Source organism: Oncorhynchus keta, chromosome 19 (genome assembly GCF_023373465.1).
Source record: "Oncorhynchus keta strain PuntledgeMale-10-30-2019 chromosome 19, Oket_V2, whole genome shotgun sequence".
NCBI classification, from domain to species: domain Eukaryota; kingdom Metazoa; phylum Chordata; class Actinopteri; order Salmoniformes; family Salmonidae; genus Oncorhynchus; species Oncorhynchus keta.
The window spans coordinates 17,145,230-17,211,807 of NC_068439.1; the positions used below are offsets into that span (position 1 = coordinate 17,145,230).

The 66,578-nt window shown below is 42.1% G+C and overlaps 2 protein-coding genes across 6 annotated transcripts; both read left to right on the top strand.

Annotated features, from left to right (window-relative positions):
• Positions 1–30,328: 30,328 nt before the first annotated feature.
• LOC118397947 (coiled-coil domain-containing protein 126-like) lies at positions 30,329–45,042 on the top strand. 5 transcript variants are annotated; one of them, XM_035792806.2, is made up of 5 exons: positions 30,329–30,678; positions 38,266–38,316; positions 38,420–38,501; positions 43,276–43,888; positions 44,092–45,042. In XM_035792806.2, exons 4-5 carry the CDS (start codon positions 43,663–43,665, stop codon positions 44,337–44,339), a joined length of 474 nt encoding a protein of 157 aa, XP_035648699.1. In that variant the 5' UTR covers positions 30,329–30,678; positions 38,266–38,316; positions 38,420–38,501; positions 43,276–43,662; the 3' UTR covers positions 44,340–45,042. The 5 variants fall into 5 exon arrangements, with proteins under 5 accessions (XP_035648699.1, XP_035648698.1, XP_035648701.1 ...); XM_035792805.2 differs by lacking the exons at positions 38,266–38,316; positions 38,420–38,501 and adding an exon at positions 31,111–31,198; XM_035792808.2 differs by lacking the exon at positions 38,420–38,501.
• A 3,254-nt stretch (positions 45,043–48,296) lies between these two features.
• LOC118397948 (transformer-2 protein homolog alpha-like) lies at positions 48,297–55,273 on the top strand. The gene is made up of 9 exons (XM_035792809.2): positions 48,297–48,463; positions 49,931–50,058; positions 50,178–50,322; positions 50,803–50,862; positions 51,076–51,264; positions 52,282–52,397; positions 53,714–53,893; positions 54,352–54,422; positions 54,529–55,273. Exons 1-9 carry the CDS (start codon positions 48,428–48,430, stop codon positions 54,537–54,539), a joined length of 936 nt encoding a protein of 311 aa, XP_035648702.1. The 5' UTR covers positions 48,297–48,427; the 3' UTR covers positions 54,540–55,273.
• Positions 55,274–66,578: the final 11,305 nt, after the last annotated feature.

The window sequence follows — 66,578 nt, forward strand, 5'->3', positions numbered from 1 at the left end:
ATAATGTGCATATTTATATCCAAAAATCTCAGTTTACATTGGCGCGTTACGTGCAGTAATGTTTTGATTCCAAAACATCCGGTGATTTTGCAGAAATACTCATAATAAACATTGATAAAAGATACAATTGTTATTCACAGAATTAAGGATAGACTTCTCCTTAATGCAACCGCTGTGTCAGATTTTTTAAAAACTTTACGGAAAAAGCATAATCTGAGAACGGCGCTCAGAGCCCAATCCAGCCAGAGAAATATCTGCCATTTTGGAGTCAACAGAAGTTACTATATATATTCACTTACCTTTGATGATCTTCATCAGAAGGCACTCCCAGGAATCCCAGTTCGACAATAAATGACTGATTTCTTCCATAAAGTCCATCATTTATGTCCAAATAGCCACTTGTTGTTAGCGTGTTCAGCCCAGTAATCCATCTTCATGAGGAGCGAGCACTTCGTCCAGACAAAAACTCTAAAAGTTCCGTTACAGGTCGTAGAAACAAGTCAAACAATGTATGGAATCAATCTTTAGGATGTTTTTAACATAAAACATCAATAACGTTCCAACTGCAGAATTCCTTTGTCTGAAGAAAAGCAATGGAACGAGGGCTAACTCTGTCGGGAGTGCGCGTCACGAGCCTGAGACACTCTGCCATATCACTGACTCAAACAGGTCTCATGAGCCCCTCCTTTATGGCAGAAGCCTGAAACAAGTTTCTAAAGACGGTTGATATCTATTGGAAGCCGTAGGAAGTGCAACTTGACTCCATAGACACTGTGTATTCGGTAGGCCAAGCTTTGAAAACTGCAAACCTCAGATTTCCCACTTCCTGGTTGGATTTTTCTCAGGTTTTCACCTGCCATATGAGTTCTGTTATACTCACAGACATCATTCAAACTGTTTTAGAAACTTCAGCGTGTTTTCTGTCCAATACTAATAATAATATGCATATATTAGCATCTGGGACAGAGTAGGAGGCAGTTCACTCTGGGCATGCTATTCATCCAAAAGTGAAAATGCTGCCCCCTATCCCAAAAGAGTTTAACTTCCTGACTGATGTCTTGAGATGTTGCTTCAATATATCCACATAATTTCCCCCCCTCATGATGCCATCTATTTTGTGAAGTGCACCAGACTCCTGCAGCAAAGCACCCCCACAACATGATGCTGCCACCCTCGCGCTTCCCGGTTGAGATGATGTTCTTCGGCTTGCAAAAGCATACACCTTTTTCCTCCAAACATAACGATGGTCATTATGGACAAACAGTTCTATTTTTGTTTCATCAGACCTGAGGATATTTCTCCAAAAAGTCCCCGTGTGCAGTTGCAAACCGTGGTCGGGTTTTTTTTATGGCGGTTTTGGAGCAGTGGCTTCTTCCTTGCTGAGCAGCCTTTCAGGTTATGTCGATATAGGACTCGTTTTACTGTGGATATAGATACTTTTGTACCTGTTTCATCCAGCATCTTCACAAGGTCCTTTGCTGTTGTTCTGGAATTGATTTGCACTTTTCGCACCAAAGTACATTCATCTCAAGGAGACAGAATGAGTCTCCTTCCTGAGCGGTATGATGGCTGCGTGGTCCCATGGTCTTTATACTTGCGGACTATTGTTTGTACAGATGAACGTGGTACCTTCAGGCATTTGGAAATTGCTCCCAAGGATGAACCAGACTTGTGAAGGTCTACGATTTTTCTTCTGAGGTCTTGGCTGATTTCTTTTGATTTTCCCATGATGTAAAGCAAAGAGGCACTGAGTTTGAAGGTAGGCCTTGAAATACATCCACAGGTACACTTCCAATTGACTCAAATGACGTCAATTAGCCTATCAGAAGCTTCTAAAGCCATGACATAATTTTCTGGAATTTTCCAAGCTGTTTAAAGGCACAGTCATCTTAGTGTATGTAAACTTTTAACCCACTGAAATTGTGATACAGTGAGATATAAGTGAAATCATCTTTCTGTAAACGATTTTTGGAAAAATTACTAGATGTCCTAACTGACTGTTTTAATGACTCCAACCTAAGTGTATGTAAACTTCCGACTTATATTCCGGTCATGCTTCTTGCTCCACTTATCCTTGATAGCCTGAGCATCATCCCCATCCTACGCCCTCCAACGCTTCACACGTCATGACAGCACAAAACACATCCTCCTGATTCTAACTTTAGGATGGGCAGCACTTCAGAGCACCGAATCCCAAATCATTTTTATAGAAAAGCTACCATTGAGTCTCATACAGATTTTAAAGGAATTTTGTGTGGATATTGAATGACGCTCTCAAATCATAGATAAACTTCTATTGAATGCTATTTAAAGTGTTATTACAGTAAGAGGTTTGTGCGTCAGCTCGGTGGATGCTTGGATGACGTGCCAAGCTATCACATCACTCTTGAGTTACCGTCTTTTGTTGTAACTGTGTAAGAGCGCTCTCTTTTCTTTCTGTCTGACTTGTAGGAATATGAAGGGTAAAGAACTGCTACTCAGTCAAGTTCACATGGTGTGTGCGTGTGTGCGTGTGTGTGCGTGTGTGTGCGTGTGTGCGTGCGTGTGTGTGTATGTGTGTGTGTGCATGTGTGCGTGTGTGCGTGCGTGCGTGTGTGTGTGTGCGTGTGTGCGTGCGTGTGTGTGCGTGTGTGCGTGTGTGCGTGTGTGTGTGTGCGTGTGTGTGTGTGTGTGTGCGTGCGTGCGTGTGTGTGTGCGTGTGTGCGTGCGTGCATGCGTGCGTGTGACTTGTATAACTGGAGTGGCAGAACATTGAACTGATATCTATATGTACTGGTCCAGGGTTGGTGGATAGTGAAACATTATTAAATGTCAGACATATTATTACAAACATGATTACCTACATGTCTCCCATATCAGATTTACAGAGCCTATGTCTCTCAGACACAGCAGGGGTCTTAGTCTATGCTACTCAATGATGAGGGGAATTCTCTAAGAATCTCACGACCAGTAAGATGTAATGCCTGTGTAGATTTCTGTTGAAGAAGCCCTCTTATTCTTTCTCTTCTCTTCTCTTCTCCGTCTTGGTGCTGGAACAAGACATCTGTTCCCAATGAATAAATATTTCCTTTTACTTTCCTCCTCCTTATTCAAAGTAGAAAGCAAAATGAGAACAATGCATTTCACTACATTTCCCCCACGTATTTTCTTATTCCCCGATGGGTCATTGGCCGAAGTTGTAAACAACATGTTCCAAAGGAAATTAGGGCTGAGCCAGGTCAGTGGACACTAGACTACATGGTTATAGGCTGAGCCAGGTCAGTGGACACGAGACTACATGGTTATAGGCTGAGCCAGGTCAGTGGACACTAGACTACATGGTTATAGGCTGAGCCAGGTCAGTGGACACTAGACTACATGGTTATAGGCTGAGCCAGGTCAGTGGACGCTAGACTACATGGTTATAGGCTGAGGTCAGTGGACGCTAGACTACATGGTTATAGGCTGAGCCAGGTCAGTGGACACTAGACTACATGGTTACAGGCTGAGCCAGGTCAGTGGACACTAGACTACATGGTTATAGGATGAGCCAGGTCAGTGGACACTAGACTACATGGTTATAGGCTGAGACAGGTCAGTGGACACTAGACTACATGGTTATAGGCTGAGCCAGGTCAGTGGACACTAGACTACATGGTTATAGGCTGAGCCAGGTCAGTGGACACTAGACTACATGGTTATAGGCTGAGCCAGGTCAGTGGACACTAGACTACATGGTTATAGGATGAGCCAGGTCAGTGGACACTAGACTACATGGTTATAGGCTGAGCCAGGTCAGTGGACACTAGACTACATGGTTATAGGCTGAGCCAGGTCAGTGGACACTAGACTACATGGTTATAGGCTGAGCCAGGTCAGTGGACACTAGACTATATATGAGAGTCTGAGAGAAGAAAGCGGGAGAGAGAGAGAGGAGGAGTCCGAGTTGGTGGGAGGAGAGAGACAGACAGGCCCACAGACATAAAGACAGACACACAGACATACAGACATAAAGACAGATAGACAATTCAACCTAACAACCGTCAGAGAAAAGAAAGAGCATATCCTTTGATGGAAAGGATAAGTTATAAGTGACGTTTTTCAAAATGTGTCCCTGAAAGCAAGAGATAACTTTACGTTTTTGTAGTGCACACATTTTTATAGCTTCTTATGTTTCATTGCTTCTTCTTCTTCTTCTTTTTTCCCCAGAATGTATTCTCTATCACTTCAAGATGTATTGTAGATGTCAGAATAATACTTTACAGATACAACAATGTTTCTTTGTTGATAATTTGCTGTTTGGTGAATTGCGGCATTCGCCTGAGTGGAGTCGTATTGAGGCCAGCAGAAAATTGAGTGTCGGACTCTCACTATCTCGTCTCTCTTTGTGTCTGATGCTCTTGCTGCTTATATTGCCTACCTATACTGCCTGATTACACTGCCTGCTTATTCTTTCTGCTTTTACAGCCTGCGTATACTGTCTGCTTATACTGTCTGCTTACACTGCCTTATACTTCCTGCTTTACACTGCATGCTAATACTTCCTGCTTATACTGCCTGCTTATAGTTCCTGCTTATAGTTCCTGCTTACACTGCCTGCTTATACTTCCTGCTTATACTGCCTGCTTATACTTCCTGCTTATACTGCCTGCTTATAGTTCCTGCTTATACTGCCTGCTTATACTTCCTGCTTACACTGTCTGCTTATACTGTCTGCTTATACTGTCTGCTTACACTGCCTTATACTTCCTGCTTACACTGCCTGCTTATAGTTCCTGCTTATACAGCCTGCGTATACTGTCTGCTTATACTTCCTGCTTACACTGCCTTATACTTCCTGCTTTACACGGCATGCTAATACTTCCTGCTTATACTGCCTGCTTACAGTTCCTGCTTACACTGCCTGCTTATACTGTCTGCTTATACTGTCTGCTTATACTGCCTGCTTATACTTCCTGCTTACACTGTCTGCTTATAGTTCCTGCTTACACTGTCTGCTTATACTGCCTTATACTTCCTGCTTACACTGCCTGCTTATAGTTCCTGCTTACACTGTCTGCTTATAGTTCCTGCTTACACTGCCTGCTTATACTGTCTGCTTATACTGTCTGCTTATACTTCCTGCTTACACTGCCTGCTTATAGTTCCTGCTTACACTGCCTGCTTATAGTTCCTGCTTACACTGTCTGCTTATACTGTCTGCTTACACTGTCTGCTTATACTTCCTGCTTACACTGCCTGCTTATAGTTCCTGCTTACACTGTCTGCTTATAGTTCCTGCTTACACTGTCTGCTTATACTTCCTGCTTACACTGCCTGCTTATAGTTCCTGCTTACACTGTCTGCTTATACTTCCTGCTTACACTGTCTGCTTATAGTTCCTGCTTACACTGCCTCCTTATAGTTCCTGCTTACACTGTCTGCTTATAGTTCCTGTTTACACTGTCTGCTTATACTTCCTGCTTACACTGCCTGCTTATAGTTCCTGCTTACACTGCCTCCTTACAGTTCCTGCTTACACTGCGTGCTTATACTTCCTGCTTATACTGCCTGCTTATACTTCCTGCTTACACTGCCTGCTTATACTTCCTGCTTACACTGTCTGCTTATACTGTCTGTTTATACTTCCTGCTTACACTGCATGCTTATACTGTCTGCTTATACTGTCTGCTTATACTTCCTGCTTATACTTCGTGCTTATACTTCCTGCTTATACTGCCTGCTTATACTTCCTGCTTACACTGCATGCTTACACTGTCTGCTTATACTGTCTGCTTATACTGCCTGCTTATACTTCGTGCTTATACTTCCTGCTTATACTGCCTGCTTATACTTCCTGCTTACACTGCCTGCTTATACTTCCTGCTTATACTGCCTGCTTATACTTCCTGCTTACACTGTCTGCTTATACTGTCTGCTTATACTTCCTGCTTACACTGCATGCTTACACTGTCTGCTTATACTGTCTGCTTATACTGCCTGCTTATACTTCGTGCTTATACTTCCTGCTTATACTGCCTGCTTATACTTCCTGCTTACACTGCCTGCTTATAGTTCCTGCTTACACTGCATGCTTATACTTCCTGCTTATACTGCCTGCTTATACTTCCTGCTTATACTTCGTGCTTATACTGCCTGCTTATACTTCGTGCTTATACTGCCTGCTTATACTTCCTGCTTATACTTCCTGCTTACACTGCCTGCTTATAGTTCCTGCTTACACTGCATGCTTATACTTCCTGCTTATACTTCCTGCTTACACTGCATGCTTATACTTCCTGCTTATACTGCCTCCTTATAGTTCCTGCTTACACTGCCTGCTTATACTTCCTGCTTACACCGCCTTGTACTTCCTGCTTACACTGCCTTATACTTCCTGCTTACACTGCATGCTTATACTTCCTGCTTATACTGTCTACTTATACTTCCTGCTTACACTGCCTTATACTTCCTGCTTACACTGCATGCTTATAGTTCCTGCTTACACTGCCTCCTTATAGTTCCTGCTTACACTGCCTGCTTATACTTCCTGCTTATACTGCCTGCTTATACTTCCTGCTTACACTGTCTGCTTATACTGTCTGCTTATACTTCCTGCTTACACTGTCTGCTTATACTGCCTGCTTATACTTCCTGCTTACACTGTCTGCTTATACTGTCTGCTTATAGTTCCTGCTTACACTGCATGCTTATACTTCCTGCTTATACTGCCTCCTTATAGTTCCTGCTTACACTGCCTGCTTATACTTCCTGCTTATACTGCCTGCTTATACTTCGTGCTTATACTTCCTGCTTATACTGCCTGCTTATACTTCCTGCTTATACTGCCTGCTTATAGTTCCTGCTTACACTGCCTGCTTATACTTCCTGCTTACACTGCCTTGTACTTCCTGCTTACACTGCCTTATACTTCCTGCTTACACTGCATGCTTATACTTCCTGCTTATACTGTCTACTTATAGTTCCTGCTTACACTGCCTGCTTATATGCTTATACTTCCTGCTTATACTGCCTGCTTATACTTCCTGCTTATACTTCCTGCTTATATGCGTATATTCCTGCTTATACTGCCTGCTTATACTTCCTGCTTACACTGCATGCTTATACTTCCTGCTTATACTGTCTACTTATAGTTCCTGCTTACACTGCCTGCTTATATGCTTATACTTCCTGCTTATACTGCCTGCTTATACTTCCTGCTTATACTTCCTGCTTATATGCGTATATTCCTGCTTATACTGCCTGCTTATACTTCCTGCTTACACTGCATGCTTATACTTCCTGCTTATACTGTCTACTTATAGTTCCTGCTTACACTGCCTGCTTATATGCTTATACTTCCTGCTTATACTGCCTGCTTATAGTTCCTGCTTACACTGCCTGCTTATATGCATATACTTCCTGCTTATACTGCCTGCTTATAATTCCTGCTTACACTGCCTGCTTATACTTCCTGCTTACACTGCCTGCTTATATGCGTATACTTCCTGCTTATACTGCCTGCTTATATGCGTATACTTCCTGCTTATACTGCCTGCTTATACTTCCTGCTTATGCTGCCTGCTTATAGTTCCTGCTTACACTGCCTGCTTATATGCGTATACTTCCTGCTTATATTGCCTGCTTATACTTCCTGCTTACACTGCCTGCTTATATGCGTATACTTCCTGCTTATACTGCCTGCTTATACTTCCTGCTTACACTGCCTGCTTATACTTCCTGCTTACACTGCCTGCTTATATGCTTATACTTCTTGCTTATACTGCCTGCTTATACTTCCTGCTTACACTGCCTGCTTACACTGCCTGCTTATACTTCCTGCTTACACTGCCTGCTTATACTTCCTGCTTACACTGCCTGCTTATACTTCCTGCTTACACTGCCTGCTTATATGCTTATACTTCCTGCTTATACTGCCTGCTTATAGTTCCTGCTTATACTGCCTGCTTATAGTTCCTGCTTATACTGCCTGCTTATAGTTCCTGCTTATACTGCCTGCTTATAGTTCCTGCTTATACTGCCTGCTTATACTTCCTGCTTATACTGCCTGCTTATCGTTCCTGCTTATGCTGCCTGCTTATATGCTTATACGTCCTGCTTACACTGCCTGCTTATACTTCCTGCTTACACTGTCTGCTTATACTTCCTGCTTATACTGCCTGCTTATAGTTTCTGCTTACACTGCCTCCTTATATGCTTATACTTCCTGCTTATATGCTTATACTTCCTGCTTATACTTCCTGCTTACACTGCCTGCTTATACTTCCTGCTTACACTGCCTGCTTATATGCACATACTTCCTGCTTATACTGCCTGCTTATATGCACATACTTCCTGCTTATACTGCCTGCTTATATGCGTATACTTCCTGCTTATACTGCCTGCTTATAGTTCCTGCTTACACTGCCTGCTTATACTTCCTGCTAACACTGCCTGCTTATTCTTCCTGCTTACACTGTCTGCTTATACTTCCTGCTTGCACTGCCTGCTTATACCCCATGTGTGTGATAGGGAGGGAGAACAGAGAACACAGTATCCTCTAACTCCTGCTATTACCACCCCCTACTATTACCACCCCCTATACGTCAATGATTACTACCAGGAAAAACCCAATGACAATGGAACTTACTTACTGCAGCCAACTTGAGATAGACATTTCATTTAGGTTTTAGTCACTTAGCAGACGCTCTTATCCAGAACTACTTACAGAAGCAATTAGGGTTAAATGCCTTGCTCGAAGGTACATCGACTGATTTTTCACCTAGTCGGTTGGGGATTCATCTTGGCCATGTTCTGTTATAATCTCCACCCGGCACAGCCAAAAGAGGACTGGCCGCCCCTCATAGCCTGGTTCCTCTCTAGGTTTCTTCCTAGGTTTTGGCCTTTCTAGGGAGTTTTTCCTAGCCACCGTGCTTCTACATCTGCATTGCTTGCTGTTTGGGGCTTTAGGCTGGGTTTCTGTACAGCACTTTGAGATATCAGCTGATGTACGAAGGGCTATATAAATACATTTGATTTGATTTGATTAGATTCAAACCAGGCAACCATTCGGTTACTGTCCCAACACTTTAACGGTTAGGCTACCTGTAGCCCCCATTAAAGATACTATCCTTATTTTCCCTCAAAAGGTAAATAGCTTTTGAGGCCAATTATTTATTGAAATAATGTTTTTGAGATTACAGTGCTTTACCTATTCGAAGTTAAGGCTTTCAGGAAATTAATGTATTTTGTAATTCTCTTCCAATTGTGCTGTTTTTACAGTGATAATTATTAGAAACGCTTGCGTGTGTACAATTCTATTTAGCGTGCGTGTGTGAGTGCATGTGCTCTTGTGTGTGGTGTGTGTGTGCATGTTTGTGTGTGTTTGTGTGCGTGCACTCTGCTTCTATATCTGACATTATTATTTTTGAGAACAGAACAAGTTCATTTGATGTGGATGAGGACCTTACAAATAAAATGCACCATTATGATAACCTTTAAAACAGACAAGAACATTTTGACTGACATAACAAAAACAGAGGATGCTGACAATGATGTGACACCTGTTACCTCATAGGTCAGGGGTCATACATTAGTTGTCAGTACCACAAATACTGAGAGATCTAATGAAAGTTGTCACTTCAACCATTGAACATCATTCAATCATTGAGGGCCAATAAAACATGAACCTTTTACTGTAGTTGGCTAAATAAGAGTGGCACGGTGTTTATTGGTAGTTTCAAATAAATCTACTACCTCACACACATGGTTATGGGCTTCAAAAAAGAAGAGACTTGTATCATGTCATATGTAGAGTTGAAATGTATTACATTTGAATTTTGCATCCCAATATTGCACTTTATATCAAACGGTTTGACAGAGAAACACCAGATTTTCTGCTTTTGTTTTAAGATAACGTTGATTAATTATGAAATTATGAAAAATATGAATAACATTCCACCAATGAGGCCACTAGGTCATTTGACTGCAGGAAAAGGCTGCAATGTAACGGACTCCCTAAAAATATTATTAATATTATAGAATTTTTTTAACGGACCCCTATATCTGCCAGTGAGACACACAGGGAACACTGAGGGGTTCAGAGGTTGATGTATAGGGGGATGGTGTGTGTGCATGCAGACCTACGTGTGTCTATGTTTTATGTGTGTGAATATTCCAACCTGTATGTCTCTTTTGAAATGAATGTGTAAACTCTAGACAGTAAATTAATGTGTGGACACATAGGTCTAGACTCTAGACAGTAAATGAATGTGTAGACACATAGGTCTAGACTCTAGACAGCAAATGAATGTGTAGACACATAGGTCTAGACTCTAGACAGCAAATGAATGTGTAGACACATAGGTCTAGACTCTAGACAGTAAATGAATGTGTAGACACATAGGTCTAGACTCTAGACAGTAAATGAATGTGTAGACACATAGGTCTAGACTCTAGAGAGTAAATGAATGTGTAGACACATAGGTCTAGACTCTAGACAGTAAATGAATGTGTGGACACATAGGTCTAGACTCTAGACAGTAAATGAATGTGTGGACACATAGGTCTAGACTCTAGACAGTAAATGAATGTGTGGACACATAGGTCTAGACTCTAGACAGTAAATGAATGTGTGGACACATAGGTCTAAACTCTAGACAGTAAATTAATGTGTAGACACATAGGTCTAGACTCTAGACAGTAAATGAATGTGTAGACACATAGGTCTAGACACTAGACAGTAAATGAATGTGTGGACACATAGGTCTAGACACTAGACAGTAAATGAATGTGTGGACACATAGGTCTAGACTCTAGACAGTAAATGAATGTGTGGACACATAGGTCTAGACTCTAGACAGTAAATGAATGTGTGGACACATAGGTCTAGACTCTAGACAGTAAATGAATGTGTGGACACATAGGTCTAGACTCTAGACAGTAAATGAATGTGTGGACACATAGGTCTAGACTCTAGACAGTAAATGAATGTGTGGACACATAGGTCTAGACTCTAGACAGTAAATGAATGTGTAGACACGTAGGTCTAGACTCTAGACAGCAAATGAATGTGTGGACACATAGGTCTAGACTCTAGACAGCAAATGAATGTGTGGACACATAGGTCTAGACACTAGACAGTAAATGAATGTGTAGACACATAGGTCTAGACTCTAGACAGCAAATGAATGTGTGGACACGTAGGTCTAGACTCTAGACAGTAAATTAATGTGTGGACACATAGGTCTAGACTCTAGACAGCAAATGAATGTGTAGACACATAGGTCTAGACTCTAGACAGTAAATGAATGTGTGGACACATAGGTCTAGACTCTAGACAGCAAATGAATGTGTGGACACATAGGTCTAGACTCTAGACAGCAAATGAATGTGTGGACACATAGGTCTAGACTCTAGACAGTAAATGAATGTGTGGACACATAGGTCTAGACTCTAGACAGTAAATGAATGTGTGGACACATAGGTCTAGACTCTAGACAGTAAATGAATGTGTGGACACATAGGTCTAGACTCTAGACAGTAAATGAATGTGTGGACACATAGGTCTAGACACTAGACAGTAAGTGATTGTGTGGACACATAGGTCTAGACTCTAGACAGTAAATGAATGTGTAGACACATAGGTCTAGACTCTAGACAGTAAATGAATGTGTAGACACATAGGTCTAGACTCTAGACAGTAAATGAATGTGTAGACACATAGGTCTAGACTCTAGACAGTAAATGAATGTGTAGACACATAGGTCTAGACTCTAGACAGTAAATGAATGTGTAGACACATAGGTCTAGACTCTAGACAGTAAATGAATGTGTGGACACATAGGTCTAGACACTAGACAGTAAATGAATGTGTGGACACATAGGTCTAGACACTAGACAGTAAATGAATGTGTGGACACATAGGTCTAGACACTAGACAGTAAATGAATGTGTAGACACATAGGTCTAGACTCTAGACAGTAAATGAATGTGTAGACACATAGGTCTAGACTCTAGACAGTAAATGAATGTGTGGACACATAGGTCTAGACTCTAGACAGTAAATGAATGTGTAGACACATAGGTCTAGACTCTAGACAGTAAATGAATGTGTAGACACATAGGTCTAGACTCTAGACAGTAAATGAATGTGTAGACACATAGGTCTAGACTCTAGACAGTAAATGAATGTGTAGACACATAGGTCTAGACTGTAGACAGTAAATGAATGTGTGGACACATAGGTCTAGACACTAGACAGTAAATGAATGTGTGGACACATAGGTCTAGACACTAGACAGTAAATGAATGTGTGGACACATAGGTCTAGACACTAGACAGTAAATGAATGTGTAGACACATAGGTCTAGACTCTAGACAGTAAATGAATGTGTAGACACATAGGTCTAGACTCTAGACAGTAAATGAATGTGTAGACACATAGGTCTAGACTCTAGACAGTAAATGAATGTGTGGACACATAGGTCTAGACTCTAGACAGTAAATGAATGTGTAGACACATAGGTCTAGACTCTAGACAGTAAATGAATGTGTGGACACATAGGTCTAGACTCTAGACAGTAAATGAATGTGTAGACACATAGGTCTAGACTCTAGACAGTAAATGAATGTGTGGACACATAGGTCTAGACTCTAGACAGTAAATGAATGTGTGGACACATAGGTCTAGACTCTAGACAGTAAATGAATGTGTGGACACATAGGTCTAGACTCTAGACAGTAAATGAATGTGTGGACACATAGGTCTAGACTCTAGACAGTAAATGAATGTGTGGACACATAGGTCTAGACTCTAGACAGTAAATTAATGTGTGGACACATAGGTCTAGACTCTAGACAGTAAATGAATGTGTGGACACATAGGTCTAGACTCTAGACAGTAAATGAATGTGTGGACACATAGGTCTAGACTCTAGACAGTAAATGAATGTGTGGACACATAGGTCTAGACTCTAGACAGTAAATGAATGTGTGGACACATAGGTCTAGACTCTAGACAGTAAATGAATGTGTGGACACATAGGTCTAGACTCTAGACAGTAAATGAATGTGTAGACACATAGGTCTAGACTCTAGACAGTGAATGAATGTGTGGACACATAGGTCTAGACTCTAGACAGTAAAGTACATGCCAGCCACTTGGTCCAATAATGACAGTCACATTGCACCTGAACAGCGTTTATTTTAAGGTTAATGCATCTTTTTACAGAGTTATTCACTGTGAATCAAAGCATTAAAAAGCACTTTGTTATATGCGTCAGTCTCCAAGGGGCTTGAAGGAAGTGATTGGTTCGTGTTGGAGATTTAACTACTACACAGAAGTTCCAGTGGGTCTCCCAACACTCCATTGTGTGAGATCGGAAGGCTCGTGTTCGAGTCCAAACATTTTAAATTTCAGTGCCTTGCTCAGGTGCATATCGACAGATTCTTCACCCAGTCAGCTTGGGAATTTGAACCAGCGACCATTCAGTTACTGGCCCAATGCTCTTAACCTCTAGACTACCTGCCGCCCCGTTCTTCACTGTCTCCACACATGTACTTTTAAAGGTACTCCACTCCATCAACTTGACTTGTTTCTGTCTGTCTTCTACCCACTCATTGTCTATCCATTCTACACCCTCTTCTCCCGTATCCCTCCATCCCTGCCTGCTGTCCCAGCTACTCCTCTGCAGAAGCGGACAACAAAGATCAGTCCCTCTCTTCTAGAATGTGCAGGAAACTGTTTGTCTCCTCCTCACTCCATGACTCAAACCATTGGGTCCAGAGGCGCAGAAGGCACTCAAAGATATTTGGTGGGCAGTCCTTAACCTGTAGCATTTTGAGAGTGACAGGGGCTCTCTGCCTGCCGCTGAGTTCAGATAGGTACAAGATAGGTTCTCCAAGCTGGGAGGCACTGAACCCTGTGGTACTGACAGAAAGTCTGCCAGGCTGGGTGAAGACGAGCTGGACTGTGTGCAGAGCTAACCCTGTCCAGCACTGTTAGCTGTTTCCAGTGTGTTGCTCGTGATGTTGTGTGTTACTGGACAGGGAACCAGCAGCTGGGGGCATCATGCCAGGGGGCTGTTGGTTTGAGCCTTGATTGACATGGAAGAACCAAGACATCTTGCGCCGTTTTTTTTACAACATTCTTATTTTCAGCCTGTTGCAACATAAGACGTGAGGTTGAGTTGAGTTTCCACACCTCTGCCCTTAATCTTGACAAAACGTACACAGACAGACAGACGCACGCACGCACGCACGCACTCACACACACACACACACACACACACACACACACACACACACACACACACACACACACACACACACACACACACACACACACACACACACACACACACACACACACACACACACACACACACACACACACACACACACACACACACACACACACACACACACACACACACACACACACACACACACACACACACACACACACACACACACTGATGCACACACCAACACTAACATTATTATACTTGACTGCACAAACACACAGAACCTTATGCTGTGACTCACACCTTTATCACTCTCTCAAGTCTCCTTCTCTTCTACATATTCCTGTCCTCATTCTCGCCTCTCTCCTTTGTGTGTTACTGTGTATTTTTAATTATTCATGTCCATATCTCTTCCTGTTCCTGTTACTCTCCTTTCGTGTTATTTTTTAAAAAAATGTAAAAGGTTTTTAAGGAGAGAGAGGGCTTAGTGTGCGTCTCAAATGACTCCCTATTCCCTACATAGTGCTCTACTTTTGATCAGAGCCCTATGGGCCGTATACGGCCCTGGCCAAAAATGTTGCACTTTATAGGGAATAGGGTGTCATTTGTGATGCAGACCTTCTGTGTGATCATGAGGAGGTAGAGAATCGACAGAGATAGCAGTGGATCAGCTGGCTACTAATCTACAGGCTCAGTCTGGCACTAAGGAAAGACCACAGTGCCTGTCCTCTCTCTCTCTCACTCTGTCTAGCGCTGACTCTCTCTCTCTCTCTTTCTGTCTAGCGCTGACTCTCTCTCTGTCTCTTTTTCTCCCTCTCTATGTCTCTCTCTCTCACCACAACTCTGCCTCTCCCTTTACCTTAGATTCTCTCTCTCTCTCCCTCTGTCTCCCTCTCTATCATTTTTCTCTATCTCAAGTCAGAGAGCATCTCATCCCTTGATTTTGTGTCTACACATTTAAGTATCACCTCCAATCAGAGGTTGCATAATCATACTTCCTTCCTGCTACTTTAATGTTTCTACCTGGTCCTTGTTTTCCAACTGTTGCGATGCTACCTTGATTGTCTGAGTAGAACTGAAGCTCTCACAGTCTCACTGCAGAATTCTCATCCACATTCTCCTAAGATCAAATTCCAAAGTGTTTTTGTTGCTCCTGCTGCCACTCTCAAAATGCAAAATGTATCTGTATCTGTATTTACATTTCTCCAAATTTAACATTTTTAAGTTAAGGGTTAAGTTTAGGCATTGATTCTGAATGGTTAAGGTAAGGGTTAAAGTTCGGAAAGGGTTCAAATGTTAAGTTTAGGCAGTCATTCTGAATGGTTATGATAAGGGTTAAGGTGTGGGATAGGGTTAAAACCAGTGTCCACGACTGGGATCGAAAACGCAACCTTCTGATCCAGAGTCATGAGATCCAGATTCATGGGATTACGCCTATCCACCACCCCTGTCACAGCCCAAGCCACGGTTGCCCCTAGCGGCCAGTTTTTAAGGCATTTCCCGACATCCTCAAGACATGGATAGATGTCCAATTCTTAAGTCAATCTTGAACGACCTGGCTGTGCATACTAGGAGTGTTGTGGGTGGGTGGGAGTTTTGGGGGAGGTGTGTGTGTGTGTGTGTGTGTGTGTGTGTGTGTGTGTGTGTGTGTGTGTGTGTGTGTGTGTGTGTGTGTGTGTGTGTGTGTGTGTGTGTGTGTGTGTGTGTGTGTGTGTGTGTGTGTGTGTGTGTGTGTGTGTGTGTGTGTGTGTGTGTGTGTGTGTGTGTGTGTGTGTGTGTGTGTGTGTGTGTCTGTGTGTGCAGTTTGATGAAGCGCAGGGGAAGAAATTATCTTTGGTAGTCAGCCACTGTTTTTACACAGCTGGACGATGTAGCGTTCTCTTTAACTCCAGAACGCAGTGAATAAACGATACACTCCTTTAGTCCTCATCATTCCTTCACTCTTTTCCTCCATCCCTCCATTTTTTTAACATTTACATTTGAGTCATTTAGCAGACGCTCTTATTCAGAGCGATTTACAGGAGCAATTAGGGTTACATTGCCTTCAGAAAGTATTCATACCCCTTGACTGATTCCACATTTTGTTGTGTTACAGCCTGAATTCAAAATGGATTAAATCATTTTTTTTCTCTCACCCATCTTACATTCAATACCCCGTAATGACAAAGTGAGAACATGTTTTTAGACATTTTTGCTAATTTATTGGAAGTGAAATACAGAAATATCTCATTTACATAAGTATTCACACTCCCTCGTCAATAATTCCAGCTGTGAGTCTTTCTGGGTAAGTCTCTAAGAGCTTTCCACATCTGGATTGTGCAACATTGGCACATTACTCTGTCAAATTGGTTGTTGATCAACGTTCTTAACCGCTAGGATACCTGCAACCAGATCCTCCACCCCCTATCTCTACCCTCTCTAGTCCATCTATTCTCATATCCTTCAAAGATCCTGACAACAGAGGCGGTGAACAACAAACTAAAGACAAACAGCTACCCATGAAATTACAGCATTGTTGATGTTTCTTAGACAGAGAAAGCATTGTAAAACTTAAAATCATCCTGTCCCTACAATGTTGAGATGGCCATGTTGGTCTGTTTCCTCAGAATAGGAAATAGATTAGGACAGAAAATGGACTAGTCCCTCCTAAGATTTGGGATATGGGCTGAATTGTTCAAAGCAATGCCTTGATTAGTTGTGTGTTGCCTCACCTCACAAGGTTCTTTCATTCTGTAAGAGTGGAACATTGTAGTTGATGATCATTGGTTAGTGAGATGGTGGATGTTTCACGGATTATGACCTGTTTTATGCTGACTGTCTAGTCTTAACTGTTCTTATAATTGATGTTACACTCTTCGAACCATCCAAACAACACGTCACAATTATTTCCCTGAGCTTTTCCTCTCCTTTCTCTCCTCCATGTTAAAATGTCTCCAATTAAACCTGCATGTTACGGCGTGTCGTGTTCTATGGAGTGTTTACCTTCTGAGTAATTACCCTCTTCATCTTTTATTGTTGCTGTCTGTTTCCAGGTGAAGGGCCTTGTCAATCAAAAATGGTTGTGGTTCCCATGGCAATAGGGGAGTAGAAGTAGTCATCCTCTTCTTCAGTTGATGACCAAAGTCAATACTCACCAATTAGCTTTCATCCACGAGTAGGGTTGCTATGGCGAGACAATTACACTTAACAGGGTAGGCCTAGCCATGCCAGACTCATTTTGTAGCTCCTCCCCTGTTCCAAAATAACTTGGGTATCTCTCTTTTTCTCTCTCTCGCTCTTTCCCTTAAGTTTGTGATGTGGACAGGCACATTATGTTGATGTTAGGTCAAGTAGTCTTATCCTGTGATTTTTATTCGTAAGAAGAGAAATATCTCTTTCTCTCTCTCTGTGTGTGTGTGTGTGTGTGTGTGTGTGTGTGTGTGTGTGTGTGTGTGTGTGTGTGTGTGTGTGTGTGTGTGTGTGTGTGTGTGTGTGTGTGTGTGTGTGTGTGTGTGTGTGTGTGTGTGTGTGTGTGTGTGGTGGATATTCCTGTCATCACACACATTAAATCAAAGTGGCAGCTTTCAGACAGGATCCCTTCCACCGGCTTCCTCTTCGGTCCCACACCAGAGGGACACAGGTGCAACCATACCATCCCACTAACACCCCCACCCCACTACCCTCCACTAACACCTGTTCAACACACACACACACACACACGAGAGACACAACTAAACAGGTGACTGCCAGGATGACGACACACGGACACGTGACTATGTTCAGTGTTACAGCCGCACCAATCAGAGATTGATCCAGTGTGACTTGGCCCCAAGCCTGAAAAGTAGAGAACATTTCAGTGGGCGTCTGTGTTGTTGAGATCCTCGTTAATCTGAATCTTTACTAAAACCTTAAATGTTGCCTGCAAAGGAACATTGATTGTTTCTCCATTTAAACTTTGGATTAAACCTATTTTCATTAACACTGATCTGCCGAGAATAATTAGATTCATTAAACCTAACATCTATCTGCATATTGAAATAAACTGTATTGTCACGGTGGCTCTTCTGAAATACAGTATAATTTTCATTTTATTCTGTTTATCACATTTGTGTGTCATTGAATCTTTTAAATATTTCCAGAGCTGTGTGTGGATTCGTCATCAACTGGTCTGTGTGATCTATTTAGAGAAACAGTATGAGATATTTTGTATGTAGAGTATGCATATGGTCTACCTAATGTATATACAGCGGCAAACTGTAGGAATTCTACATTTTATGTAGAAACTTTTCTATATAGTGTAGATTCCAAAGTAATGACCAAATCAATATCCCAAGATTTGTGTCCCAAATGGCACCCTATATAGTGCACTACTTTTAACCAGAGCCCATAGGGCCCTATGTAAGGCTATGGGCTTTGTTCATTAGTAGTAGATATAGGGAATAGGGTGACATTTGGGACAGAAATCTTGGGATATTCAGTAGACAATACCGCCCCTATGGACTGGAGTACGGCATCCTGATAACCATGATCAATAAAATGAATGCATTCTCCATATCCTGGTTTTGAACAGTACAGCGCAGGTCAGTGGAGGCTGCTGAGGGGTATGACGGCTCTTAATAATGGCTGGAACGGAACAAATGGAATGGCATCAAACCATTTGATACCATTCCACTCATTAACATGAGCCCATCCTCCCCAAATAAGGTGCCATCAACCCCCTGTGGTGCAGGTAGAGACAGTGTTATTTTGTAAGGTCAAACTATCAAATGAAAACAACAAGAAAAAAACAGAGAATGAGGCTGAAGTGGGAGGCGGGTAAGTTTAAGACTAAACATGGCTTTCAAACTTTATTCTGAATCGAACTTGGAAACATCAGAAACACCTTGTGATGATCTTGAGATCATTATCCCCAGATGAGACTGTTTGGTCATAATGGTTATTCATTATCTATTACAATTATATTATTATCCATTTGGAATAGTGCCTCAAACTAAGGACGTTGTGTGTTAGCTTACGGTTAGTTCTTTCCAGTTTGTTTGATTATTTGGTAGTTTTCTTACTGGATAGGGAAGTGGTTGGTGGGCTGGTTGGTTTGGTGGATGAGCTTCCTCTTAATGATGCTATCACGTTTCAGGTATTTCCCAGGTGCAGACAGTGTTAAAGAAGCAAACGTTTATTCTTTAAACAGGGGCAGGCAAACAACAGGTCAAGGCAGGCAGGGGTCAATAATCCAGAGAAGGGTGTAAGGCAGCGGAACAGCAGGTGGGCTCCGAGTCAGGTCAGGCAGAGGTCGGTAATCTAGAGTAGTGGCAAAGGTACAGGCCGGCAGGCAGGAACGGTCAAAAACTGGGAAACTAGAAAACAGGGACTGTAGCAAAGACAGGAGCAAGGGAAATGCTGGTAGGTTTGAATTAACAAAATTAACTGGCACAAACATAAAACACAGGTATACAGTGGGGCAAAAAAAATATTTAGTCAGCCACCAATTGTACAAGTTCTCCCACTTAAAAACATGAGAGAGGCCTGTAATCTTCATCATAGGTACACTTCAACTATGACAGACAAAATGAGGAGAAAAAAATCAAGAAAATCACATTGTAGGATTTTTAATCAATTTATTTGCAAATTATGGTGGAAAATAAGCGCGTGGAATAAATAATCCTACAATGTGATTTTCTTTCTCCATTTTGTCTGTCATAGTTGAAGTGTACCTATGATGAAAATTACAGGCCTCTCATCTTAAGTGGGAGAACTTGCACAATTGGTGGCTGACTAAATACTTTTTTGCCCCACTGTAAGTACCCAGGGGATAATGGGGAAGATGGAGACAAGCACGAGAACAGCTGAAAGATCAGGGAGTGACAGTACCCCACCCTCTAGGGATGCCACATGGCGTCCTTCCTGGGCATTCCTGGTTGAGCGGGGTGCCAGCGTTGTAACTCAGAGATGAGGCCTGGGTCCAGGATGTCCCTAGCGGAGACCCAGCACCTCTCCTCCGGGCCATAACCCTCCCATTCAACTAGGTACTGGAAACCCCTGCCCCGAGGTCGAACCTTCAGGAGGCGTCTCACCATGTATGCCGGTTGGCCATCGATGTGACGGGAGAGAGAGGTGGGCCTGGAAACACAAGACAAAGGGCTGTGGAGTTTGTGTTGCCCCGGCTGTGTCCGGGGCAATTTTCAAGCCCCCGGGAAGACGTCCCGGGGCAGGCAGAGCTGACTTCAGGCAATGAGTGTACCAGAACGGGCTCCAGCCCACGATGGCACCAGTAGACCAGTCAAGTGAGGGATTGTGTCGCTGGAGCCAAGAGAATACCAAGACTCAATTAGCAGGAACTGGATCATCTCACTGTGGTTCCCGGACACTCGTAGGTTGATGGGAGTGGTATGGTGGGTGACCCGGCCTATAGACCGCCCGTCTAGCGCTCTAACATCCAAGGGAATGGAGAGAGGTTGAGTGGGGATGCCCAGTTCGGACGCCAGGGTAACATCCATAAGACTCATATCGGCCCCCGAGTCGATGAGTACTTTGACTGGTCGCCCCACAGCAGGGTGGCGAGTAAGGGGAGAAGCAAAATTGTCCTTAGGACCCACCAGAGTACTCATTCCTTCAAATGGGCTAGGTCTCTTGAAGAGACAGGTAGACACAATGACCGGCAGTACTGCAATACAGACCACTCTGGGGGTTAAGTCCGTGTACGCGTTCGGCGGTAGACAGCCTAACCCTGCCCGAGCTGCATCGGCTTGGGAAGAAGTAAATCGGCAGTCTTTGGAGGCTCTCGGAGGTACTCGGGTAAGCTCGGATCCTCTCGGGGACATAGATGTCAGGGACTTCCGGAGTGCATCAGATGCAAGGTGGGATCCTTGAGTGACCGCAATCAGACCTCTTCTCCCTCCTACTTTCCCGTAGCCTTCCATTGATCCGGATGGCTAAGGAAATGAGTGAGTCGAGATCAGTTGGTAGTTCGCGGGCTGCAAGCTCATCCTTTACTTCCTCCGATAATCCGTGCAGGAACGTGTTGAACAGCACTTCCGGGTTCCAGGCACCCTCCACTGCTAGCGTGTGGAAATCTACCGCATAGTCTGCCACACTGAAGGAGTTCTGCTGAAGCTGGAGTAGCTTCCGGGTAGTCTCCCTCCCGGACACCAGAGCCTCAAACTTGTTTCACCTCCGCCACAAAACTCTCCAGACTGAAGCATAATGCTGACTCTTGTTCCCAAACGGCCGTAGCCTAGGCGAGGGCCTTCCCGGACATCAGTGTGATGAGGTATGCTATCTTATAGCGGCCCGCAGGGGAGGAAAGGTGAAGCTCCGTAACGAGGGAACACTGAGCGAGAAACTCCCGATAGGTGCCCTACTCTCCGTCGAAGCGGGGGAGGTAAGCGGGGTTTCTTGGGAAACCGGCGTGATGGTGCTGCTACCAGCCGGGTTACTGAAGGGCTGGTAGATTACCGTTGTGGTAGACTGTCTAGTAGACAACCCACTGTCTAGAAGCAACTCCTCATGCCCACCAATGGTGGCTCCTTTGGAGGAGATAGCATAGCAGAGCTGGTCCAAGTCTGCTGGGTCAGTCATGGCCAGTTCCTATTATCACGTTTCAGGTATGACCCAGGTGCAGACAGGCTAGCTCAGGGTCAGGTCAGGCAGAGGTCGGTAATCCAGAGTAGAGGCAAAGATACAGGCCAGCAGGCAGGGTCAGGGTAGGCAGGAATGGTTTTTTTTAAACAGGAAACTAGAAAACAGGGACAATAGCAAAGACAGGCGCAAGGGAAACCGTTGGTAGGTTTGAACGAACAAAACGAACTGGCATAGACAGACGGAAAACACAGGTACAAGTACCCAGGGGATAATGGGGAAGATGAGCAGCACCTAAATGGGGGTGGAACCAAGCACTAGGACAGGTGAAACAGATCAGGTGTGACAGATGCGTTCTGTTACACAGCTCTTTTTCTTGAGTTAATTTAGTTAATAAAGCCACACACAAACTTAACTTTTTTGCTTTCTTGAGTAAGCAGCTCCAAAATGCAGGTGTTTCAGTCTAGTTCAGTGCTTTCTGTGGTGGGGCAGCCAGAGGAAAATAAGGAGTGCAGGGGTTGGCAATGATCTCTTGTTGCGCCATGATTGGCTCAATGTTCTGTCACTCATGGGGACACTACGTCACCGCCAAATTTAAGGGTAGAGCTCTAAAATCCAAGTCCCTTGGGTGCTGCCATAGAGTTACATTAGAAGTGTCCGTCCAAGGCTCAAGGTCATTGGTCACAGATAAAATTACGTCAAATCACGTTATATCTACAGTAGCTTTGATTGGACTGATCATGTCAACATCATACTTTCAAAATCTTAGCTAGCAAGCTAGCAGTCATCATCATGAATAAAGTCGACAATCTACTGGCAATTGCTTTTTAATCCTTGTCATATGAAGTGAAATAATTTGAGAAATTATATATAAAACGTATCGATGCTCCTTGGCCATTGGACATAAACATTACACAACAAGTTGGAAATCGCAAATTCAACAATGAGTGGTTTGGAAGGAATTAGTGGCTAACTGCAAACATTGCAAAGCAATCACTAGCCTGCTATTCAGTGGAATGGGTTTATGGTTCGAAGTCTGGGTTAAGGGTCTCTTTTCCAAGCCTAAAAGGATAAACATTCAACATTGGCCATGCTGTCAATCCAGCATGAACTCTGAAAAAAACTAGCTCTGACTGGGAAAATACGTTTTGAATGGTCATCAAACTCGGAATTGCAAGTCGGGAACTCGGGCCTCTTTCTAGACCTCTGACCAGAAAATCACTAACATCATCATGATTCGACCTTGTTTAATTCCAAGTTCCCAGTTGTCTTGAAAGCACCAAAAATCCAGAGAATGCCAGACTTTGATGACAAATTTGCTCACGAAGGACCGCCGCGCCACCTTCCTGTTCAAGTGAGCACAGCACAACAAGATGAGTCCAAAAATTATGTAATATGCCAGGGAGATATGTATACTGTAGCTAAGAAAGTAATACTAGGTGTACAGTACAGTGCCTTCGGAAAGTATTCAGGAACCTTTACTTTTTTCCACATTTTGTTCAGTTACAGCCTTATTCTAAAACGGATTAAATAAAAAAATGTCCTCAGCTATCTACAGACAGTACCTCGTAATGACAAAGCGAAAACAGGTTTATAGACATTTTTGCAAATTCACCAATTTTACAAAATAAAACTAAATGCCTTATTTACATAAGTATTCAGACCCTTTGCTATGAGACTCGAAATTGAGCTCAGGCACATGATGTTTCCATTGATCCTCCTTGAGATGTTCCGACAACTTGATTTGAGTCCACCTATGGTAAATTCAAATGATTGGACATGATTTGAAAAGACACACACCTGTCTATATAAGGTCCCACAGTTGACAATGCATGTCAGAGAAAAAACCAAGCCATTAGGTTGAAGGAATTGTCCGTAGAGCTCAGAGACAGGATTGTGTTGAGGTACAGATCTGGGGAAGGGTACCAAAAACATTCTGTAGCATTGAAGGACCCCAAGAACACAGTGGCCTCCATCATTCTTAAATGGAAGAAGCTTGGAACCACCAAGACTCTTTCTAGATCTGGCTGCCCCGCCAAACTGAGCAATCAGAGGGAGAAGGGCCTTGGTCAGGGAAGCGACCAATAACCCGATGGTAACTCTGACAGAGCTCCAGAAACCTTCCAGAAGGAAAACAATCTCTGCAGGACTCCACCAATCAGGCCTTTATGGTAGAGTGGCCAGACGGAAGCCACTCCTCAGTAAAAGGCACATGACAGCCCGCTTGGAGTTTCCCACAAGTCACCCAAAGACTCTCAGACCATGAGAAACAAGATGGTCTGGTCTGATGAAACCAAGATTCAATTCTTTGGCCTGAATGCCAAGCTTCAAATCTGGAGGAAACCTGGCACCGACCCTACGGTGAAGCCTGGTGGTGGCAGCATCATGCTGTGGGGATGTTTTTCAGCAGCAGGGACCGTGAGACTAGTCAGGATCAAGGGAAAGATTAACAGAGCACTCTACAGAGAGATCCTTGATGAAAACCTGCTCCAGAGCCATCATGACCTCAGACTGGGGCAAAGGTTCACCTTCAAACAGAACAATGACCCTAAGCACACAGCCAAGACAGCGCAGGAGTGGCTTCGGGACAAGTCTCTGAATGTCCCTGAGTGGCCCAGCCAGAGCCCGGACTTGAACCCAATCGAACATCTCCGGATAGACCTGAAAATAGCTGTGCAGCAATGCTCCCCATCCAACCTGACAAAGCTTGAAAGGATCTGCAGAGAAGAATGGTGTTCTTCTCAGGTGTTGTTTTTTGTTTTATTTATTTAACCTTTATTTCACTAGGCAAGTCAATTAAGAACAAATTCTTATTTACAATGACGGCCTACACCTGCCAAACCCGGACGACGCTGGGCCAATTGTGCGCTGCCTTATGGGATATGTTTTAATATGTTTTATAATGAGGCTGTAACTGTCACACCCTGACCTTAGTATTCTTTGTTTTCTTTATTATTTTGGTTAGGTCAGGGTGTGACATGGGTGATATGTGTGTTTTTGTCTTATTCTAGGGTGTTTATACTGTCTAGGGTTTTTTGTAGATTTATGGGGTTGTTTTCATCTAGGTGTTTATGTTGGTCTATGGTTGCCTAGATTGGTTCTCAATTAGAGGCAAGTGTTTATCGTTGTCTCTGATTGGGAACCATATTTAGGTAGCCATCTTCTTTGGGTATTTCGTGGGTTATTGTCTATGTGTAGTTGCCTGTGTCAGCACTTGTTATAATAGCGTCACGGTTGTTGTTTTGTTTTAGTGTTCTTTGTGTTTTTCGTCATTCAATAAAAGAATGGATTCACACCACGCTGCGCTTTGGTCTGCTTCTTACGATGATCATGACAGTAAAAGTAAAGGGGTCTGAGTATTTTCCAACGGCACTCTATGTTGTGTAGTATGCTGTTAGTAGCCCATGTACCTTACCATAATAATTTGGTCCCTTTTTCACCTCTTAATTTCGCCTACTGTTCTCACTTGGTGGTGCACGTGTAGTCTATAGCCTGTTTTAGAGAAATGTAATAATCAAATATTGTAAGAGCTTTCATTGTCTGCTTATTTGCCCCCTTTATTTATCATATGGTTCTGACTTGGTGTACAGTGAGAATACTGTAAGAACAGCCCATGTTCTGAATTCTGTCGCTGTACATTTCAAATGTGCTGAACAAATAGTTATATTGACTACGTCCGTCCTAGCTCGCTCATTAAAAGCTTAATCGAAATTACGGATTGCCTCTTGTCCGCTCGTTGTCCCCTTATGCCATAGTTTGTACATCTCAATTGTCAGTAGAAACCACATTTGTTTAAAGAAATTAGACACATCAGCTGTGGGCTTTTTTAAAGGCAGAAAATTAGGCTGAATGAACTGTTTTGTTGCCAGACTAGGCTCCGCTGAGAGCCAGGTGTAGCAGTGCTAATGTGTTGGGACTGCTGTTGGGATTCTGCTGTTTGTACAGCTTTATGTATGCCTTAACAGTTTGTGGGCACCGTTTGTCACCGTTATAGTGAAATTAATGTACTGTTTAGTGTTGTATAGTGGCTTTGCTGGCATTCATCTAAAAATAAATGTTTTAGTTTGCTTGATAAAATCACCACTGGATACAGAAACCGGATGAGTATCACATTCAATATTTCAGTCATTCATTTACATGTCATGTGCTTATTTGAGTGCCACTTTTAAAAATAAGTAGTATTTTCTATTTGTCAGGGTAACAAGGCCTGAGTAATTCAGCATCACAAGATATCTGTTGTACAACAAAAAGTGACATCTATAGTTAATAGATTGTCAATGAATTGTTCCGATATTTGCTGTTTTGCACTGCTCACTCTAAATTCAACTACATACAGTACCAGTCAATGTGGACACACCTACTCATTCAAGGGTTTTTCTTTTTTTAAACTATTTTCTACATCTTCTACAACTGTTCTACAGTTCTCTGCTGCACTCCAGTGTTTCATTAGAGAATTGTACTCTCCCTCTCCTGGTAGCTCTCTCGAAGTAGGCCATGTGTTCTTCCTCTCTGGTCCTCAGGTCAGAGAGAGCCCTGGTCACAGAGCTCTACACTCTACACATCAGAGGGAAACATGCACCATTAAATGAATGGAATACATCTATAATGAGACTAATTTAATATCTGTTTAAGATCTCTATAGGATATATATGATCTATAACAGAGTTTCCCAACCCTCTCCTTGGGCCCCCTCGGACACAATAATTTATTTTTTTAACCCTAAACTGGCATACCTGATTCAATTAGTCAACTAATCATCAAGACTTTGACTAATTAAATGAGGTGTGCCAGTTTAGGGGTAAAACAAAAATGTGAAATGTCTGGGGGAGGCCCGAGGAGAGGGTTGGGAAACACTGATCTATAGATTTCAGAGGCTCGACATTCCAAAGGAAACAGTCGTAATGATGTCCCCCAAAGTCTCCTATAGCTAGGTTGAGTTCTGACCTGTACTGTAGGTCCACAGGCTTTCTCATACACACGCTCTTGGAAGGCTCCGGGATGTTGAGACAACAGGACAGAAAGAAGTGGGGAAAACACGCACACAGACACAGACACACACGCACACAGACACACACACTCACTGACGCACACACACACACACACAGACGCACTCACACACATAGTTAGTCAAGAGTAACAATTAGACATCTCATATACTGTATCTACGGCTGAGATTATACTCCTAGATAGACTGAGATGTCTATACTGTAATTCATCATGTGCCTGTCTCTTGTCAATGAGTCTGTGATGCTGCCTGGAGGTCTCACCTGCCCCGCTGTCATCCAGTGTACCTGTCATCCAGTGTACCTGTCAGCCAGCGAGCTGAACCCCATTATACCCCCATGGCTGCGTATGCAAAGTCCCTGCCGACCCCGAGGACAGGAGAGGAGAGGACAAAGAGATGAGAGGTAGGTCAATGTAGCCTCACCCTGATCCTATACAACACTCAGCAACTACTTTTAACACAGCAAATTGGAAGGCTGGGTGAATAGAAGGAATATTATAACAATGCCTCAGTGCCTCAGCGAGGGACAACAGAGACACTCATTCCCACACATTTGTTCTGTGGTCTCACTGTGCAACTTGCAGCTGCAGCGTACATGCTGCGACCCGTTCAGGTGAGCGTACTGGTAGGCGGAACACTGTCACCCTTAAACCCAGCATGGTAGCGCAATCGGTCTTTCCAAAAGGAACCTCCTCAAAGTCTGTCTGATGTGGTTTGTATCTGGAGGGGTTCGACCCAAGTGCAGCGATTAAGAGGGATAGCTGGAGTGATGCTTGAACCACTGACCATGCAATTCCTGGGTAACCATACCTCCTCCTCAGCCATAAAGATTCAGACCTCACATACAGCCTGCTGTGTAGTCGATGGGGAAACACTGTTCTTTTATACTCATCATATTCCTCTGGGGGAGAATATAGTCTGCCGCCATTGTCTTCACCCACAATCCTAAAACACAACAACAGCTGCCACAGCACTGGGGTATGATTACTAGTTCTGATCATTGAGTACCCAGATTCTGCAAAGTATGCCTTCCCTCCTCAAATAAAATACTGATACAAAAGGAGTATCCAATATATCCAATAGGTAGCCTAGTGGTTAGAGCGTTGGATTGGTAACGAAAGGTTGCAAGATCGAATCTCAGAGCTGACCAGATAAAAATCTGTCGTTCTGCCCCTGAACAAGGCAGTTAACCCACTGTTCCTAGGCTGTCATTGAAAATAAGAATTTCTTCTTAACTGACTTGCCTAGTTAATTAAAGGTCAAATATAGGGTAGACTATTAGACATTCACACCACAGGAGGCTGCTGAGGGGAGAGTGGCTCATGCGAATGGCCATTTATGAGCCGTTCTTCCCTCAGCAGCCTCCTCTGGTGTGAATGTCTAATAGTCCACCATATAGGATAGTACTTTGGCATCAATATTATATTCCACTGATTCAGCTCCAGTCATTACCACGAGCCCGTTCTCCCCAATTAAGGTGCCACCAACCTCCTGTGATTCACTCTCCAAAGCTCATGATCTCAACTTTATAATTATTCACCTATGTAGTCCAATTAGATTGATCTGCTAATAAAGGGAAGGAAACAAGGAATGGAGTAATGAAGGCTGTAAAATACACTGACTCCAAACAAAATGGACTTGGTGAAATTTGACATACAAGGGATGTGTGTGCACTGTCTAAGTTGTCTGAACTGAAGGCAAACATAACAAAGCAAATAGGAGTTCAAAGTCAGTGAGGTGACTCAAGAGGGAAATTCCAGCAGTAATCCAGGATGAATATAATCCTAGAATACATTTTATTTGGCAAAACAAACATGCTGTACTCTTCGATGGAGTCTTGTCAAAACATCATCTCCATCACTCAAGTTTTTAGATACTGTTTAAACTGCATTTTGTTGTAAAATCCCTCTGCTCCTCGATTGAAGTCCTGTGCTCACATACGGTTCAGCACATGGCGTCCACGTAGCTAAGCAATGGGAACGGTCTCTACCAATGGTCTCTGCACCTTCCCCCCCTTTCATTTCTCCCGCCAATGATTTAGGATTGTAGGCGCAGGTACATTGATTTACCTATACCTCATCTACCAGTCGGTCAAATAAGCCATCTAATAATTCCTTTCCAAAACGCTTACACTGTTTTGAATTTGAACTTGTTTAATGTTTTTTTCTTCTCAATTTAGCGCAGTGATTGTCTTGTTTTGCACACTTTGTACAAAATAATCAAATGCAGTACTACAGGATATTTCTTAACGTAGCTCTTTATTAGCTAGCTATAACTTTTTTTTTTTTTTTTGTGTAACATCTATTTATTACCACCATAATATGAGAAATTTGGAAAATACAAAGATCAACTTAAACATCTGAAAATCTTGAGGAATAAGAACAAATATAAGAAAACAAACATGTTATATTGCTTATCACAAATTGAGGAAACTGACCGATTGAATAGTCAGATCTATAATGAACAAAAATATAAAGGCAACATGTAGTGTTGGTCCCATGTTTCATGAGCTGAAATAAAAGATCCCAGAAATGTTCATATGCACAAAAAACTTCTCTCAAATTGTGTGCACAAATTTGTTTACATCCCTGTTAGTGAGCATTTCTCTTTGCCAAGATAATCCATCCACCTGACAGGCGTGGCATATCAAGAAGCTGATTAAACAGCATGATCATTACACAGGTGCACCTTGTGCTGGAGCAATAAAAGGCCATTCTAAAATGTTTCGTTTTGTCACACAACACAATGCCACAGATGTCTCAAGTTGAGCAATTAGCATTCTGACTTCAGCAATTGAATGCAATTGAAACAGAAAATTGAATGCTAGTTTTTCTACTATAAGCCGGATCCAATGTTGTTTTAGAGAATTTGGCAGTACATCCAAACGTCCTCACAGCCACAGACCTTGTGTAACCACGCCAGCCCAGGACCTCCACATTCAGCTTCTTCACCTGTGGGATCGCCGAGAGCAGCACCCGGACAGCTGATGAGGATGGATCTATGCCCTCAGGGCTGCGCCCCCCCAGTCAAGTGAAATCCATAGATTAGGGCCTAATGAAATGATTTCAATTGACTGATTTCCTTGTATGAGCTGTAACACTGTAAAATCTTTGAAATTTTTGCATGATATGTTTATATTTTTGTTCAGTATACAAAGGAAGTGAGAAAGTCAGAAAATAACCCAAACTTGAAGAGTAACTCTTGCTACTACAAAGTTAACTCATACTGGTGTAACAACTCTAATGCCGAACACAACGAACCTTAAGAGGAGATAGGGTAAAGAGATTGAGAATAGTATCATGGATAATGACAGATTAATAGTGAGAAAAAGCTAAATAGGGGGCTGGTATATATCACCCCCATGTGGCTGCCATTGGAACAGTATTAGCTAGCTATAACTGACATATCGCCAACCAGGATCAAACTGACCATGACTTAACCATTTGGGTGGTCTTAACCAATCATAGCACAGTATAATATGGCGGTAAAATGCATCCAATTACAATTCAGTATGTTTACACATATGACTATTACAGTGATGATAAGGAAGAATGAGCACACTGGACTCATTGACCAAAACACTTGCATGCATGTTTATGAGCAATATATTTCCCACAAATCCCTACGGCAAACAGTGAGTCGTAATGACGCAAAACACAGCACGAGGAGAAACCGGCTGAACTCGCGAACAAATAAAAAATAAATCCTAGACATGCAAACAATTATACAATGCAAGTTTTACTTCCGAATTGCCGATTTGTTTCAATTACATTACTTATGAAGATTATTGAATAGTTAGAAACCGTACTAGCAGAATTTCGGTATCTGCCCTGTGCACTCATCTGTTCTCGGTTTTGGAATGGGATTGCAGACTGACGTTTTGAACAGCAGAGTGACTCAAACGAACAAATCCAGGTAATATAACGTTAATTTGTTTTATAAGGGTTTGATAAAATGCAATTAAATACTGTTTGAGGTGTGAGACAACTTTGTGGATGTCTGATTTGACACTGGGGCAGCTATCCTGTTCGATAACTGTCAAGACTAGCTAGCGCGAGCCATATTTACGTCATGCACGATATCAACAAGCTAGGCTAGCAGCTAACTAACTGCCTGAGCACTGGAAGCTAGTTATATATAGCTAGATTTCTAGAAAACTGCCTGACTAACGGTTAAGATAACAATATAGCTATCGCTACTAATATCAAGCTGAAATGTATGTCTTTGTCAAACGGTTATAAAGCATGAGTTATTAGTATGTATTTGGGCTCAAAGTTGAGTCTTGAGGCTCCAAGTCTAGTTATTTTATATCAAATCAGTCATCAAATTTGTGACTCGAGTCCACAGCTCTGGGAAATACTAATATTAATGGATGATGGCAGTGGGAAACCAAACTAATAGATTGCAGTCTCCTTGTCCATAAACTGCTTTCAAGGTAAGGACACAAATATTTTGTTTACTCTCTCTTTAGAATAGATCTGGAAGAAAATCCTGCTTGCTCTCCGGGGGGTTGGCCAACCCTGATATATGTTTCTAGTGCTGGGTGTTTGAAAATGTTCTTGTTATAATAATTAATTTGTCAAAATCACCCATCCTCAAAGAAAAATCTAATGAATATCAATATTCAGGTGGTTTATGCCTACTAGTTGAAGATCCTTGCCATCTGACTCTACATAGACCAATGAGTTGAGTCCACCTACCATCTCTACCTAGCATGTGCACACTATTAAAATGTCAAATTATATCTAGCTAGTCCAACGCTCTAACCACCTGCCTCACGAGGAGCCCGCCTGTTACGCAAATGCAGTAAGAAGCCAAGCTAAGTTGCTAGCTAGCATTAAACTGAATCATAATCACTAGTTATAACTACACATGGTTGATGATATTACTAGTTTATCTAGCGTGTCCTGCTTTGCATATAATCAATGCCGTGCGCATTCTAGAAAAAGGACTGTCATTGCTCCAACGTGTACCTAACCATAAACACCAATGCCTTTCTTAAAATCAATACACAGAAGTATATATTTTTAAACCTGCATATTGAGCTAAAAGAATTCCAGGTTAGCAGGCAATATTAACCAGGTGAAATTGTGTCACTTCTCTTGTGTTCATTGCACGCAGAGTCGGGGTATATGCAACAGTTTGGGCCGCCTGGCTCATTGCGAACTAATTTGCCAGAATTTTACGTAATTATGAAAAAACATTGAAGGTTGTGCAATGTAACAGGAATATTTAGACTGATGGATGCCACCCATTAGATAAAATACAGAACGGCTCCATATTTCACTGAAAGAATAAACGTCTTGTTTTCGAGATGATAGTTTCCGGATTTGACCATATTAATGACCTAAGGTTCGATTTTCTGTGTGTTATTATATTATAATTAAGTCTATGATTTGATAGAGCAGTCTGACTGCTCTCAGCAGCATAAATACTGGAGGCTGAGACAGGAGGGTTCAGGAGACACTGTGTCCCCATTCGAGGACACCCCCGGACAGGGCCAAACAGGAAGGATATAACCCCACCCACTTTGCCAAAGCACAGCCCGCACACCACTAGAGGGATATCTTCAACCACCAACTTACCATCCTGAGACAAGGCTGAGTATAGCCCACAAAGATCTCCGCCACGGCACAACCCAAGGAGGGGGGGGCGCCAACCCAGACAGGATGACCACAACAGTGAATCAACCCACTCAGGTGACGCACCCCCTGCAGGGAAGGCATGAGAGAGCCCCAGTAAGCCAGTGACTCAGCCCCTGTAATAGGGTTAGAGGCAGAGAATCCCAGTGGAAAGGGGAACTGGCCAGGCAGAGACAGCAAGGGCGGTTCGTTGCTCCAGTGCCTTTCCGTTCACCTTCCCACTCCTGGGCCAGACTACACTCAATCATATGACCCACTGAAGAGATGAGTCTTCAGTAAAGACTTAAAGGTTGAGACCGAGTTTGCGTCTCTGACATGGGTAGGCAGACCGTTCCATAAAAATGGAGCTCTATAGGAGAAAGCCCTGCCTCCAGCTGTTTGCTTAGAAATTCTAGGGACAATTAGGAGGCCTGCGTCTTGTGACCGTAGCGTACGTGTAGGTATGTACGGCAGGACCAAATCAGAGAGATAGGTAGGAGCAAGCCCATGTAATGCTTTGTAGGTTAACAGTAAAACCTTGAAATCAGCCCTTGCTTTGACAGGAAGCCAGTGTAGAGAGGCTAGCACTGGAGTAATATGATCCATTTTTTTGGTTCTAGTCAGGATTCTAGCAGCCGTATTTAGCACTAACTGAAGTTTATTTAGTGCTTTATCCGGGTAGCCGGAAAGTAGAGCATTGCAGTAGTCTAACCTAGAAGTGACAAAAGCATGGACACATTTTTCTGCATCATTTTTGGACAGAAAGTTTCAGATTTTTGCAATATTACGTAGATGGAAAAAAGCTGTCCTCGAAATGGTCTTGATATGTTCTTCAAAAGAGAGATCAGGGTCCAGAGTAACGCCGAGGTCCTTCACAGTTTTATTTGAGACGACTGTACAACCATTAAGATTAATTGTCAGATTCAACAGAAGATCTCTTTGTTTCTTGGGACCTAGAACAAGCATCTCTGTTTTGTCTGAGTTTAATAGTAGAAAGTTTGCAGCCATCCACTTCCTTATGTCTGAAACACATGCTTCTAGCGAGGGCAATTTTGGGGCTTCACCATGTTTCATTGAAATGTACAGCTGTGTGTCATCCGCATAGCAGTGAAAGTTAACATTATGTTTTCGAATAACATCCCCAAGAGGTAAAATGTATAGTGAAAACAATAGTGGTCCTAAAACAGAACCGTGAGGAACACCGAAATTTACAGTTGATTTGTCAGAGGACAAACCATTCACAGAGACAAACTGATATCTTTCCGACAGATAAGATCTATACCAGGCCAGAACATGTCCGTGTAGACCAATTTGGGTTTCCAATCTCTCCAAAAGAATGTGGTGATCGATGGTATCAAAAGCAGCACTAAGGTCTAGGAGCACGAGGACAGATGCAGAGCCTCGGTCCGATGGCATTAAAATGTCATTTACCACCTTCACAAGTGCCGTCTCAGTGCTATGATGGGGTCTAAAACCAGACTGAAGCATTTCGTATACATTGTTTGTCTTCAGGAAGGCAGTGAGATGCTGCGCAACAGCCTTTTCTAAAATTTTTGAGAGGAATGGAAGATTCGATATAGGCCGATAGTTTTTTATATTTTCTGGGTCAAGGTTTGGCTTTTTCAAGAGAGGCTTTATTACTGTCACTTTTAGTGAGTTTGGTACACATCCAGTGGATAGAGAACCGTTTATTATGTTCAACATAGGAGGGCCAAGCACAGGAAGCAGCTCTTTCAGTAGTTTAGTTGGAATAGGGTCCAGTATGCAGCTTGAAGGTTTAGAGGCCATGATTATTTTCATCATTGTGTCAAGAGATATAGTACTAAAACACTTGAGCGTCTCTCTTGATCCTAGGTCCTGGCAGAGTTGTGCAGACTCAGGACAACTGAGGTTTGGAGGAATACGCAGGTTTAAAGAGGAGTCTGTAATTTGCTTTCTAATAATCATAATCTTTTCCTCAAAGAAGTTAATGAATTTATCACTGCTAAAGTGAAAGTCATCCTCTCTTGGGGAATGCTGCTTTTTAGTTAGCTTTGCGACAGTATCAAATAGGAATTTCGGATTGTTCTTATTTTCCTCAATTAAGTTAGAAAAATAGGATGATCGAGCAGCAGTAAGGGCTCTTCGGTACTGCACGGTACCGTCTTTCCAAGCTAGTCGGAAGACTTCCAGTTTGGTGTGGCGCCATTTCCGTTCCAATTTTCTGGAAGCCTGCTTCAGAGCTCGGGTATTTTCTGTGTACCAGGGAGCTAGTTTCTTATGAGAAATGTTTTTAGGGGTGCAACTGCATCTAGGGTATTGCGCAAGGTTAAATCGAGATCCTCAGTTAGGTGGTTAACAGATTTTTGTCCTCTGGCGTCCTTGGGTAGGCAGAGGGAGTCTGGAAGGGCATCAAGGAATCTTTATGTTGTCTGTGAATTTATAGCACGACTTTTGATGGTCCTTGGTTGGGGTCTGAGCAGATTATTTGTTGCAATTGCAAACGTAATAAAATGGTGGTCCGATAGTCCAGGATTATGAGGATAAACATTAAGATCGACAACATTTATTCCATGGGACAAAACTAGGTCCAGCGTATGACTGTGACAGTGAGTGGGTCCAGAGACATGTTGGACAAAACCCACTGAGTCGATGATGGCTCCGAAAGCCTTTTGGAGTGGGTCTGTGGACTTTTCCATGTGAATATTAAAGTCACCAAAGATTAGAATATTATCTGCTATGACAACAAGGTCCGATAGGAATTCAGGGAACTCAGTGAGAAACGCTGTATATGGCCCAGGAGGCCTGTAAACATTAGCTATAAAATGTGATTGAGTCGGCTGCATAGATTTCATGACTAGAAGCTCAAAAGACGAAAACGTCTTTTTTTTTTTGGTAAATTGAAATTTGCTATCGTAAATGTTAGCAACACCTCCGCCTTTGCGGAATGCACGGGGGATATGGTCACTAGTGTAGCCAGGAGGTGAGGCCTCATTTAAAACAGTAAATTCATCAGGCTTAAGCCATGTTTCAGTCAGGCCAATCACATCAAGATTATGATCAGTGATTAGTTCATTGACTATAATTGCCTTTGAAGTAAGGGATCTAACATTAAGTAGCCCTATTTTGAGATGCGAGTTATCATGATCTCTTTCAGTAATGACAGGAATGGAGGTGGTCTTTATCCTAGTGAGATTGCTAAGGTGAACACCGCCATGTTTAGTTTTGCCCAACCTAGGTCGAGGCACAGACACGGTCTCAATGGTGATAGCTGAGCTGACTACACTGACTGTGCTAGTGGCAGACTCCACTATGCTGGCAGGCTGGCTAACAGCCTGCTGCCTGGCCTGCACCCTATTTCATTGTGGAGCAAGAGGAGTTAGAGCCCTGTCTATGTTGGTAGATAAGATGAGAGCACCCCTCCAGCTAGGATGGAGTCCGTCACTCCTCAGCAGGTCAGGTTTGGTCCTGTTTGTGGGCGAGTCCCAGAAAGAGGGCCAGTTATCTACAAATTAATGGGGAAAACCGGTTGAAAGTCTCTGTCGGCTGAATGAGCGACACCGATTGAGCTTTCCTACAGCATTTCCTTCCAGAAACCGTGAGAAAGGTGTCCGGCTGCGGGGACTGTGCCAGGGGATTTATACTAACGTTACTATCTGTACTTACTGGTGGCACAGACGCCGTTTCATCCTTTCCTACACTGAAATTACCCTTGCCTAACGATTGCGTCTGAAGCTGGGCTTGTAGCACAGCTATCCTCGCCGTAAGGCGAGTACAGCGACTACAATTAGAAGGCATCATGTTAATGTTACTACTTAGCTTCGGCTGTTGGAGGTCCTGACGAATCGTGTCCAGATAAAGCGTCCGGAGTGAAAAAGTTGTGGAAAAAATAAATAAATATATGAACGGTAATTAAAAAGTGAAAACCGTAAAGTTGTCAGGTAGCAAAATAGGTTGGCAACAAAACGCACAGCAACTCGAAAACAAGCCTGCAAGTTGTGACCGGAAATGACCGGTCACAACTAGTGAACTATTGCAAACTAGACCTACTACAGGAAATAATGTAAAAATATGTGAAATGGAAAACGGCAATTCTAATGGGTGTACTATGGAGGAGGGACGTCAGTGACCAACTAAGTTATTTTAGATGTATATGTCATTTGGATTGGCAGCTATTAAATTAGATCTGTACATTAATTAATAACCACAACTGTACTAGGGGAAATATTTTAAAAATATAAATCACAGGTGAGGAATTTTGAAAAAATAAAAGCTGTACCTTTTGATGAGAGAGGTCGAGGAACCAAATACACTTGTATGTTCATCTGTAACTCATAGACAGTGAGCTGTTGAAAATATCAGGAAATATTAATGGAAAATTGAGCGAATTGACAAGCGAACTCCAAATATTGAAAGTAAAAACACATTTACTGTGGTGAGTTAAAGATAAACAAAAAATAGAAATAGTGACACGGTAAATAACAAATAACATGGCTATATATAGGGAGTACAAGCACTGAGTCTATGCAGGAGTATGAACAAGGTAATTGTGACTAGCAGCAGCATATGTGGTTAGGTGAAGTGGACAGCATATCTTATCGCATCCTTCCCCTGCACATGCCCTCTTTTTGTATGAACACTAACATAAGTGGAACAGACTTGCTGTCCGAAGTTGATATTGTGCTTTTGTAAAGAACAATGTAGGATAGACTTCCGGACGATAACGATATATCACTCTATACCGTACCAAAACTTTTATGAGCCTTTCAAATTTTAAAGAATGACAAAATATTGCTTTTAACCATATAGAAACAGAAAGGGGGCATTGCACGTGTTTTTACTTCCCGGGTTAAAACAGTTCAAACATGAAACATAAACAAAGGTACATGGAGTAAAATTAAATACAAAAATATTTAAAGTACTTAGGATGTAAAGAAAATGAAAACGTTTTTCACCCTTTCAGGGCAAATATGAAAAGTGCAGTCTTTTTTTCAGCATAACACTGGTCATTGTGAATTGAAGTTATAAACCTTTTCAAACTAACTTCTTCAAGCATTAACCAGAGAGTCTGTATGTTTCTCAGTTCACCATGTAACAATTCACTGCAATTCAGTGCCGTGTCAGGAACACCAGCCTGTTGACAGTTTCTTGCTTCAAAGTTGCCCTATGGCATGTGAACACATTGCCCCCAGTTCTAAATGCTCTCTGATGGCCAATTTGTGGCAGGCATGCATAGATATTTCTTTGTCTGACAACTCACTTGTGAGAAGTTGGATGCGTGGACTCGCCACCACTCCAATGGATCAGCCTCACTGTCTGCTGCCATTATCAAAGTGTAGCTGTCCAGCTCTTGCTCAATGACCTGTCTCAATGTTCTTAAGGCAAGTGCACTACTGGTTTTCTTAAAAAAGGCACCATGGCTCTTGGACTTATTTACTGATTGTGGAGCAGTGGCAGCTTCTTTCTCACTCTGGTCCTCTTCAAGAGAGAAGTCTCCCACGGCTGTGTTCCCTACCAGGAGGGCTTCTGTCTCGGAGGCAGCTCTCACATTCACCTCCACCAGCTTCTCAGTGGTCATGTAGGTGGTCATGAACCTTGGGTCCAGAAAGGTTGCCATGGTGAGCAGCTCTACTGTTTCAGGGTCGGTGTATTTGTCATTCAGGTAATTGAGGACCATCATCTTAATCTCTGGGATCAGTTTGGCTTCGCCCTCATTTGATTTCAGAACCTCCCTCTTGACGATATGGAGGACGGGCTTCAGATAGGACACACTCATGTATGTCTCTCCTGACAGGGCATCTGTGAAATCCTGGAGAGGCGTAAGTGCTGCCGTGACAGATTCTAAGACCTCAATGTTTTGCCAGGAGTGTGCAAGTTACTGTGTTTTTTTGTCTGCTGCCAGGACTTGTGTGAGGGCCTTTTCCTGCTCCAGGACTCTCTCCATCATCGGCAGGTGAGATCCCCACCTTGTCGGGGATTCTGTGATGGGCTTGTGGAGGGGCAGGCTCAGTTTATCCTGTACACTTATCAGGGCCTTCTGCTTCTTCCAACTATAGGAAAATGTGCTGACCACTTTCTTGCACACTCCTGTGGAAACCGGAGGTTCATTTTGGACACTCTTCTCTAAAAAATAAAAAGGTGAACAATTATTACATATGAATCACAATTATTCAATAGAAATAACTTGGCATCTGCTGTAATTACCATTTACAGAATGGACGCTTGGCGTGATTACAAATTTAATCCATCTATAGATTTACATACAACTCTTGTGATTAAGAGAGAATGTTCCTTTAGAAAATGGGATCATTTATTGAGTAGGCTATTTATTATTGACAGAGGATAGATTCATATATGGAAACCATAAGCCAATGTATCCATTCTAAATAAAGACTAATACCGAGAACACTACAAATATACAAAACAATACATGTGAAAACAGTCCTGTGTGGTGAAACAAACACGGACACGGAAATAATCACCCACAAAAACCCAACACAAAACAGGCTACCTAAATATGGTTCCCAATCAGAGACAATGACTAACACCTGCCTCTGAGAACCATATCAGGCCAAACTCAGAAACAGACCAACTAGACACATAACATAGAACGCCCACCCAGCTCACGTCCTGACCAACACTAAAACAAGGAAAACACACAAGAACTATGGTCAGAACGTGACAAAAGCAATGTAATCCATGTAATGTTTGGGTATTGCACACATTTACAAAATATTATAGGTTACTAGTCCAACGCTCTAACCACTAGGCTTCCTGCTGCCCCAGCTATAACTTTAAACAGAGATAAGGAATACAATAGTTTATTCTGCATTTAAGTTGTTGTTTTTAAGTTATGTTATTTTTCTACCTAGCTCTGTGTTTTGGACATTGAAACTTACCAATAACAATGTAGCCTGTGCCCGAAACACCCTAGTCTTGTCCATTTGTTCAGCTCCAATGCTTTGACCATGTACAATCCGCTGTTGGTAGTCATGCATACTTGACGCAACTCTTTTTAAGCCCCAGGATGAAAGTGCCTCCCTCAGCTCAGCTGCAATTATTTCTTAGGTGTGGTCATCTGGGAAATAAGAGGTCTGAAGGCATTTTCTTTGCAGCTTCCAGTTGTCGTCAATGTAATGAATTGTGAGGCTAATGTATGGCTCTGTGGTCCGGCTTGACCATAAGTTGGCAGTGATAGAGAAGAATGCCGCATTATCGATTCCGTTGGCAACTCTGTCACAACATTCTGTGTAGAGTTCTGGTAGACATGTTTTGCTGAAGTATTTATGGCTCGGGATCTCGAATCTTGGGTCTAGAGTTCGAATCAACTTTCTGAAATTGTCTTAATCCACTGTTTGAATCGATTCCATGTCTTTCGCAGTGTGATATGTAATTGCACTCGTTATCTCATTCCACTTGTTGCTCTTCTTGTCATCGGGACTACCACTAATGAATGATGCGTTGAGTGGTAGCTGAGTGCAGGTCTGGCTTGAAGATGTCTTGAAGATGTCTTGGGACTTGCTCCGCTGTTCTGGGGTTTGTTGCACGTATTCTGGTAGATTCTTCATATTCGCGCACATGCAGGGTTTTCAAGTGGTGAAAAAGATAGCTGTTTCCACCTTTGGCTAGCACAATGCATCGACACAATTTACACAGTACTGTTTGTTGGTCGAGGTCGGATATCTTAAAGCCAAACCAGTTCTAAACGACTAGAACCAATTCTCTGCCGTCCTGGCAAAATCCATATCGTGGCACAACGTCATCCCGGTATTCACGTTGATACCGGTATACCGCCCACCCCTTGTTTGTTTCTGAATTAATTTACTACTACAGTGCATGATTACAATTTATTATGCCTAGATATCATCATGAAGTTCCCTCCTTCATCCAGGAAACCACATATTCCCATGAAAGCAGTAAGAGATGGATAAGGACCTTTGCACTCTCATCTATTGTCATAAGAAACGTCATGCAATAAAATAGCCATGTCATAAAGTCAAAAAATGCTATAGTCTCCTAGCATTTTGTGGCTCTAGGGATTATAACATGGCTATTCCAATGTATTGCCTTTCCTAGCCCAATATTGGAGTAAAGGAGCCAAACGTCAGTCCCAAGGACCTTACATGTTCTGTATAAATGGTGAATCGGCTCTCGAAGCCAAAACAGCCAAATACTCCATCTAAACGTGGATGATTCTCAATTGCTGTACAGTTCTAGAAACATGAATCCTTTCATATCACATACAAATAATTTCACAAATGCTAAATAAAAACTGTTTTAAAACAGTTGCTGCCAACGTCTTGATTTAGAAAATGAAAGTAACCTATGTCTGTATTAGAAAATAGGCCTACTGGACTTCCTGAGTGGCGCAGCGGTGTAAGGCATCACTACAAACTCGGGTTCGATCCCAGGCTGTGTCATTACCGGCCATGACTGGGAGTGCTATAGGGCGGCACACATTTGGCACAGCGTTTTAAAAAAAAATATATATATATATATATATAAAAAAATCTTTAACCAGGCAAGTCAGTTAAGAACAAATTCTTATTTTCAATGATGGCCTGGGAACAGTGGGTTAACTGCCTGTTACCTTGTCAGCTCGGGGGTTTGAACTCGCAACCTTCCGGTTACTAGTCCAACGCCCTAACCACGCCCTGCGTTGTCCAGGTTTGGGGAGTGTTTGGCCAGGGGGGCTTTACTTGGCTCATCACGCTCTAGCGACTCCTTGTGGCAGACCAGGCGCCTGCAGGCTGACCTCTGTCGTCAGTTGAACTAGGTTTCCTCTGACACATTGGTGCGCCTGGCGTCTGGGTTAAGCGAGCGGGTGTCAAGAAGCTTGGTTTGACGGGTCATGTTTCGGAAGGACACATGACTAGGGCTGTGGAGTCTTTACATATACTAAATATACAGTATATGTGAAATTAGTCTTGATTTAGAATTGACCATTATCATGCACCTGTATCGAAACGGGATCAGCAGGGGAAAAATACATGTCATCTATGCACTTAAATAGCGACTGGTGGGCGCTTTTCCCTGTGATTTATTTTCATGCCAGCCAGGTAGGCTATACTCCTGTTGTGAATATAAGCAATGTGCTTAATTGGAAAGTTGAGAATTAAATATAGTAGGCCTAGCCTATATAAAGCTGAACCTCCTATTTTTAGTAGAGGCCATCATTCTGTTGTCTCCTGCAATTGCATAGCCTATTGGAATGTCGTGCAACAAGCTCATGGGCTCTCATGAAGTGTTTGATTCTATTTTTTTTAAAGACATTTGCATTGATGTCAGAGTGATTTAGCGGGACAATAAAGTGCTGAGTACCAAAAATCAAATCAAATGTATTTATATAGCCCTTCGTACATCAGCTGATATCTCAAAGTGCTGTACAGAAACCCAGCCTAAAACCCCAAACAGCAAGCAATGCAGGTGTAGAAGCACGGTGGCTAGGAAAAACTCCCTAGAAAGGCCAAAACCTAGGAAGAAACCTAGAGAGGAACCAGGCTATGTGGGGTGGCCAGTCCTCTTCTGCCTGTGCCGGGTGGAGATTATAACAGAACATGGCCAAGATGTTCAAATGTTCATAAATGACCAGCATGGTCAAATAATAATAATCACAGGCTGAACAGTTGAAACTGGAGCAGCAGCACGGCCAGGTGGACTGGGGACAGCAAGGAGTCATCATGTCAGGTAGTCCTGGGGCATGGTCCTAGGGCTCAGGTCCTCCTAGAGAGAGAAAGAAAGAGAGAATTAGAGAGAGCATACTTAAATTCACACAGGACACCGGATAGGAGAAGTACTCCAGATATAACAAACTGACCCCTTGACACGTAAACTACTGCAGCATAAATACTGGAGGCTGAGACAGGAGGGATCAGGAGACAATGGCCCCATCCGATGACACCCCTGGACAGGCCAAACAGGAAGGATATAACCCCACCCACTTTGCCAAAGCACAGCCCCCACACCACTAGAGGGATATCTTCAACCACCAACAAGGCCGAGTATAGCCCACAAAGATCTCCGCCACGGCACAACCCAAGGCAGTACCAGGCAGTTAGCATGTTTGGTAGGCTACTAATGACCATTTGCAGTATCAGAGCTGGGAGAAGCCTAATTACTGTGACTAAACGGTCACTTGGAATTTGACTGCCTTCATGACTCGTGACCGCCGGTGTGGCAGAAATACGGTCACAGCAACAGCCCTACGCTTGACCCAAACTTTGCCTCCCCCGAGCCAATTGGGGAATTTCAGTGATGAGACAATCACGAAATTGGGAAGAAAAGGGGGGTAAAGATTACAATACAAAAAAATAGACCTACTACAGAGAGAGGGGATTTTGCCCTGTTCATAATCCATAGATCTAGGCCAGGTGTTTATGCAATGGGGAGAAACATTTAGAATGTAGGCTACATATAATGTATAGAGCGGCTGTCATGAATTCCAAGTCCTCACAACAGAGCATCATTTAAGTTCTACTACCTTCATTTATTTCTAAACAGCCTCATGAGTGGAGAAATACAGATAAAAATTCCATTAACATAGTTGTTTCTTCAATGCTCATGATTTCTTAAAATTTTGGTCATTTAGCAGACGCTTTAATCCAGAGCGATTTACAGGGGCAATTAGGGTTAAGTTCCTTTCTGGACAGATTTTTCACCCAGTCGGCTCAGGGATTCAAAACAGCTACCCTTTCGGTTACTGGCTCAACGCTCTTAACCACTAGGCTACCTCCCTGTCAAAGACGTCTGTTCTACACAGTGCTTTCTTTCTGAAGTACGTTCCACAACATTGATGTGCCCTTCTGAACCCGGCCCAGATTTCTGATTGATTGTGTCTTGGTGTCATAGATTCTCCACAGATTGAAACATGACACGGATGACTCATGTGTTTCTGTCTGTCTCTCTCTTTCAGATCCTCCCTTTCCGAATGACTCAGGCGGCTATGTATGTGTTTGGGTCCCATGGTTGACTGCCAGGTTTGGGCCCCATGATTGGCTGCTAGGTTTGTAAAGTGTTCTACTCCTCCAAACCCAACCCAATCCCTATATCCCCCAGTCCTAACCCCTTAGCCCTGTGTCATTATTTTGCCTGACTAGCCCGAGCTCCACACGCTACTAGCCCCAAACCCTTAGCCCTTTGCCTCCAGATCCCTCTCATTTCTTTCCTAACACCTGCCACCTCCAGACCCAGTACCAGCCCAAAGCCCCTCTCCCCAACCCTGTTCTTCCAGTCCCACCCTCTGTTCCCCCAGACCCCTACCCCTCTCCCCTGGCCCAGCCCCACATCCAGCCCCAGTACCATGCTGGGGAGGAACATGTCCCAGAAGCTGAGCGTGCTGCTGATCATCATGGGGCTGGCGTGGGGGCTCATGTTGCTGCTCTACACCGGGCAGCAGCAACACCACCAGAGCAGTGGCGAGCTGCATCAACAGATCCTGGAGCTGAGCCGGCGCTATGTCAAGGTGCTAACCGAGGAGAACCAGAATGCACCGGGAGGACCGCAGGGCACCTCCATGGCTGGTTACGGTAAGGGTTGCTTTAGAGCTAGAGAAAAGTCCAGAAGCCACCATTTAGTATTTTGTTGTGGCACTGGAAATGAGGAAACACTCATCTACTACTTAAACAAAACTACTTACCACATTCTACTTGAACCAAACAAATTGTTTAAGATTTTTATTCTCTCTTTCTCTCTCTCACGTACGTGCACACACACACACACACAAACACAGCTGATCTGAAGAGGACCATAGCGGTGTTGTTGGATGACATCCTGACGCGCCTGGTCAAGCTGGAGGGGAAGATTGAACTGGTGGCCAACACTTCAGTCACTAACTCCTCCCATCTTGCTGTGGGTGCCTTGGCCTCAGCTCCAGTTGCCTTACACAAAGCCACCAAGGAGGACACGCCAGGCAACCACCACCTGGAAACCGCTCGCATCCCTCCATACACACCCAGCAGACCTCGGCCAGGGGTATAGTAGGGCCTGAGGCCCTGTTACAAGTGCATCCTTTCTTCCTCAGTTGGTCACTGATCTAATAAGGTCGGTAGGGTGGTAACTCTCATTTCACTTGTTTATTAATTTACAGATCAGTGATTATCTCAAGGGAGCAAGGAAAGATATATATATATATATATATATATTCCAGATCATTTAAACCTAACCCTGAGAAAGGACTGACTGCCTGTTCATTTCCAATAACTACATGGCTGATTTCCATTTTTATACGAAGACATTTTAGTCCATGACTGAAAGTATTAAAAAAGGTGCTATTTTAGCTTCCCTTTTTTAATGGTTTCATCATGGATGGGTCTACAAACTGCGGATGTCTTTGAGGATGTCTGTGGGCAACAACATAGCATCAACAATAGTAGAGGAAATAGACAAACTTCTATACTCTGTAGTGTCTTCAAGGAAGCTGATGATGCTGAATGTGAATGGCACTCCCACCCGGATATGACTTACCTCGGACATACTGCCTGCGGACTTGCAATACTGCTTCTAATCCCATCCATATCAGAATGCTGAACTGTAAAATGTTCTCATGGTAGTTTGGGATATATTTTGTAGTTTACCGCAGCTCCTGGTGTGTGTGTGTTTGAAATGAAATAAAACATTTAAATAATAATAATTTAGCCGTTGTACAGTAGACTTCAAAAGGATAAAGTGATGATCCAAAGAATGTTATTTGCACTCTCCTTGAAAGCTTGAGAAATGTACTTTTACGTTGATTGGGTGATGATTTTAGAGTGTGTATAACATGTCGAATGTAACTCAATAAGCGGATGATGACCAAGTGATTGCTATTGCCCAATTCCAACTCCAACTTTCCTCTTCGTCACTACCCAGAATGTTAATCCTTGTCGATTTCCCTTTGCAGATCCGAATGGTTAGGGTTTTCTGACCTGACCAGTAAAAACTCCTATCCCAATCAATGTACAACCTGCTTTTGTCTCAATTTAGCCCTCTGGGGAAGTTGCTTGAATATTGCTTACACATATCAGTTCCTTTAGTCTGAGATCACATTACACAGGGACTGTTTGGGGAAGTCCTAAAAGATAGTGGGCTAGACCAATCTTTGTGTTTTTTACTTATTGGAGTGCCTTTCTATGGCACACACTTACTTAATACAAACCATGGGCTGCTTCCAGATTCTCCACTGTTTCAGAAGCGTGCACATGAACACTCCCTGTCATGGATTTAAAAGCATTGGATTGGTTTAAGCAAAACACAAGATCAGCATTCAGGGGCAACTTCACACAGCACCCTTGTTTGACAAGACAATGGCAAGTTGACCAAAGCAGAAACCGACGAACCCAGGAGGATGGATACATGAGATCTAAAATTACATTTTTAATATATGGGTTTGTAGTTTAACAAAACTGGCACGTGCACAATAGTTTACAATGTTTATTAAATGCATAAATACATTTGAACAATGAGCACTTGTCTCTCAAATGCATAGTTACAGTTGTTGGTTAGCTAGCTAGCAAATTTGAGCCATATTAGCATAGACGTCACATCAGTGAAAACACCTCAAAACAAGATATTGTATCAAGAACAAGATCAAACTAGCCACTTACGGTTCCCCACATGGTAGTTACTTGTCATTGTTGCGAGCTATCTGGCCATCCAGAATCGCAACGACACACGGACTTCTGTTTGGAGCGGTTTCAGTGCCAACAGAAACTATTTGAATTCAATATTTTTTTTATTTAGATATTGAATTTCAAGCAAATCTTTTTGAATTTGTAATGGACAAATTGAAAAATTGAATTCATAAATTGAACTTGTATTTCATGATTTGAAAGTTAATTGAATTAATATTGCATTCAGTTTTAAAATGAAGTTGAATTCAAATTGAGTATTTATATATTTCTGTACAGCACTTTGAGATATTAGCTGATGTACGAAGGGCTATATAAATACATTTGATTTGATTATATTCAGTTTCAGTATCAATATGGTAAATATTGCATTCATTGTCTATCAAGTTTACAAACTATAATTTCTAGTTGACCAAAGTTTCATATTCAACTTCTCAGATTCAGTTCCCTCAATTCAGATTCAAAACAGCAGGGCTGTAGTGGAGCGGGTCGAGAGTTTCAAGTTCCTTGGTGTCCACATCACCAACAAACTATCATGGTCCAAACACACCAAGACAGTCGTGAAGAGGGTACAAAAACACATATTACAACTTCAGGAGACTGACAAGATGTGGTATGGGTCCCCAGATCCTAAAAAAGTTCTACAGCTGCACTATCGAGAGCATCCTGACCGGTTGCTTCACCGCCTAGTATGGCAACGGCTAGTGTGTACGGCCCAATACATTAATGGGTCCAAGCTTCCTGACATCCAGGACCTATATACTAGGTGTGTCAGAGGAAGGCCAAAAAAATTGTCAAAGACTCCGGTCTCCCAAGTCATAGACTGTCCTCAGCTACCGCACTGCACTGCAAGCCGTACCGGAGCGCCAAGTCTAGGTCTAAAAGGTTTCTTTACAGCTTCTACCCTCAAGCTACAAGACTGCTGAACAATGAATCAAATGGCCTACCTGGACTATTTACATTGAACCCCCCTTTGTTTTTATACTGCTGCTACACGCTGTTTATTATAACTTTACCCCTACCTGCGTGTACAAATTACCTCGACTAACCTGTACACCCGCACATCGACTCATTGTTGTTATGTAATTTTGTGTTACTTTTGTTTATGTAGTTCATATTTTCTTAACTATTTATTGAACTGCATTGTTGGTTAAGGGCTTGTAAAGTAAGCATTTCACGGCAATACATCTGTTGTATTTGGCACGTGACAAATTTGATTTGACTCTGTTAAACATGTTTTGGGTGTTTTCTGAAGCCAATGTGGCATGTTGAATTAAATTTCTTAATATGAATTTGGCTCTGCCGTTTGGGCTATAAGCTATTATGTCCAACTCCTGAAAGTGAATACTCTCTGGAACATGGCCGTGCCTTCTGTTCCCCTCTATGTTAGAAGGGAGTGTGACAAAAATGTAAATTGACCCCATAACAGTATAGTTGAATAGCACTTCTAAGGATAGCTATTCCACTCCCTATTTAATCTTGCTCTTGTGAATGACTGGGTTCGAACCAGGTCTCCATTTAGCTAATGGGCTAACACAGTCATTCACAAGAGCACACTGTAGGGATGAGATTCCCAACTGGTTGCAACCTTGTTCAGTCAATCCATGTGATAATTTGACCCCTATTAATTATTTCATGTATTCATTAGACCCCGAGAATCAAATGAGGTGACATGAAATGCTTAGGAAAATACTTATCTGAAATGTGTCTTATCTGACTGATGTTTGCATTGTGTACTATTTTCCTGTTCCTATTTCTTGGGTTTTCTATTCAAAACTGAGAGACAAATATCCATTAATGGTCAAATGGGTAGAGTTGAAATGGATTACTATGGTACACATTTGATGACCATTTGGGTCATACAGCAATGGAACACTATTGTAATATCATAGCTACATCTCAAATCAAATTGTCACATGCTTTTTAAAAAAAGTACTTGTTTTTTATTTATTATTAACTGCTTTGTTAGTAAGGGGCTCATAATAAGCATTTCACTATAAGGTCTACCTACACCTGTTGTAGTCGGCGCTTGTGACTAATACAATTTGATTTGATTTTGCTTCATAAACAACCGGTTTAGACTAACAGTGCTATGCTTACTTACGGGCCCTTCCCAACAATACTGAGGGATTTTTTAAAATAGAAATAATAGAAAAATAATAACACGAGGAATTAGTACACAATGATTAACGATAACTTGGCTAGTCAAGATTCTCAGTTGATTGTCATTCATAGGCCTACAAGATCTTCACTTGCATTTGGATGGACTACTATGGAACTGCCATCAGTATCAAAAAGGCGTGGCAGGAATCACGATGACGTAGGCACTGTCTTCAGTTTATAAACAAATTGCAGTGTCCGCCATCTTGTTACACCGCGAGAAAGAGCAGTACAAAGGAGGACGCGGTTATTTTGTCTGAACACGTAGCGAGCTATATCGTTAGCTATTCTAATTACAAAATGAGTGACCTAGAGGATGGACACTTTGATGGACGAGTAAGTATTAACGTGCAACGGAAGCCAAAATAATGTCTTATCGTTGCTCTCTTTTGCTGACATAGCTAGCTAACGTTAGCTAGTTACGGTTGTTATCAATTGATTCGATAGTAAGTTAACGCTGTGGCTTGCTAGCTAATTTGCGAGTTTGTAATTTAAAATAAAAAAAGTAGTTAGATTGCAACTTAAAATGTTCCTCACACAATTGTAAGATTGCTGGGTTAACGAGATGAACTCAACATTAATCTGTTTCATTTAGAAGAATAGCTAACTAACGTTACCATTCGCTATTTGTTGCCAGCTGAATAATACAATAGCTAGCAAGCTAATTTACCCAGCTAAGTGGCTAACGACGTTATCGGACATGACGCTACCGGTATCGTAAATGCAACGTTATACACGTTACACAGATACGCTAACTAACGTTAGCTGTTGCTAGGTTCTAGCTAGCTCACAGGTAAGTTTGGTGGAAGCCTTTGTCGCAATAGTAAGTTGCAGTCAAGCAATCGGAGCTTCAAGCCACTTCCTGTAGTGTAGTTAAATAAGTTAAGAGGTAGCAAGTGTGGTGAGACACAACTGTTATCTCACAATGTTAATTTACTCTGTGTGCAGAAAAAAAAAGAATGTATTGCAGTTGTAGTCATCATCACTGAACCCTTATGAGTTGTAGGGTAATACAACATTTCTGCAAGTCAAGTACTTGTCCTGCTACAGATACTGTATACATTATTATTTAACGAAAGATCTTATATTCTATAAATTCATGATCTTTAATTTTATTAAATGTTCTTTTTTCATTAAGGTTAATGATCGTGAAGGATTTGAAGAGTTTTATCCAAGAATGTGGAAGAAAATATCCAAGAATAAACGAAGCCTTATGAAAAACAGTTACAGAGCAGAACATAGATGTGGGAAGGGGAAAAATCAATGAAACTGGAAGATTGGTGGTCAGATATAGAAGCGCTTGCAGTATGTATGACTAAAGGTGGAAATTGTTTCTATTTGGGGAAGAGAGAACCCGGAATCAGAAAATGAAAACTGAAAAAAGAAGAACGACGAAGAACAGTAGAATTCCTGAGAGAAGGAAGTAGAGTATATAAAGAAACTGGAAGAAAGAATGAATGTGTCCCTAGGTTAAGTAAATGTATGGTATATGTTCCAAGTGTCTTTACACTACTATGCTCCCTTTCTATAGATAAAACATGCATGACTAGTTTGACCCAGGTAGAAGAAACGAGACATGGCATTTGTTAACATTATGACAGGGTTCTAGCAAATTATTATTCCAATTGAAGGATTTTTTTCCCTTCTCTATCACATGTAATAGACGTGGTGGAGCGCTAACCTTTTCCTCCACAGTGAATGCACTCTAGTTGTGTATGTCTGACTTTGAACAGTTGCTTGTCTGTTCGTGTGTGTGTGTAAGTAAGAGGGGCCCTTTTTAACACGCGGTTACTGTAACATTAGGACTCTCGCTCCCCATCCAAATCGGACCGTGGCAGTCCTGTTCGGGTCAAGTCGGAGAGCAGATCCGGGTCGCCGAGCCCATCCCGGGTCGCCAAACACTCAGAGTCTCGGTCCCGCTCTAAGTCCAGGTGAGTCTGTCCTCCTGTTATTGGAACCCCCACTTTCTATCTCATTGATTCCATTCTCTTTGTGGGGGGTAATGTCAAATTGTGTTTTGGCTTAACTTGACAGTAAATCCTTTCTCCAGGTCTCACTCTCGTAGGCACTCTAACCGCCGGTACAGCCGCTCTCGCTCCCCTTCCAACCGGAAGAAGTCCCGCTCCTACAGCCCGGAATACCGGAAGAAGAAGAGCCAGAGTGCATCGCCTAACCGCCGCCACCCCAGCAGCAGGGTGAGTGACACATAATTTACAGGTCAGGGTCTGGCTGCTGATGGGGGTAGAGCCGTACCTTCTCCTCGGTAACCACCTGACGTTTGAGATATTTGTTGTAGCCCTAAACTGGCACACCTTATTCAACTCGTTAAGGGCTTGTTGAATAAGTTAACTAGTTAAACCAGGTGGGCCAGTTTAGGGATACAACAAGAAGACCGTTGGGAAACTCTGTGGTAGAGGGACCGCTGTGTTGTATAGAAAATACAATTGTCAGATGGGTTTAATGGCTTGCAGCTGCTTTATGAGATTTAATTACGGTGTGTACGTAGTTTATGATGGGAATGTTTGAGACAGTTTGATGTATAGGTAGCACGTTCATTTACCAGTTAGTATTCCTATGCTGCTCCTGTCCTGACCCCTCGTGTATCGTTTGTTACAGGAAACAGAATGTGGCATAATTAATAACCCCTCTTATTAACCCTCCCTCTTTGTTAATAGAGCCATGACTTCAGAAAAGAGACATTCAGTCAGGGAGCGGGAGGTGGTGAGGATGCCAGGGTATGTAAATCTTCTTACCATGATGCCTTCTACATAGTGTTTTAACGCAGTGGGCCACAGCATGCAATGTCTGTGGTTTGGCAGTATGGTCACATTTATGCCTCTCGTGTGTGACTGAGACTGAGAGTGTGAGGGCAGATATTGCATGCTACACCTAGTGGTAATGTAATGTTCATATCAGCTGCTGTGAACTCTGATCCCTTTGACCTCCAGGCGAACCCTGACCCCAACCAGTGTCTGGGGGTGTTTGGACTGAGCTTGTACACCACGGAGAAGGACCTGAGGGAGGTATTTGGCCGGTACGGCCCTTTGGCTGGGGTTAATGTGGTCTATGACCAGCGTACCGGGCGCTCCCGTGGCTTCGCCTTCGTCTACTTCGAGAGGATCGCCGATTCCAAGGAGGTATGGGACAAACAGAGCAGTCTGGGCATCTTTCTCAAAGGCCCTTCCCCTCAGGACTTATCCAGTGGGTTTTTGAGAAGGTGAGAATGCCAGGAATCAAGAAAAGATTCATTGAGAAAGAGCCATGGATTAAGAAGCACATGATGGGTCCTATTTAAAATGTATTTTGTTATAAGAAGTAATGTTGTTGATCATGTTATGATACACCTAAGAACTGATGTTAACTTTTCTTTTGGTGCCATCAATGGCCTTATTCCTCTGTTCTTAAAGGTGTAAAATGTTCAATAGCCTGTTATGCTAATTCACCTGGAACCATTGATATTCTACACGGACTAGTCTGTACACTAGTTTCGTTTTCATATTGTGACTCGTGGTTGTGTGATTACTCGTAAGCACCACCAGGTGTCAGTCTTGCCACTCACATGAAGTGGTACAAGTGACACAGAACTCATCACTGTAATGAAGGTTCAGTCTAATCCCAGAGGCCCAACATCGCGAGACTTCCGGCAATGCTTGTGAAGCAGACTGGGGTTTGAGACATGAAATGTTTCCATAGTTGTTCATTTTCCCCATTTAAAGGCACAAACCCTATGTTTGAGACAATGTCTTAAGTAGCTGAACATGTTATTACTCCAACTTCCTACAAGTGACAAACTGTCATCAAATATGACTTTCTTGGGTGCCTTTGATTTGACAGTGTGTGCAGTTCGGCGTGAGACGCCCGTTTGCCCCGATGACTTGTTTCAACACGTGGGCTTGGCTAGCCACTGTCGCCTTGACGTCGTCTACACTCCTATTGCAGAAGCAGTTTCTGCATATCTTCACGCTGAACCATCTTTGGTTCAGCGTTGGCCCAGTGGGATGGCTCAAGCTGTGCTCAGTATTAAAATACAAACCTATTCTCTCTTTTTCTTTACCTCAATTCTTTCCCTGTACTTGTAAAACCCATGAAATGGAGCTCATTTTCAGTGATGGATTTTTAAACTGCTGTCTTTTTGTACCTCTTTGTTTTCCTAGGCAATGGAGCGGGCCAACGGTATGGAGCTGGATGGGAGACGCATTAGAGTGGACTTCTCTATCACAAAGAGGGCCCACACCCCTACGCCTGGCATCTACATGGGCCGACCCACGCAGTAAGTATAGGATGGCGAATCTCTGCTCATAGTGTGGTTTTATGCAGATTTCCACCTGTCTTGCTGTAACTGTCTCCTGTGTGTATTGCTGTTTTATCTTCTTGGATGGTCTGGTGTGAAGTGGTGATACTGGGGGGTGACTTAGTTTATTGGCCTGGTGTGAAGTGGTGATACTGGGGGATGACTTAGTTTATTGGCCTGGTGTGAAGTGGTGATACTGGGGTATGACTTAGTTTATTGGCCTGGTGTGAAGTGGTGATACTGGGGGATGACTTAGTTTATTGGCCTGGTGTGAAGTGGTGATACTGGGGGGTGACTTAGTTTATTGGCCTGGTGTGAAGTGGTGATACTGGGGGGTGACTTAGTTTATTGGCCTGGTGTGAAGTGGTGATACTGGGGTGACTTAGTTTATTGGCCTGGTGTGAAGTGGTGATACTGGGGGATGACTTAGTTTATTGGCCTGGTGTGAAGTGGTGATACTGGGGTGTGACTTAGTTTATTGGCCTGGTGTGAAGTGGTGATACTGGGGGATGACTTAGTTTATTGGCCTGGTGTGAAGTGGTGATACTGGGGGATGACTTAGTTTATTGGCCTGGTGTGAAGTGGTGATACTGGGGGGTGACTTAGTTTATTGGCCTGGTGTGAAGTGGTGATACTGGGGGATGACTTAGTTTATTGGCCTGGTGTGAAGTGGTGATACTGGGGGTGACTTAGTTTATTGGCCTGGTGTGAAGTGGTGATACTGGGGGATGACTTAGTTTATTGGCCTGGTGTGAAGTGGTGATACTGGGGGATGACTTAGTTTATTGGCCTGGTGTGAAGTGGTGATACTGGGGTGTGACTTAGTTTATTGGCCTGGTGTGACGTGGTGATACTGGGGATGACTTAGTTTATTGGCCTGGTGTGAAGTGGTGATACTGGGGGTGACTTAGTTTATTGGCCTGGTGTGAAGTGGTGATACTGGGGGATGACTTAGTTTATTGGCCTGGTGTGAAGTGGTGATACTGGGGGTGACTTAGTTTATTGGCCTGGTGTGACGTGGTGATACTGGGGGATGACTTAGTTTATTGGCCTGGTGTGAAGTGGTGATACTGGGGGGTGACTTAGTTTATTGGCCTGGTGTGAAGTTGTGATACTGGGGGGTGACTTAGTTTATTGGCCTGGTGTGAAGTGGTGATACTGGGGGATGACTTTGTTTATTGGGAGTTATGAGCTGTGTCTGAAGTGGCACCCCATCCCCTATATAGGGAATCTGGTGCCATTTGAACCCAGCCAGTGTTTGAGGAAATCTTAATACTTGTTGTCCCTTTCCTCAGTAATGGTGGTGGGGAGCGAAACAATGGCGGTGGCAGCAGCGGTGGTGGAGGGAGGAGGGGACGGGACTCGTACGACCGATACGACGATCGACGCGGTGGCGGGTACGACCGTGGATATGACCGTGGATACGACCGGGGAGACCGGGGATATGACCGATATGACGAGTATGACAAGTACAGGTGAGCGATACTCAATATGTTAACTTCTTTCAATAGATTCACATTCACCTCGGTTAGCTATGACTATACAGTACCAGTCAAAAGTTTGGACACCTACTCATTCGAGGGTTTTATTTTTTACTGTTTTCCACATTGTAGAATAATAGTGAAAACATCAACTATGAAATAACACATGGAATCATGTGGTAACCAAAGGTGTTAAATGAATCAAAATATATTTTTGATTCTTCAAAGTAGCCTGCCTTTGACAGATTTGCACTCTTGGCATAGTAAAAATAAAAACCCTGGAATGAGTAGGTGTCAACTTTTGACTGGTACTGTATTTGGAATACAAATGAACATATTGAACTCGTTAACACTGTTGGTGTTCTTCGGGTTAAATATGAGGGGATGAATGGGCTTACAAGTCCTGTTGGGGTATTGTGAGTTAGCATAAATCTGTTCTCTCTGTCCTTCAGTCGCAGGCGCTCTCCCTCACCCTACTACAGTAGATACAGGTCACGCTCCAGGTCTCGCTCATACAGCCCACGTAAGTACACATGTCCACACACACCTCAAAAGCCATTGTTCAACTCTTAACTATACTCAGTTTGTCTGAGGGACTCACAATTACATGGATCCTTGTCTCTTTACAGGACGATACTAACAAACTTTCATCAAGGTCAAGTTTTTTTATTTTATTTTCGTTAAGCACATTGGAACAGAGCGGATCGGGAGCGTTGTCAAGCCAACTGAAGTGTATGTCAACAGACGAAGCGCCTCTGCAAGAAAGTCAGTTTGTAAGAAGTCTTGTTTACGTGCTGTAGATGTCTTTATTTTTTTACTTTGCTGCATCCATGTAGTGTCTGTGCTGAAGACAGAGGAGTAATGAAACTCATTGTGCCCGTTTGAGTATCTTTTAAAACACTCCCTTCTCTTCAGCTTGTCACTGATCTATAAGTGACTGGATAAATTGAATTGCTGTGTTGCTTTCACCAATCCAGCCTTGTCAGATCAGTGGTTACCTCAAGGAAGGAAAGAAGGATGTTCAATATTCAAAGTATTCAAACGGGCTTATTGGTTTTGACAGTAAATGTGAAATTGATCAAGTATCATTGGTTTGAGGAGGGTCTTTGTTATTAAGTTGTTATTGGGATATCCTCCAGAGATGTTTATTTTGATGTTTTTATGGAAATAATACAACTGAATCCCTAATGTAAATGTATTTTAGTTCTGATTTCAAAGTTCCGCTGTGTGAAGGTATCATTCAGAAGAGTTGTCTCTGGGATCCGCATGGCAATACAGATCTTTGAACTAAAGTTTTGATTGATTTTATGTACTTGTTTTACCTGTTTGAGCAATAAAGATAAGTGGTGAAATACACTGAACAAAAATATAAAAGCAATTTCACTGAGTTACAGTTCATATAAGGAAATCAGTCAATTGAAATAAATTAATTAGGCTCTAATCTATAGATTTCACATGACGGATTAGATGCCCCAACAAAAGAAAAAGTAGGGGTGAAGTTAGTACACATGGATCCCAAACATCGATGGGTGGTGACATGTCTGCCATGGAAGGACTGGGACATTCTCAGCTGCCATGAATTGTGTATAGATCCTTGCAACATGAGGCTGTGCATTATCATGCTTAAACATGGTGATGGGTAAATAGCACGACAGTGGGCCTCAGGATCTCATCACAGCATCTCTGTGTATTCAAATTGCCATTGATAAAATGCAATTGTTTGTTCGTAGCTTGTGCCTGCCCATAACATAACCCCTCCTTGGGGCACAACGTTGACATAAACTAACTGGTCACCCACACGCTGCCATCTGCCCAGTATAGTTGAAACCTAGATGAATCTGTGAAGAGCACACTTCTCCAGTGGCAATTGAAGGTGAGCATTTGCCCACCGAAGTCTGTTACAACACCCAACTGTAGTCAGGTCAAGACCCTGGTGAGGACAACTGGTATGCAGATGAGCTTCCCTGAGATGGTTTCTGACAGTTTGTGCAGAAATTCTTTGGTTGTGCAAACTCAGTTTCATCAGCTGTTGGGTGCCTGGGCTCAAGACGATCCCGCAGGTGAAGAAGCCGGATGTGGAGGTCCTGGGCTGGCGTGGTACACGTGTTCTGCAATTGTGAGGATGGTTGGATTTACTCCCAAATTTTCTATAATGATGGCGGCGGCTTATGGTAAAGAAATTAACATTCAATCTTCTGGCAACAGCTCTGGTGGACATTTCCGCAGTCAGCATGCCAATTGCACACTCCCTCAACTTGAGACATCTGTGGCATTGTGTGTGACAAAACTTCACATTTTAGAGGGTGCTTTTATTGTCCCCACTGTAATGTGCACCTGTGTAATGATCATTCTGTTTAATCAGTTTCATGCCACACCTGTCAGGTGGATGGATTATCTTGGCAAAGGAGAAATGCTCACTAACAGGGATGTAAAACCAAATTGTGCACACAATGAGAGAAATAAGCCTTCTGTGCATATGTCAAATATATGGGATCTTTTATTTCAGCTCATAAAACATGGGACCAACACTTTACATGTTGCATTTATATTTTTGTTTATTGTATTTGCCAGAAAACAAATGTTTATCTGGAGACCTTGGCACTAATGACAGTGGAGCCACCTGGGTAATGGCTACCATCACACTACTGTGGCCAGGTACATAAACTATAGAAGATAATGCTACAGATTCATAAGAAACCATTAGTTCTAGTACAAGGTTTCAAAGTATTTTCTCAAGAACAAAACAATTTTTATTCCAAGATACACTTACTACGGAACATACACCTACTCTACTAGTCTATGTTGACCAGTGGTCAAAAAGTACCCAATTGTCATACATACTATCAAAGTATAGATACCTTCATAGAAAATGACTCAAGTAAAAGTGGAAGTCACCCAGTAAAATACTACTTGAGTAAAAGTCTAAAAGTATTTGGTTTAAGTATACTTACAGATGAAGTCTGAAGTTTATAGGGGATGGCCAGTCCTCTTCTGGCTGTACCGAGTGGACATTATAACAGAACATGGCCAAGATGTGCAAATGTTCATAGATGATCTGCCGGGTCAAATAATAATAATCACAGTGGTTGTAGAGGGTGCAACAGGTCAGCACCTCAAGAGTAAATGTCAGTTGGCTTTTCATAGCCGAGCATTCAGAGGTTGAAACAGCAGGTGTGGTAGAGAGAGAGAGAGTCCGGTGAACAGGTCAGGGTTCCATAGCAGCACGACCAGGTGGACTGGGGACAGCCAGGAGTCATCAGGCCAGGTAGTCCTGAGGCATGGTCCTGGGGCTCAGGTCCTCCGGGAGGACAGGGAGAGGGACATGGTGCATGTATATGTATATGTGTGTTTATGACTGTGTTTGAGTGAGACTCTTACCCATGGAGTGCCATACATAGACGTAGCCCTTGTGTCTCCAGTCGTTGCTCTGAGGGAAGGGTTTCCCATCTGGGAAGACGTTACATCTCTTCAGGTCAGTACACTTTCCAAAGCCGTAGTCATCTAGCCAGGAGGTCCAGTTAAATACATAGCCAGATTTAAGCTGACTGTTAGCTGAATAGGGCAGTGGAGGGGAGAATTACAGTCAATTCACAGAATGTAGTACACCCTAGCCTATTTCAGCCTATTTCATGTGTTATTCACTTTTTGTTTATATATAATGAACTTGTTATCAACTGTCGTGGTGTTGTAAAGTGTGTGTGTGAGTTTATGTGCAGGGGCGTACTTAGTGATTTCACAATCCCCAAGTGAAGAACAGACTATGGGAGGTGCACAGTACTACACAGAGCCATGGCTACATGGAACTCTATTCCACATCAAGTAACTGATGCAAGCAGTAGAATCACAATTTAAAAACAGATAAAAATACACCTTGTGGAACAGAGTACTGTGAAGAGACACACAGGCACAGACACACACACAGTTGAAGTTGGAGGTTTACATACACTTAGGTTGGAGTCATTAAAACTTGTTTTTCAAACACTCCACAAATTTCTTGTTAACAAACTATAGTTTTGGCAAGTCGGTTAGGACATCTACTTTGTGCATGACACAAGTAATTTAAATAAATAAAAATGACAAAAAGATTATTTCACTTATATCTCACTGTATCACAATTCCAGTGGGTCAGAAGTTTACATAAACTAAGCTGACTGTGCCTTTAAACAGCTTGGAAAATCCAGAAAATTATGTCATGGCTTTAGAAGCTTCTGATAGGCTAATTGATATAATTTGTGTCAATTGGAGGTTTACCTGTGGATGTATTTCAAGGCCTACCTTCAAACTCCGTGCCTCTTTGCTTGACATCATGGGAAAATCAAAAGAAATCAGCCAAGACCTCAGAAAAAAAAGCGTAGACCTCCACAAGTCTTGTTCATCCTTGGGAGCAATTTCAAACGCTTGAAGGTACCAAGTTCATCTGTACAAACAATAGTATGCAAGTATAAACACCATGGGACCACACAGCCGTCATACCGCTCAGGAAGGAGACACGTTCTGTCTCAGAGATGAACATAGTTTTTGCTCAGACTGTCCGCAATAGGCTGAGAGAGGCTGGACTGAGGGCTTGTAGGCCTGTTGTGAGGCACGTCCTCACAAGACATAACGGGCAACAACGTCGCCTATGGGCACAAACCCACCATCGCTGGACCAGACAGGACTGACAAAAGTGTTCTTCACTGACGAGTCGTGGTTTTGCCTCACCAGGGGTGATGTTCGGATTTGCGTTTATCGTCGAAGGAATGAGCGTTACACCGAGGCCTGTTCTCTTGAGTGGGATCAATTTAGATGTGAAGGGTCCATCATGGTCTGGGGCGGTGTGTCACAGCATCATCGGACTCTAGCCTGTTGTCATTGCAGGCAATCTCAACGCTGTGCGTTACAGGGAAAATATCCTCCTCCCTCATGTGGTACCCTTCCTGCAGGCTCATCCTGACATGACCCTCCAGCATGACAATGCCACCAGCCATACTGCTCGTTCTGTGCGTGATTTCCTGCAAGACAGGAAATATCAGTGTTCTGCCATGGCTAGCAAAGAGCCCAGATCTCGCCTTGGTGCAAGAGTGGGGTAATAGCTCACTGCAAGAACTGGCAAATCTGGTGCAGTCCATGAGGAGGAGATGCACTGCAGTACTTAATGCAGCTTGTGGCCACACCAGATACTGACTGTTACTTTTGATGTTGACCCTCCCAAAGGTTCAGGGACACATTATTCAATTTCAGTTAGTCAACTGTCTGTGGAACTTGTTCAGTTTGTCTCAGTTGTTGAATCTTATGTTCATGCAAATATTTACACATGTTAAATTTGCTAAAAATACAGTTGAAGTCGGAGGTTTACAAACACTTAGGTTGGAGTCATTAAAACTTGTTTTTCAACCACTCCACACATTTCTTGTTAACAAACTATAATTTTGGCAAGTCGGTTATGACATCTACTTTGTGCATGACACAAGTAATTTTTCCAACAATTGTTTACAGACAGATTATTTCACGTATAATTCACTGTATCACAATTCCAGTGGGTCAGAAGTTTACATACACTAAGTTGACTGTGCCTTTAAACAGCTCGGAAAATTCCAGAAAATTATGTCATGGCCTTAGAAGCTTCTGATAGGCCAATTGACATAATTTGAAAAAAATAGTCCGCAGGTATAAACACCATGGGACCATGTAGCCGTCATACCGCCCAGGAAGGAGACGTGTTCTGTCTCCTAGAGATGAACGTACTTTGGTGCGAAAAATGCAAATCAATCCCAGAACAACAGCAAAGGACCCTGTGAAAATGCTGGAGGAAACAGGTACAAAAATATCTATATCCACAGTAAAACAAGTCCTATATCGACATAACCTGCAAGGCCGCTCGGCAAGGAAGAAGCCACTGCTCCAAAACCGCTATTAAAAAGCCAGACTACGGTTTGCAATTGCTCATGGGGACAAAGATTGTACTTTTTGGAGAAATATCCCCTGGTCTGATGAAACAAAAATAGAAATGTTTGGCCATCATGACCATCATTATGTTTGGAGGAAAAATTGGGAGGCTTGCAAGCCGAAAAACACCATTCCAACCGTGAAGCACGGGGTGGCAGCATCATGTTGTGGGGGTGCGTTGCTGCAGGACTGGTGCACTTCACAAAATAGATGGCTTCATGAGGAAGGAAAATTACGTGGATATATTGAAGCAATATCTCAAGACATCAGTCAGGAAGTTAAAGCTTGGTCGCAAATGGTTCTTCCAAATGGACAATGACCCCAAGCATGTTTCCAAAGTTGTGGCAAAATGGCTTAAGGACAAGAAAGTCAAGGTATTGGAGGGGCCATCACAAAGCCCTGACCTCGATTCTATCGAAAATTTGTGGGCAGAACTGAAAAAGCGTGTGTGAGCAAGGAGGCCTACAATCCTGACTCAGTTACACCAGCTCTGTCAGGAGGAATATGTACATTTTGGCCCAACTTATTGTGGGAAGCTTGTGGAAGGTTACCTGAAACGTTTGACCAAAGTTAAACAATTTAAAAGGCAATGCACTCAATTAGTATTTTGTAGCATGTAAACTTCTGACCCCATATGATGAAATAAATAAAAGCTGAAATAAATCATTCTCTCTACTATTATTTTGACATTTCACATTCTTAAAATAAAGTGGTGATCCTAACTGACCTAAGACAGGGAATTTTACTAATATTAAATGTCAGGAATTGTGAAAAACTGAGTTTAAATGTATTTGGCTAAGGTGTATGTAAACTTCCGACTTCAACTAAGTATAAAAATTGAATTGCTAAAATATACTGAACTATCAAAAGTAAAATTATAAATAATTTCAAATTCCTTATATTAAGCAAAGCAGACAAGCACCATTTTCTTTTTTAAATGTATGGATAGCCAGGGGCACACTCCAACACTCAGACATTATTTACAAAAGATGCTGTTGTGTTAAGTGAGTCTGGCACAACGTAGGCAGTAAGGATGACCATGTGTTCTCTTGATAAGTGTGGTAATTTCACAATTTTACTGTTCTGCTAAGCATTCAAAATGGAACGAGTACTTTGGGTTGTCAGGGAAAATGTATGGAGTAAAAAGTACATTATTGTCTTTAGGAATGTATGTCTTTAGGAATGTAGTAAAGTAAAAGTTGTCCAAAATATAAATAGTAAAGTACAGATACCCCAAAAAACTACTTAAGTAAAAATACTTGAAAGTACTACTTAAGTACTTTACACCACTGATGTTGACCTATAGTTTCATCTTCCTCGTGTAAAGAGGAATAGCTACAGTGAAAGAGGTCGTACTTTTGAGGTTTCCTGGGGACCAGACAGTGAATATCTTAATTCATGGTCTGGAACATGAGTGTTTGATTCTGGAAATGGGCCTCTCAGGTCCTCTACAAGCCGGATTGTTGAATACAATTATATTTGGATTTATTGGTCCAACTGCTCAAAATTTGAGACACAATATTCACAGGAAAGTATTATTTTCCAGACTTTTTAGAGAACCGGTACAGAAGTAGAAATGTATATCACCTGGCACATGCGCAAAACCATGTAGACACCTGCAAGACTTTGGTTAGTATGCTTGGTTTGCATGTGTGTACTTCCATCTTGTGCTCATGCATTCGGTCATGAGCAAAAGACAATCTTGATTGTCACGTAAATAGATCCCGGTTTTATAATACTTTCCTGTGGGTATTTTCTCTCAGATTTCAACCAGATGTGGGACCAAAACCACAGACAATTGGCAGAGTAAGTTTAAATACACAGAACAAAAATATAAAATGCAAGATGTAAAGTCTTGGTCCCATGTTTCATGAGCTGAACTAAAATATCTCAAATGTTCCATATGCACAAAAATCGTATTTCTCTCAAATTTTGAGCACAAGTTTGTTTACATTCCTGGAAGTGAGCATTTCTCCTTTGCCAAGATAATCCGTCCACCTGACAGGTATGGCATATCAAGAAGCTGATTGAACAGCATTATCATTACAGGTGCACCTTGTGCTGGTTACAATAAAAGGCCACACTAAAATGTGCAGTTCTCGCACAATGCTGTTGCCAGTGAATGCAATGTTTGTTTCTCTACCATACGTTGTTCTAGAATTTGACAGTACGGCCAACTGGCCTCAACCTCAGACCATGTGGATGGCATCGTGTGGGCGAGCGGTTTGCTGATGTGAATGTTATAAACATGATGTGCCCCATGGTGGGGTTATGGTATGGGCAGGCATAAGCTACGGACCACAAACACAATTGCATTTTATTGATGGCAATTTGAATACACAGAGATACTGTGACAAGATCCTGTGGCCCATTGTCGTGCCATTCATCCCGCGCCATCACCTCATGTTTCAGCATGATAATGCATGGCCCCATGTCGCAAGGATCTGGAATCTGAAAATGTCCTAGTTCTTCCATGGCCTGCATACTCCCCAGATATGTCACCCAATGAGCATGTTTGGGATGCTCTGGGTTGACAAGTTCCAGTTCCCGACAATATCCAGCAACTTCGCGCAACCATTGAAACGGAGTGGGACAACATTCCACACGTACAATCAACAGTTTGATCAACTCCATGCGAAGGAGATGTGTCGCACTGCATGAGGCAAATGGTGGTCACACCAGATACCGACTGGTTTTCTGAAAATGCACCTGTGACCACCGCAGGTACATATCTGTATTCCCAGTCATGTGAAATCTACAGATTAGAGCATAATTCAATTATTTAAATTGAATGATTTCCTTGTATGAACTGTAACTCAGTAAAATCTTTGAAATTATTGCATGTTGTGTTTTATCTTTTTGTTCAGGATATAATATTACTCAATATTCGTGACAGACAAGGGATGCTAAGAAGTTTTCTACGTAATTGTGCGTGGCATTGTCTACATAATTTGAAGACGTTGCCACGTTTCGTAACTATCTTTGAAAATAATGGTTGAATTAAAGTAGAGTAGCACATGTTTGAAAGAGGGTAAACAACTCAAAAGACCACTTTCACCTTTCTCTGACCACCTTTAAATCAGCATCACCATCTGTTACAGAGGCTTGTTGGTGAATAGTAATGTAAACATTCTAGAACATTGATCGTGGATACATACATACATACTCATTGAAAATTGATCATACATACTTATTGATCACAAGTATTTAGCATTTAAAATGCAGATGACTTCAGAACAGTAAGCTTCACCTGCTTTTCACTGGATGAGACTGAAAAAACATAATCAACTAAATCATATCCAAACATTGGTGAATCAAACATTCACCAGTTAAACCAGTAAAACAAAGTTGTGTTAGGAAATGTAAAAGTGACTTTCACATGTGTGGAAACCAGATGAGTGGCCCTTGAGGTTGAAGCCCGACACAACTGCACGGCTATCTCTGCTATATGTCTGCAAGGAGAAACAGTGGCACAAGGATATCCTCTTCCTCGCAGTCAAGATGAGCTGATAGCCTATTCCCTGACCTCATGAGCAGAAACATGATGTGTCCCCCAAAGGGCACCCTATTCCCTAAATAGTGGATTACTAATGACTAGTTCCGCCCGGTTCCAAAACAACCCTAGCACCTATCACTTCTGTATCTGCAGATTTGAAAGGACCAGATAGGTTTGAGCAATATGGCAGAGACAACTTTAGAGGTCTATCACCATGTTGCTTATACCTCTTGGTCTCTTTCAGATCTGCAAACACCAAATGAGTAGGTAAGGGTCTAGGGGTGGTTTTTGGACTGAGATGATCACTGTTCATCATCCCTGATCTATCATGACTGTCTATAGACCTACTTTAGCGGAGTTATTATTCAGTTGGTATGATTATGTAGTATCTAAATTAATCAGGAAAGATCTCTTTTCCAGTGACCAAAGGCTTACTTTAAAGATTTTCCTCTTGTAGGACAATACATGTTATTCTGATTCTGGGTGCCAAGTTCCCACCATGGCAGATGAAAATATGATGTCCAGAATATAGAACAGACATGATACTTTATCATGTAATTACATAAGTCATTATACTCTATTCATCACACTTCTATCTGAAACATTCTGAATGTTGCACTCAGCTAATTTTTCACCTGTTAATTCAAATGTATTTGTTTTTTATTCATTTGAAAACCTATACCGGCTGCCAGCTTGCATGCCAGTATTGTTTTTTATTTTATTGGTGAGAGGTGTTTTAATCTGTTTGGTTTTCAAACTTGCAGAGGCTAGGTCTGAACTTAAGTATATTTTGTTGTCTTATGAATGATCTTACCATTGGCACTAAGGGCAGCAGCTTGTCTAGCGGTTAGAGCATTAGGCTAGTAACCAGAAGGCTGGTGGTTTGAATACCTGAGCAGACAAGGTGCAACAAATATGTTGATGTTCCCTTGAGCAAGGCCCTTAACCATAATTGTATCCAGGGGTGCTGTACTACTATATCTGACCCTGTAAAACATATTTTTTCTTTGTACAGTTGCTTCAATACAACACCAATAAATAACAATTTCAAATATGATTGCATAACACCATAATCAACCATTGATCACAAGTTAATTATACATCAATTCCAAAGCAAATTGGGAATGTGTTATTAAATTAACATAGGCTAATGTATGCATGGAGGTGTTCAAATGAAGTGACTTGAAGAGTAGTTTGCATCAGAGCTTGGGTCAGTTCCATTTTACCTGAAGACCATTCAGGAAACTAATTTTATATCATTTAATATATAAAAACCAGATACATTTTCAAATCATGAGGTTTCTGAAATATAATTCAACTGCAAAATATTCCCTGAGGTTATCATTCATAAATGTGTTTTTTGTATTGAATTGGAGTAAATAAAATGTACCATGAAATGGCGATATACTGCAACTTGATATTAGACCATTTCTATCAAGAAAACAATTAGCTGACATTTATAAATCAGTTGATTTATTGTTTAATGTAATATTGTACAGTGTAATGTATCAACATCTATTTCTGGACAGGTTTCTGACAAGTTAATTGCTGTTATCAAACAAATATTGAATAATTAAAACATTCCTAAGCTATTTCTAAAGTTCATTACCAGAAACCTTTTACATCTTCACCAGCAATACTATGAATCACTAATTAAAACGATCACACTTACATTCACAAAAAAGTAGGCCTAGATCCAGAGGCTGACAAAACGGGTCTCGAACAACAATTTGAATGCATAGTCCAATGCAAATCACTTCAAAAACAGTCTTTAACATCACACGTTTTTTAAGGACTATGTAAAGGGAACAAACAATGTTTAGAAAGTTAATGTTAATGAATTTCATATTTCGTCATTTGCTTAAAAACTTTCATTACCAATTGACTTTGTTTTCTAGAATGATTATTGAAATTGGCTTAGGCAGAACACCGCCATTTTCTGTGTGGAAGTCTATAGGGGGACATCACAGGGGAAAAGACAAATACAATTATTAAAAAACAAAACATTTTAAGGTACATTTAATGCAATTTAAGTGCCTTAAATGAATGTCGGTTTCAAATAGCAATTTATCCAATATCACATCAATTATAAAAATCCTTAGAGAAAAGTTCTCAAACACGTTTTTCGACATTCACTACAACATGGCGTTCACTACAAGAATGTTCCATACGTTCTAGCTCAAGCAGTCAACCATTGGAATGCAATTGTGACTAACAAAGAGATGATTAGAGATAGTCGACTGAAGTATAAATAAATAGATAAGGGTTCGATTGTAGTTTTTAAGGGTTCGATTGTAGATTCACCCAAAACGGTATCCCTTGTTTCCATAAAGGTTTCCCTTGTTTCACTTAACAACCGGAACGAATGAGACATTGTTCCCCACAACACGATATATCACTTACTATATATATATTGTTTAAACTTCCATATGGAAAGAAATATCATCCTATTTGATCTTAAAATCTCACCGATGTTTCCCGTGTGCTTTCCATTCATAACTATCTTTAATCATTCCACACAAGAAGTAGTCTCGGATATGAAACTTTCTTTATGGAAGCCTGTTTACCCCTATGGAATACAGCCATACCGAAGTTTCCCCCCAAAGAATGGGGGCGGGGACTAATTATGTACATTCCTCACGGATATATTCACCCTTTCGCAGTTCCTGAGCGCCTTGTACAAGCCTGGAATCGTAAACCAGGACTGCGACTTTTGTTGGACGTGAACAACGTGTAGACTTTAAGTCACACTGATAGTCCAATCTTTTATCTATATGAACACATAGCCTATTACACATTTATAGAAAACGGTCTCATATAAACATTTCGTTATTTCACAACGCACGTAATTAGAGTTGGGCTCATTTAATAAATGTAATCAATATAGGCTATTGAACTGTAACGAATTCATAACGCGGTTGTTTGTTGTTTAAAGTTTAATAGGCTTTTACATGATTAGGGAAAGATGACACATATCTTAATGTTCACCATTTAATCAATTACAGGTGAATTTGCGAAGCAGAAGAACGTATAGGCCTAATAGTGGTTTGTTTGAAACCCTTTCATTTAGGACTTCCTTGTAATTATATTTTAATTTTATATAAGATAATTTCCATCTCCAAATTTAACTCACTTTACCAACTCAAATAATGGGACTGCTTTTGTGGCGTAGCCTAACATGTATCTAGTTGCATCTTAATTATTTCGTTAGATTAAGAATTGATTATCACCTTTATTCATAAGTAGAAAAACTACATT

Bases quoted from the DNA above. Each gene is read 5' to 3' on its own strand.
- LOC118397947 (XM_035792805.2), top strand. From the start codon at position 43,663: ATGCTGGGGAGGAACATGTCCCAGAAGCTGAGCGTGCTGCTGATCATC. The intron at 43,889-44,091 runs GTAAGGGTTGCT...ACACAAACACAG, and splicing joins CACCTCCATGGCTGGTTACG to CTGATCTGAAGAGGACCATA.
- LOC118397948 (XM_035792809.2), top strand. From the start codon at position 48,428: ATGAGTGACCTAGAGGATGGACACTTTGATGGACGA. The intron at 50,323-50,802 runs GTGAGTGACACA...CTTTGTTAATAG, and splicing joins GCCGCCACCCCAGCAGCAGG to AGCCATGACTTCAGAAAAGA. The intron at 51,265-52,281 runs GTATGGGACAAA...TTGTTTTCCTAG, and splicing joins GGATCGCCGATTCCAAGGAG to GCAATGGAGCGGGCCAACGG.